Below are 72,089 nucleotides of genomic sequence, written 5' to 3'. Positions count from 1 at the left end.
GAAGACAACTATTTCTATATTATATAGCCAGCTAGAGCATTAATTTTCTAAGAACACTAACTATCGCCTACTAATTATGTTTTTTTTGGAACTTAAAGTTATAAATAAGTAATACATTAAATAATAGTTGTAGTGTCGAGCTGTAAGATTTGTGACCAAAAACATACGCTATAATTTAGTAGGTGCGAACCAATTTGTACTGGAAAGTGCACATAAAGTCAAACTAAATGGAATCTTGAACTCGTGCGCTTACAAAGGGAAACCTTTTGTCGAGCACAAGGGGAATTAACAGTTACAGTGTGTCGGGTCTAGCTCTAGCATGCACCTTTTTCACCACAGAAAACAGACACAGTAAAAGAAATGAAAAAATAAAATGGAATCTGCTCTGCTCGGTGTGAACTTTTTCTGTTTAAATGACAGATTTGCTGTCTGAGTGTGAGAACTGGGCTGTTAAAGGAATAACAGGAATCTGTTATTCCGATCTCGACCATTGATTTTTGTTGATATTAGTGCATGAAAAATCATTTTCATTGATATTCATGCGTGAAAAAATTTGAACGGTTGGGCTTTCATATTCGTGCCAAGTTAAAAAGAACGGTCCACAAATCCAATAATTGTAAAAGATTCCCTATTACGGTACTGCAGAGGATCTGAATTCAAAAGTAATATTGTTAGTGGAGTGCTTGAAAGGATACAAAGTGATCTTGTATCCGAGAGCAGATCACTTGTCCCCTGGTGCAGAAAAATCTTGCACTCTCTATCTCTGTAATTGGGACCGGTCACTCTTAAAGGGGGCCGGATGGGATATCTACTCTCTTGCACTGTTGCACATAGCGACATAGCTACATGAATTCGATATGAGGTAATTATCTATCTCCATCTAAAAAAAATTCAAAATATTTTTTTATATGTTTATTTTCCATATTTAAAAAAAAATTATATTTGTGTAAAAAATAATTATATAATTTTGATATTTTAAAAAAATTATGTTGAAGTTATGAAAATGGAGGGGTCGAAGTAGGGTGAAAACGGATAGTGGTAAAATCATATTCGTATTTGGGTTTTTTTTTTCGGATACAGATACAAATCACATATTAAACGAATACATACAGATATGGATCGGATATCGGATATCAGTGGATATATACATATATTTTTTCATAATATATATTAAACCCTATGGTGTATATCTACTATTTGGATACTGGTAATTAAAATTCAAAACCATATTTGTATCACTATCCACACGGATATTCAAATATCAGATATCTGTATCTAATCTTCATAAACGGATCCGAATTCGGTCGAATAATATCCGATCCGTTTTCATCCCTAGATTGAAGGTACTACTAGTGAAGTGCGAACTAATTTCTCTCCCCCACTCACTTCATACTTTAAGGAACAAAATGAAGGAAATAAGACCCTGGGTTTTGTATATTGCAAGTGCTTATTTGCTTTTCAATTTAGGTCATCATGTCTTTATTCTCTTACAATAATCTGAAATTATATGATCAGCTTGTTCTTTATCATTTGTGCCCATGTTTTGAATATTTTATTTTCGTTAGATGTTTAAATTGATTGTAAAATTTATGGGTGGAGATTTATTGGTAATATAATAATTTGACAATTTTAATAGCGTTACAAAAATAATTTTAGATTTCGAAATCCAACTTTTAATATGATCTATACTAATTCATATCAGGTACTTAATAAAAATGATGGAAATTGATATAAATCTTAGCATTCACCATTTCAAATTTGAAACGGTCTATAAAATTATCCTATACTTATATAAAATTTGGTATGCAACCAATTCACAAGTCCAAACAACATGTCAATATTTTTTTCTATTTTTGACCTTTAAAATTAATTTAGAAATGTCTTGTCAAGATTGTCAATATAATCATTGTTAGAAATCTCAGTTCTAAAATTATAACTAGATAATGCTCAAAAGTGTACATATTTAAAAAATTGTACCATAAAAGCCCATAAGCTTAAGGTCATTGAAATACTTTTAAAGGTAATAAATATTTGATCTAGTGACAGGAACTTTTTTGAACAATTGATATTGTTTTACTTAACAAGTCAAGTTATTATTGAATGAATAAATTAAATTTAAGAGGTCAAGAGTTATTGAATGAATAAATTAGCCAGAAGAATTCATTATTGAATCTCTTGATTTTTGAAAAGAACGAAGAACTAAAGATTGAACTGAAAATTAGCTTTATTCCCTTAATTATAGAATATCAGCATCGTTGTATCTGTACAATTCCTCTCTACATGATTTATAATTGCTAATAATTAAAAAAAAATCATCCTTATGTAAATCATAAGCTTATTAATTATTAGACCTTATCCATCAACAAGTAAATATCACCGGGGACAACCAATAGTTGAGTTGGATGGAATTCATTTCTATCCTTGTATTCTTTGAACATTGAAGCAATTTCCACCACAGCCATATCCATCAACTAAATAGCAAGCATGCCTTGTACACATCAAATTTTATGACAGTTCGTACTTCCGTCTCCCTTTGCGGCCTAACTCATCCACTTTCACTCTCTATTCTCTAACGATGCAGATCCCCTGTTCAGATCCCGCGTGGCTTCACCATCTAAAAAATCGAGATCCCCTGTGCAGAGCCGACTATGTCACACCGTGTAGCTTCAGGCTGACAAAGGCATATAGTTGGGATCCGTATCCTCCCAGGTACCTGACTCAACACAATTGAAAAGGACGGCCAAGATTTAATTTCATCTGGTTTTTGCTCGGAATGACCGAGGGGATAGTACTATATGTGCTTCGAGATTCGTGCCAAGTTTAAAAGAATAATTTTGGACCATCCGATTCAATTGTACTCAGTCCGGTAGCCTGAGAGGATGTGAATTCATATAGTTGAAAGGTTTTAAGATAAAGATTCGGCCCTCTAAAGGTTTTATATGGAAGTCTTTTTATAAATGAAAATTGACACTTCATTTCAAATTTGATCAGTTCAATTAAAGTCATAATTTGTATTATCAAAATTAGACATCTTGATCTTGTGTAATTTGGATATTAATTTCGTCTGATCAAAATGATTTAGATCCGGGCGGAAACGTAAATTATAAATTCAATGTTCACACGTGTTATAAGTCAACAAAAATATTTTTTAATTATATAGTATATATCTGAATTACGAACTTTAAACTTGTCAAATTATTCGATTCTAAATTTATCACTGTGATTTGAGAATTTTAACAAAAATATTTTTGTGATTATATAGAATATATCCGAATTACAAACTTTAAACTTGTCAAATTATTCACGATTCAAAATTTATTACTATAATTTGAGAGTTTTAACCTTCACCCCAACCAAAAATTGCGAAGGAAACTAGTCTCCTTTAAATGGAATTCATATCCTGTGAAGTAATTCAATTTTTGGGTTTTAAATCGGGACCGTTAGATTTGAATTTGCGATAAGCTATCTGAATTGAAGTGCACACATTTCAAGAGATGAATTCGGATTCCGAAACAATCTCGAATAACGAATTCGAATCGGATGGTTCCGATCCAAAACTCAAAGATTGGGTAACTTTAGGGGATCCAGACCCCTTTAAATGGGCCTCTTGTGCTACGAATAGAGGTGTCAATGAGCTAGCTAGCTCGGTCCAAGCTAGACCCTAGCTCGGCTTATTAATTCTAGATCGAGCTACAGCCGAATGAGTTGGACCTAGGGCATTCAAGCTAAAACTTGAGCTTGAACTCGTGACAAGCTAGCTGACGAGCTGAGTCTGGTTGGATATTGTTAATTTAAGAAGAAAATAAATTCTACAAACTTTTTGGATCGAGCTAAACCGAGATTGACAGTATAAAATGCACACAAATTGATACCTAGCCGAGTTAGCTTGCCAGTTGGCGAGTAAGCTAGGCCCCAGCTTGATCTCATTAATTCTGGACAGAGCTAGTGGTGAGCTAGCTCGTTAATAGCTCGGTTCAGTAACGAGCGAGTCAGATGCGAGTTACGATCGAGCCACGAGCCACGAGCCACGAGCTTTTTGCCACCCCTAGCTACGAATAAGTCACTGTTGTGATTTGGATGACTTGCAACAGCATCACTTCGCACCTGCAATTCCACAGCAGATCAACACTGCATCAAATAAAAGGAGTCAAAGCTAGAATGAGAATGACTGTAGCGAAGTAAACTCCAACGGGGGCCACCATTAGTGCTTCATAGCTTCAACTTTGGACCCCGTATGATGGATATCAAGCGTGTTTATCTTCTGCTGCGTTCCACGGTGCAGCACAATGCGTATGCATTATGGTTTTGTAAGGGAGCTCTCTTTTTGTAGCCAAAGAAATTAGTTTAATTAAAAATTAGTCATGTCATGTTATGTTGTTATCGGTTTTGTTATGGTACGTCATATCATGCGTGTCAATATATGATCCGTGTGCAGGGGCGAAACCAAGAGAGTGCAAGCGGGGACCAAACACCCCCAACAACTTGTGTATGCATGTGGAACCAAGGAGATTTTGTTTGTTTGCATGTTTAGTTGCATGTGTATCTATTAATAAACTTGTGTATGCACCCCTCCAAAAAATTTCGGCCTTATTAATAAAACCCAGCATATGCACCCTCTAAAAAATTTCGCCCCCCCCCCCCCCCCCCCACCCAAATTTAAATCCTGGTTCCACCCCTGTCCATGTGTCGCTTGACGTGTTTATTTGCGTGATATATTTCTCTTTAATCAAAATGACACGTCTCGTCATGTGATCATTTTTTTCTATTCTTTTTTTATTCTAATTTATTTAACGTTTTTTCTTATTTATTAACATTTTTTATGTTTTTTTTTTTTCAATGACTAACCTAGTATCTCTAAAAGAGTGACCAATTATATCACATTTGCTCACATTGTGTGTAATTATGACATGACTAAACATGACATAACTATTCGTGTGACATAATGGTTCTTTACTATTTTAATCACGTTATGTCACGATATGTTTTTTCTTCACCACTTTTTTTATCTCGATCTCAACATATCAGTACGGAAATTTGAACAAATTCTGATCCGAGAACTGTTGTGTAGTATGACACATGCGGTGCTACATGGTGCAGCGCAACATAGGATCTCGACGCATATCAGGGATATGTTACTTTCATTACCCTCCAATTTCCATTCTTCAATTCTTCCATGGCCTACGGGCAATTCTAAATAAAAATAAATAAAAAAATTCGATTCTTCCATATGTTCAAAACAAAAGTTGATATGTCATGTCATTACTGATGATGTTAATTGAGAAATACAGTCACTGGTGAAATTTTATTCGAATATTCTTGCAAAAAAATAACAGATTGATGGGGGTTTTGATCTTCTGTGACGTAATTGGTTTTTCCAGAGTCGTGTGGGATTGTTGCATAAAGACTAGAGCGGAGCCTCATCGACAATATTTTTCTTACATGAAATTATATGTGGTAGAATTTTCCATTTTGTTTTTGATAACTGATAAGTGAAAACTGACCATGAAGCAAACGTGATTTTGTTCGAAAAGAAATGTTTTTGCAATTAATTCAAGAACAAAGAGGGTTAATTTTGACATTTGAACTTTATGGGGCCATAAGTTCTTAAAAAAAAAAAACTCTATTAATACTAGCCGTATTTGAAATTCAAAACTCAATCTACGCAATCTTAAATGTCGATTTTACTCTTTTTCATATAGGAGATTTTTGAAGTCTTTTTGTACAAGATGCGTTGCTAAAAAAATAACATTTTGAATGGATGCGTTGCTAAAAAAATAACAAACAAACAAATATGTTAGCTTTTGACTGTAAAAATCTCAAACAAAAATCTATATATAATTATCTTCTGTTTGGAATTATAAAACATTAACATCCAAAATAGCGCCAATTAATAATATAAACTGGGCTTTAAATCATAAAAATAATGAAAGTGGTCGCTATTAATATTAGTCCTTCATTTAAAATTAAATGATTAAAAAATAAAAAATTACTTCAAAAATTATAAGTGTAATTAGAGCATTTGATTGGATGGCTAATAGTAATTACATAACTAATTGTTGTCATCGATAAAACCCAATACGAGATAACAGTGTTTTAATATTTGTTTTATATGCAGTATGCAGAAAGCCACCGCATACCGCATATGCAGATTTTAAATGAGAATTCATATATATATAAACAAGTATACAGTAATATGTAGTGTAAACAACTATTAATATATTTTAAATCGGTATTTTTATCTCTATTAATATACTCTAAATCGGTATTTTTATCATTGTTAATATACTCTAAACCGCATATTCGAACCGAATACAAATTTTTTATTCAAATTGCAACTGAAAAAAAATATTTAACTTAATATTCAGCCGAATAGACCGATTGTTACACCCTCAGACCTGATCAGCGTGTCAACAGGAAGCTACAGCATTCGTACACGCACCAACAAATCCCGAATTTGATGGGAATTAATGGATGGTTTCGGGGAAAAGATTCCTCGTCGGTCGAAATCAAAGATCTACAATTTGCTCAAAACAGTCGAGAGGATATGATACCGACCCCTCAGTGGGTGACACAATAAGGCATAAGAATCCAAGACAGAACTAAAGCTAAACAAGTGTAATAAAGAGATACGGACAGACATATCCATAGACGCATTAATGGCGATAGATAATGGTGTGCTGCTAGCTTGCTAGAACAGGATTGGTTATCACCTTTCGATCTGTACGGGGAAGGGGTGAGACAGAGACTGAGACAGCTAGCTGTCGACTGTGTACTGGTAGAGCGTAGGTGATTTTGAGAGATTTTGGACTAATGGTCGGTTTGGTCGTGTGATTTGTAGCGCTTAACTAGATCACTGTTTCTTGGTTTCTAATGATGTTTAATTTGTGTCAATGTTTAAATTTGATGGAAGGAAACCGATTCTGGTAATTTTGTTTTGTTGCATTTGGCTATTAGTCTTAATCCCTGTCTGACAAACATTTGTTCATGTAAATAACTTCTGACATATATGGTCGTTGTATTAATTATTGAGTATGCTAGTGTTAAATAGAACAATGCCAATTTATTGCCCCCCCTCCCGAATTCACATCCTCTCCAATACCTGATAAGGGAATCTTTTACAATTACTAGATCTGAACCGTACTTTTTAACTTGGCACGAATCTCAAAGCCCAAAAATACAGCCCCCTACAGTGACCCGAATTCCAAGCTGATTGAGATTTAATCTCAAACCGTAAAGTAAGTGATCCTCTGCAATATCTGTGCAATACCTGAGAGGATACGGATTCCCCCCCCCCCCCCCCCCCCCCCCACCCCAACACACACACACACATTTTTTTTTTTTAATCTTTTTTATGGTTGATGGGCAATGCCCAGCAACGATTATATTAAGGCTCTGTTTGGCGGACACATGGGATTGAGAATGAATTTGAGATATGAGTCAAATTGAACTGTCTGTTAATGTGTGCGTGGGGAAAAAAAACTTGAGGAACTGATGGTAAGACTGAAAAGAAAAAAATAACTTTAACAATTTCATCCGTACTTTATTTTAATTCAATAATATAAAAATGAAAATATGAAGTACGGAATTTGAAATTATAAATTTTTTACAACTAGAAAGTTTATATTCAGTGTTTGTGAACTAGTGTTGTGAAAAACAAAATATGCTCGATTGACAGATAGAGCAAGCCAATTTTAACAAAGTTGTTTTTTTGGATAAATTTCGTTGGAAGTCACTAAATTTTGTTTTTTTTTGTTATGAATTGATCATTCAAATTTGATTTGTCTTTCTATTGCCACTGAATGTTTTATTTGTCTCAAACAAATCACTCTATAATTTTTTCATAAAAAAAATAATAAGATATAACTTTTCCGTTGATATTTTGGACGGAATGAGCATATTCTGTTAATTTTTTAAATGAAAAAGTTAAATAGTGACTTGATTGGATAAATGAAAAGTTGATTGGCTGTTGAGAAAAAAAATCAAACTTAAGTGATCATTTCGTGACAAATGACAAAGTTTAGTGAAATCCAGTAAAATTTACCCTTATTTTTAATTGACGCAAAGATGAGGTGAGAGAAAAAAAAGAACATTTTTTGGCCATATTGTTCCTTTTTCAAAAAGAATATCATTATATGCCAAATCTTTTCATTTAGAAAAATTATTTTGGTGGGACCACAACATTTATTTAAAGAGAAATATTTCAAATACTTGAAGTAACAAACAGGTACAATTACAAGAGATACTTAATTTTCAAATTGGTAGATTAGAAATGCATCGATAGAACTAGAAACATAATTTATATATAATATTTGCTATCAATTAAGCGATCCTTCAATTGAAGGCCTTGCCTTAGACAAACACAAAAACCTTTTCCTTGTCAGAAAGGCTTCAATTATTTTTGTTATTGTTGTTTTCGTTCTTTAATATTATGTGACGTATTTTTAGCCTATTTTTTTAATTTCCTGAATTAAATAAAAAAATTAAATATATCATCCGTTTTTCAAAAATTTGAAATATGTCCCAAACGTCACACTAAGTGGCGGTTGTCTTCTGAAGTGAACCACCACACAGTATAGCAGTTACAGTATCACTTAAGCGATATGTTGACATTTCTTTAAAATGAATGCAAATTTTAAGACAAGTAGTTACAGTATCACTTAAGCGATATGTTGATATTTCTTTAAAATGAATGCAAATTTTAAGACAAGTTGTAAAAAACAAAACACAAAAAAAAGTAGAAAAACAAAAATAAAGTGCAAACCATATATACTATCTAAAATGAAACTTATTACTCTTGAAGTTATCATTCAAACAGAATAAATTTGAATAAAATGTCTCATAAACAGTTTATTATTATTCTAACAATACAATCAAAACTTCAAAACATAGGAAAATCATTTAAATTAAGCATAGTATATTATTCTCAAAGGTATTATGAAGGTATTCATTCTCATTCATCAGAACATTGACTTTAGGGTCTTGATTGTTGGTTGGTGCACGACTTTTTTTTAATGCTTCCACAAGTTTAAATTTAGAAGGATTTTGTTTAGTAGAACTTAATTCTCTTTATTTTTTTTGTCGTCGAAACATGCATTGTTGAAGGGGACTTTTAGTCCGAGCAGGCGAGCACTAACTCGGTGTTGGAGATAAAGTTGGCAATTAGTTCTTTAACTACTTTCTTTTTCTGAAGAAGCCATTAATATTGTCAATTCGTGGTTTGAATCTCATTCAGTAAACTCATCATTTCATTATCAACATTATTAGTCGTGTTGATTGGTGAAGCATCTAAGAGTGATCTATCAAATCTCCATTTGCGGATGAACCAAATCTAGAGATAACACTGAATTTGAAAAATTCATCATATAATGAGTACATGAAAGATACATTATCATCTCAAAAAAACAGTGTTCTAAATAGCACGCTATAACGTTTTTGGACCCTAAACGCTAAGCTATGGCATAATAATGCGCTATTTAAGCTATGAACGCTATAGCGGTAATAGCAGTCCGCTATAGCGCATAGCGTGTAGCGCAAATAGCGCCCGTTATGCAACATTTGCTGTTTTTTTTTTTGCAATTGACGTACTAAGTTTTATATTAAACTATTAAATATTTAATGAGAGATCCATCAAACGAAATCAAAATAAGGAAACTACAACGCGCTATGCAACATGAGCTGTTTTTTTTTCTTTTCAATTTATATGGGTTTTAAATAAAGGTTTAGATTGAATATATTAAGATATTTTTGAAGTAACAAATTAGTACTTACTATACAGTAGTTTGAATATTTTGAATATATTAAGATATTTTTGAAGTAACAAATTAGTACTTACTATACAGTAGTTTGAATATTTTGAATATATTAAGATAGTTAATTATGTCATGATGTCTAGGTTATTTTGAAATTTAAATAAAAAAAAAATAGATTATGTCATGATGCTAAATATATTTTGAATAGAAAAAGATTGATAGTTTATGGTATTAGTATTACTATGGATATTTTGAGTCGCAATTTGAACTTTGTATTGGTTCAATATGAATATTATAATTTTTTAATCAATTTGATATTATTTATTGTTCTATGAGACTTAGATAATGTTGATATTTAGTACAAATATATGATATAGTTTTTATAAAAAAAAAAAAAAAATGCTATGTAGCATAGCTTTCACTATAGCTTTTTTTGTAAGCTTCCCACTATGACGCGATAAACGCTATTTAGAACCTTGCAAAAAAAAAGAACTAATCACTTTATAAAGAGAAAAAACTGTGTAATCAAATCAAAAGGTATTACTTACTGTAGCTTTTTCTCTTAATAACAAAGTTAATAACTGTAAAACTCCCGTCAATTAATAAAAGGGAAATAATTTGATATTTGAAAAAAATAATTTAATATTTGAATAATCTGTCTAGATCGAGAGAAAATAATAGAGCACGAAAAAAACAAAGTATTTATTGTTCAATCGTAAAAGCAAAAAATGATAAAAGTTACATTTCACGTAGCTAATAATGGTGGGTCCCACCAAAATAGTTTTTCTAAATGAAAAGATTTAACATACAATGATTTTCGTTTTGAAGGAGGGACAATATGGTCAAAAAATATTTTTTCTCTCACTTCAGCTATGGGTCACTTAAAAACAACCATGTTAAAATTGACATCTCATATATAATGCTGTTAAGCAACTAATTATTGTGGGTATGTTCGGTAAATGTAGGGAATAGTGAAAAAAAATAATAAAGATAGAGGTTCTTATTTTATAAAATTTCAATTATGTTCAGCACATTTTAATTAGTGAAAGAGTGGAATTAAATCAATTTTAATATATGAAAAAGTCACTCATTCTCAATTCCACCTCTACAATAGAATAGTGGAATGGAATATAGAAGAGCTAAATTGCAAAAAAAAATAAAAATTGACTACATATTTCTATCTCAATTTTATTTTTTCACTTTTTCTTTATTATATTCAATTTCACTCATATTCGATTTTTTTTTTTTTTTTTTTTACAATTCGATCACTCAATATATATAATTAATGACTCCGGTTAGAATATAACACATGAAATTCATAACCTCTGCATTAACTCACATTTTGAGTTAAAATCTAAGCCGTCCGATTTAAATTCGCACTAATATTAAAGAGTTTCGGACTATCGTGTGTTATAGTGAACCGGATTGGTTCGAATTCCAATTGTATGGTTTGAAAGTTTGTTTCATAATACATATCCCAAGTGAAGCCCAACATATAAGTTGAAAATTAATTTACTTGTTTGGGCCATTATAATGGAACATGTTAAATTCGGCCCAAAACTATCTACCTAATGTATTTGGGCCTATAATTATTTCCAAAATAAAATTGGGCTGCTGGTTTCAAACTTTGAATTACTCAACTTTGGAAGAATCAGTTTCCGGCCTGTTTTACATTATCTAATCTAATCTCCCAAGCGAATAGTGAACTTACCAATCATGCCATGTTTTAAAGAATTTCTTTAAATGTTTTGATTTACAAGTTTCTACCATAGTGACAAATGAATTATTTGTGTTTGGTGAAGTAAGGTAAAAAATTCATTATTTAGGAATAATTCGGAATTATTCAGATCAGAGATCTCAACCCTGCAAGAGAGCAAAAAAGACAAAAAAAAATGTTATGGAAAAAATTCGAGAAAAATTCGTGAATAATTCGTAAAATTAGAAAAAAATTTATAAAATTCGCGAATTATTCGGATTTAATTTGTTTAAAGTTTAGTCAATCAAATAATTCAACTTTCGGTTCGGCATCACCAAAAAAATAAATTATTTGAATTTAATTCGCAAATCTTAAGTTTGTTTTTCCTGATACTCGAACTAAGGTGTTATTGAATTGGGCATGACGCATGTTAACCGAATAATATTTGAATAGTAAGTAAGCCCATTTCTATTTGGGTAGGGAACGGTTTTGTTAATCCTTCAATTGAAGGCCTTACCTTAAACAAACAACAAAAAGCCTATTCCTTGTCAGAAAGGCTTCAATTTTTTTTAGAACAAAGCTGATGGATGAGCTCCAAGATTATTTATCACTAGCACAATAAAATCTATAAGACCAATTTCAAATTGATACTTTAATTCTAATTTTTAGGAGAACAAAAACTGTCACAACACATTGCGTGCACATCAGAAGCTTTCAATTAATTCAGGTCAAATTCAATTATCAAAATAACAGTTATGATCCAAATATTACAAATAAAAGAACAGAACATACAATAATGCTTTCACAGTTACAGTTCAAATATTAAGTATTAATACTTGCACAAATGATTTTCATTGTTTTACCTTCCATTGTCAGTTCTTAAGTGATTTATGGTTCTTGAATACGGCCATTCCTTTTAAAAATAGATTGTTAATTAGTAGAATTAGTTAGAGGCAGTTTAATAAAATACGGTCTATGCGGCCGTAATTTGTATAGAAATCTATATGCGGTCAATATATATATGCGACTGCATATTCGGCTGTATATTACTACTGTATATTTGGCCGCATATTATTACCGCATATTTAGCAGCATATTGCCACATACTTATTTATATGATACCGCATATTAGTTTATATGTATATGAATTCTCATTTTAAAATCCACATATACAACATATGCAGTATACAGTGGCCTTCAGAAATCATATTTAATAATATTGATTAGAGGTGAAGTCCTTTGGAATGTATGGTTGGAACGTAATCAAATTTGTTTCAAAAATACTACTCCTTAAATTGCAAACTATTTTGGCGGTAGAATTATCTCTTTGACTTCTTTTTGGTGCATCTCTAGAGACTAGAAATGATGATTCTCACTTGAATTTGAGTCTCATTCTTCCTTAATTGTGATGCTAATTAAGGACACATCAGACCAGCTTCAAGCATCAAGCAGTGGAGGAGGACAACATGAATCTAAGAGCATCTCCAACAGTGATTGCTTATGGATTGCTTATGCTGATATGTCAATTATTTTTGTAATTGCTGGGTTGTATGGCTATTGCTTATTTAACAATTGTTGGAAAGAATTGCTTAATAAGAAATCATTTTCTAAAGATGAGTTGGCCAAATGTTTAATTCTTATTGGTCTAATGTTTAATTCTCAATTGTTTGATTGATTGCACCAATATAAGAGTGGATTGCTTAATTTTTAAAATTTTCACAATTGTTAATTTAACAATTAATTTTAATTGATGGATTGGAGATGTTCTAACAGCCGTGGAGGTTCTGCTGTCAATGACAGAGATGGAGGAATCCAGGGACGACTTTTTAGAGATAGTTCAGGAGAATTTTGATCCCGAAAGCTTCTTCAGAGAGTAATGTCTAGAGACGTTTTGTATGAAGTTGATGCTCTGCTGATCGATTGAGACTTTTTGAATTATTGGAAGAATTATTTCATATTTTGTTTTAGTTAATGTATATTTTTGTGTATGCCTTTAGAACAATTATGGTGTTTATTTGTAACTAAAATATATGTAACCTGTCTGAGTGATAGATATCTGTTTTAGAAACCTGTATTTGCTTTTCTGATTTCTAATGAAAATTGGTAGTCACATACCACTGTTTGAAAAAAAATACTTGCATAAATATTTAGTTAAACAATTACGGAAAGATAAATTAAAATATATGTAAATAAAAACTACAACGGTACCAGCACACTTCATGCGTTTTGCAAAAATATTATTTTTTATTGGATGGAGAGGTCAACCGAATGTATTAAATCTAAAAAATTAACACTTAATCTAAGATTCTAAATAGTGATTATTACGTTATTGTAGAAAAGTAAAAAAAAAAATTATTGCGAATAGCGTAATTATAGCAAAACTATCATATATAGTATTTTTTTGTTTATAAAATTATATATATATATTTTTTTTACTAATTATCAATATTATCTAAAGTCTCATAGAGTGATAAGTAACACAAAATTGATTAACAAATTAGAATATTCATATTGAACCAGTACAAAGTTCAAATCGCTAATTAAAATATCTCTAATAATATCATAAATTATCAATCTTTTTTCATTCAAAATAATCTAAATTGATATAAACTATATATCTTTTTTAATTAAAAAAACCTAAACATAATGACATAAATTATCTATATTTTTTATATTTAAAAACAAAAGCAATTCGGATCTTGAAAAAAAATTAATACTAAAAAAAAATTCAGTTTGAACTTTTATATAAAAGTCTATGTAACATAGTATACACTATAGTGCATAGCGTGTAACGCAAATAACGGATCGCTATTACCCCTATAACGGTTGTAGCTAAAATAACATACTTTTATTCCATAACTTATTATTAAGACCCCGTTCGGCAGCCCTATGAAAAATGAGTTTTGTTGGATTTTCTTACTCATTGGGATGATATACCCAACAGCCGTTCGGTGGTCATATTTGTTTCCATTTTTTTCTAATTTTTAGCCCACCTCGGTTTTAACACCAGTACAAATTGGTGGGAATAAAAACATTGACTCAGAGTTAAAGATGATATTTTTACATCGGAGTCGAATCCTCTGCACCCCTGGAGGAAGAAATTTTCTGCCCTCAGAGTCACTGTGTATGGGTCTGAGGTGGGCTCTAGTTCAAAAATTAAAAGTGACCGGCCTCACACGCAATGACTGAGGAGGTAGAAAATTCACTGCGTATGGGTTCGAGGTGGGCCCCAGTTCAAAAATTAAAAGTGACTAGCCCCACACGCAATTACTGAGGGGGTAGAAAATTCTTGCATCCAGAAAAGCAGATAATTTAGAGTCTTTTTTTCCCACTTACTCTCTCTCATTGTCAACTTTTTTTTTTTCTCGACAAGCATGTGTCTACATCTCCATATACAAGGATGTGCTACCACTTCTATTTTTCATTGTGGGACTAAGAATGTTGACATATCCTTCCACAATTTTTTTTTTTACGGCAACGTATTTTAAAATTATTAGCATAAACATGAGTTATGGATGTATGGTTCTATATTTTTTTTCTTTATAATTAATGTTTTATGTTTGTTTGACGAGAGTTAAATTAATTAGAAATCCTTTTTTTTAGCATGAAATAATTAATAGTAATTCTTCTCTGATTTCAAGTTGATAAGCATCAGACGAACTTCCATCAAATAGCTTGTTATGTTTATAAATTTAATTAGAAATCTTTTTTTTTAGCATAGAAAGAATTAATAGCATCTTTTTTGTACAGTTATAACAAGAGAAAAAAAATCTTATTTTTTTATTTGTATATAATTTTTTTTTACCCCATACTCTTTTTATGTTCTTTTTCTTATAAAATAATATTATGTTACTATTTAATTTATTTTATTTAATTACATTGTTAATATTTTATTAATAATATAATTGTATAATATCAAATATTTTAAAAAGAAAAATATGATTTCTCACAATTAATTTCATGCTACAGCCAAACATCCATTTTAACATATTCCTATAATCAAACCTTTCCGTACCCTTATCCGTGGGTTTCCGTTTTTTCAAAAGCGAGTTTCCATCTCCATCAAATATCATCCCGTATAATTTCATAACAAACGAACAGGCTCTAAATGTCAAAAACACTATAGCACTACTATTATAATGCTGTAGTGCTACATTGTCAAAAACACTATAGCACTACTATTGCAACGCTGTAGCGCAACATTGAGAACACTGCTTAAATCTGATCTATAATTCCATATTCGTTCAAGTCCGGTCCGTTGAAAATTGATTGGTTATGCCACTATATCTATTGTCAAATAATAGGATAAGCATCCGAAGCAATCCCAATTTCACGAACCCAGAAAGCGTGAATGGATTTCATATCCCACCCGTACAGAGAGGTAGATCAGATGTAAGATCGATGGTACCTGTATTAATATCCCAAACATTATAGTGGACCCCATACCCAGAGTGTGACCGTAAACTGAGGCGTAGAAATAAAATGTGGAAAAACCAGTAACCACTTGGAAAAATAGTTCAAGCACGTGCTTGTTATTGGAAGATCCACTGGATCGAAACTGGGTCCCATTTGTTCATGTTTTTTTTTTTTGGAGTGAACCATTTGTTCATTTTTGTAACGTTGGTTCAAGATAAGATTCTCAGAAAGATACCTACTTACTTATAATATTACCAGTTGTGTGTCGAGATTTGCACCCTCTAAAGTTTTAAATTCTCATCGGAAGATGTGAGCACGGGGGTTGTTATTAAGGCCCTGTTCGGTGTGTTACTGTGCATGTGAAAAAAAAAATTCACTTTAGTTGAATTTTTTTTTCCGCGTGAACAGTAATTTTCAGTTCTTATTCCTATTTTCAACAGGGAGGCCGAACAGGCCCAAAGTAATCTAACTATTTAGTATCTAATTTTTTTGGTTTTGAATTTTAAATCTACAATTTTTTATAGAGAGGATGTTCCGAAATTTTTATTCGTATCCTCCATTAAATAAATTTAGACAAAAAAATTAATATAAGAAGTAGAGTGAGTCTATGGTACTATGCATATCACGGGTTGTTACCGTGCTACGGCTCTATATTCGAGTTTTCAAATCTTAACGGTCGATCCGAACCGTTCATCTTGTTCTCCATATTAATATGTGTTTGGAGACCAAATTTTATATTTTTTGAAAATTTTTTACTATTTTTTTAGATATTTAGAAAATCACTTGATCTGAAAATTCTGGACCATCCAAAAACAGTGATTTTCAATCAATCTAAAAAAATAGTAAAAAAATTTAAAAAAATATAAAATTTGGTCTCCAAACACATATTAATATGGAGAACAAGATGAACGGTTCCGATCGACTGTAAGGATTTGAAAACTCAAATATAGAGCTGTAGCATGGTAACAAATCGTAATATGCATAGTACCATAGACTCACTCTAAGAAGTAATATTGTAACTAATAATAATTTGTTTATATAGACGTCATATCTTAAAAAAAAACTGTAGCTACAATAGAATCGTCTAGATTCTCATCGATTCTCTTGCTATAGTAGAGTTGCCCATAATCTGAACGGTTGGGGCATTATAAAAAAAGGAAAAATTGTCAAAATGCCACTCTAAACTTTGAAATTGTAAAAATGTCACTCCAAACTTCATTAATTTGTAATTTTGTCATTTATACTCAATTCTTATACTATTTTTATTAAAAATTAACTGAAAAATACTGTTTTGAAATACGTATTTCTGTACCGGGTTGTGCAATTCTAAAATACGTATTTCAAAATAGTATTTTTCAGTTAATTTTTAATAAAAATAGTATAAGAATTGAGTATCAATGACAAAAATAGGAATTAATGAAGTTTAGAGTGACATTTTGACAATTGGAAGGTTTTGGAGTGGCAAATAACCAATTTTCCCTATAAAAATGAGAATCTTGGCAGTTTTCTTGCAACAGTAGAACTGCTCAGAATTTGAGTAGTTGGAACATTAAAAAAAAAAATTAAAGGTATTTGTGGAATTTTTTATTTAATGGAGGATACAAATAAAAATTTCAGGAGGAATGTTCAGGGGCGAAAAATAGTGCAAGATAAAGTTAGCTATGTAAACTTCAAGGTTTTCAATTTTTGTTAAGAGGTAAAAAGAAATTTTACTAAAATTGTTATTTTATATATACTAGCTACCCCTATGTAATAGAAAAAAAATTAAAGCACATGTATGAAAGTAACATATCCCTTCTTTTGTTTTGGTTTACCAACTTATCAAATCACGGGAACAACTGACTTAAAAAGCTGTTAAATATAGAAATGTAAAAAATAAATTAGAAAAGTAATAGCAGTGCGCTTAATAGAAGTAAATTAAAGTTATTGAAAATTTCGAATACACGGTTAGAGAAAATAAGTTTTTTTCCCAGTTATACCCTCCAACTTCCCTTTTTAAAGAAGAAACTTCTAAATTTAAAATAAAGAAAAAAAAGCTGAAAAACTCTCTTTTCTTTCGCTATTGGAAATTTAGAAATTTAAAATAAGGATGTCACGGATTCTCTAACCGTGCATTCTAAATTTAGAAAAAAAAATTCTTTTCTTTGCTTCCTAAGAACTGTGCATTCTAATTTTAAAAAAAACTTTTTTTTTCTATTAACTTTTTAAACTTAGAAATTTAGAAGCAGAAAAAAGAAAAGGAAAGCCATGGATTTAAAAGCAGAAATAACGAACTATAGAAAAATTTAAAATAAGGTATATGAATATGTTACGGTTTTTTTTTGTTTTTGATAAACATGTCTTTTTTTTATATGAACATGTTTGGTTCAATCTGGTAATGTTAGTATTGTAACTTTTATAAAATCAAATAGTGAGAAAAATCATATTATCTCGTGTTATATAGATTTTGGTTTTCATACCGTGTTTTTCAAATATATAATGTCTAGTCAGTTAGCTTCCTCTATATTCAAAGTCGAGTTCCGCCCCTGAAAATGTTATTCTTGTTACAGATGAGAGAAGTTTTCGTGATCATGTGAGTTGTTATGTGTGAAGTAAATGAGTTGAATAATTGATTAAATTATCATTCACCTATTCAATTATTGAGAGTACAAATTATGGCAAACAGCCGTAAAACAAACCAATGAGATTTTTCAACTGTTGCACTTAAAACAAATATTATGAAATTGCAGATACCTTCTTTGGAACTTTTCTCTTATGAAAAGGAATTTATACAAATTTTTGGTGTCACATCATTATCATTTTGTAAATTTATTACTAATCTTTTCTTAGTATATTATACCGACATTAAGTAGCCTACAATTTTAACAATTCAAAATTAACATACTTATAAATTTTTTTGATTTGGTTAAAAAAATATTATTAAAATTGTTTAAAAAGTTATTGTCAAATATTTAGTCCTTGTATGTAATAATAATGTCACTTCAAAAGATATGCACAGACTAATACATTATCCAAATAGTAGAACTAGGGTGTTTTAAGTTCACCAAGTCGCTTAGTGAATTCAAGCTTAAAATCCGTCAAATTGAATTCAAATAACGAATTCGAACCGTTTAAATCCGCATACTTAACGAGTGATGCATCAACATGTGAAAATTTGAAAAAAAATGTTACTTAAAAAAAAAAATCAATTTAGACTTTTAAATAAAAGTCTATGTAACATAAGATACGCTACAACGCATAGTATATTGCACAAATAACGAAACGCTACCATCGCTATAGCAATTATAGTTGAAATAACGTACTTTTATCTCATAATTTAATATTTAATGTTAAAAAATACTATAGCATCACTATTGCATTGCTATATATTCGTTCAAGTCCGGTCCGTTGAAAATTGACTGGTTATGCGACTATATCTATTATCTAATAATAGGATAAGCATCCGGGGCAATCCCAATTTCACGAACCCCAGAAAGCGTGAATGGATTTCATATCCCACCTGTACTGCGAGGTAGATCAGATATACGATCGATGATGGTACCTGTATTAATATCCCAAACATTATAGTGGACCCCATTTCCAGAGGGTGACCGTAAACTAGTGTTGTGATAAAACCCACTCGATCCAATACCAAACCGACCAATCCTTGGTCCGGATTTGGACCGGACTGGACCGTCCTTCAAACTTGAATCAGATCGTCCTTTTGATAGGTACAGGTCTAGCAAGGCTTCGGTTCAAGATTTTTTAGCCAACTCATGCTAAATCTTACCCGTTTCAACTTGAGGACCGAACCAGTCTGGACCCGACTAAATCCATCCCAATCCAGATCAGACCGGACTAAATCCGCTCCAACTGGACCCGGACCCTGCCTAACCCCCCCAACCCGGATCGGACCTGTTCCAACCCGCCCGGGACCCTCTCCAACCCCTTCCAACCCCCGAACCCCTAGAATTCAATTTTTTTTTTAAAAAAACGAATCCCTGTTTTGCCCTCCAAAAAACCTCAATAAATTAACCCCACATCCCATACATTTTCACATAAAATTCTCATCTCAATCTCTCATTCTCTCAATTTCATACTATCATTTTAACAGAGGCTGATTAAAAAAAAAAACGGACCCATGTGACCCGTGCCCCCTCCAACCCGTGGACCGGACCGTTTTCAAACCACTACCGTAAACTGAGGCGTAGAAATGAAATGTGGAAAAACCAGTAACCACATGGAAAAATAGGTCAAGCACGTGCTTGTTATTGGAAGATCCACTGAATCGAAACTGGGTCCCATCTATTCATGTTTGCAACGTTTGTTCAAGATAAGATTCTCAGAAAGATACCTACTAACTTATAATATTACCAGTACTGTCGAGATTTGCGCCCTCTAAAGTTTTAAATTATCATCGGGAGGTGTGATCACGTGGGTTGTTATTAATTAAGTAATAACTATTTAGTATCTAAACTTTTTTGTTTTGAATTTTAAATCTACAATATTTTCGGCCATTTTTATTAATATCTCTAAAAAAAAACTTAATTTTAAAAATACCCCTGTGTGCAACTTTTTTTTAAATATGCCCTGACCGCCTGGACTTCGGGCGGCCCAAAAACCCTGTGAGGCGCCAGCCCCCAGGGCGCCCCATGGTGTTTTTTTTTTTTTTTTTTTTATATAGATCTTAGTATTTTGATTTGAAGAATTTTGTGAAGAAAAACTGATTAATCTGGACCGCACATCTTAATGGGTAATTTGACTAATCTTGACCGTCGGTTAAAGGATTTTCATGCAATTGACTAATCTGGACCGTCGGTAATTTGCTTCGTAGCCTCAGACACCGCTCGCAGGGGGCTGCCGCCCCCCTGCCACCCCCCGCATACATACACATACACACATACACACACACACACACACACACACACACACACACACACACACGCACACACACACACACACACGCACACATACACATACACATACTCATACACTTTTGTTATAGTCCATACTACAATTATAATTTGACATATACATATACACATACACACATACACACCTACATACACATACACATACACATACACTTTTGCTTTAGTCCAAAAAAAAAAAAGAAGTTAAATCAATTATGCACAATTCATTGAAGAAATATATTTTTTAACTGAATATTGAAAAAAGAGTGAGTCTATGGTACTATGCATATTACGATTTGGCACCGTGCTACGGCTATATATTTGAGTTTTCAAATTCTAACGGTCGATCCGAACCGTTCATCTTGTTCTCCATATTAATATGTGTTTGGAGACCAAATTTTATATTTTTTGAAATTTTTTTACTATTTTTTTAGAATTATTGAAAATCACTGTTTTTGGATGGTCCAGAATTTTCAGATCAAGTGATTTTCTAAATATCTAAAAAAATAGTAAAAAAATTTAAAAAAAAGGTAAAATTTGGTCTCCAAACACATATTAATATGGAGAACAAGATGAACGGTTTGGATCGACTGTTAGGATTTGAAAACTCGAATATAGAGCCGTAGCACGGTAACAACCCGTGATATGCATAGTACCATAGACTCACTCTTGAAAAAATGTACCACTGATTCAGTGAACCAGATATAATTTTTACAATTAACAAGAGCCAACAACCATTATATTATTTTTGTTGTTTTTATTTATAATAATGCAGAGCACATATGGATAGGATCGATGACGTGTTATGCGGATAAGGACGAATCTGAAAAGACCCGAATGCCCTCGGCCCGAATACAAATAATATTCGTATAATTATTCTGAACAATTATATTTCTGAACAATTATATTCTGAAAAGACCCGAATGCCCTCGGCCCAGTGATGCTATAGCTCGTATAGAGATACGAGGGACAATAGTACTTTTGGTAAACCATCACTACCTCAGCTAAGCCATGTATACCGAAGAGCTACCGTTATAACTGCATTTTACCGACAGCGTTTGATAACAATCACACATATACATTTCTTAGTAGGAAAGATGAATACCTCATACTGTAGAACTTGACACTGAATGAAAACATAAATGACACGAACACAATTCTATTTAATGTTTCATTCGAGGTCTGTCAAATACCATGTTCCTAGAACATGTATCTATGTGATTAAAATGACATCTCGTGTCAGGTGGTTTGTAAAACTTAATCATCTTTTAATCCACATACTAACCTTATCGCGGTAATTAGTGTTCCTGCTAATTACCTTGGTCAGTGACTTTTTAAGAGTATATATCATCTATATTATGGAGTTTCACAATTTCAGTCATGAACTCGAAATGATCCATAAATTCAATAATACTCAAGGCAACAAAATGATATTAATAATCCAATTCATGAACAAAGCTTTATGATAAATTATCGTATTATTGACTTCTAGATTATTACACTAACAATAGCTCGTATAAAATACGAGGGACAAATAGTATTCTTGGTAAACTATCACTTCCTTAGCTAAGCTATACATATAAAAAAACTATTGTTATGACTGCTTTTTACGGACAGCGCTAGATAACAATCACACACATATATTTCTCAGTGGGAACGATAAATACATCATACTTTAGAACCTGACACTGAATGAAAACATAAATGACACCTGAATTTCACCATTTATTCAAAATTAATTAGAATAAGGCAAAAAACCAGCTGTCCTGGAAAAGCAATTTGAGTCTTTGAACATTCAACATTTTTTTTGGGAAAAAGGCAAATAGCCTAGTTGCATTACCAGTAAAGTAGTACAGCTCTTACAACAAATTCAATGAAACTTAAACCCAAGAAAACTAGGTACTGAAACACATCTGGCTGAGAACATATGCAGCAGCAAGGTTTCTTATTTTATTTTATTTTTTATCATTTGGCTGAGCAAATACGCACTCAATCTCTAATCCCTCAAATTTATTTTATTTTTTATGTATATGTATATGTATATGTATGTGTGTATCTGTGTATGTATATATTATATATATATTATACATATATTATAAAAACCATAATAAATGCCAAGTTCTTAATGTTATGTATGTGGGCCTGATTCTAGGAGTATGCGGGGGGTGGCAGGGGGGCGGCAGCCCTCTGCGAGCGGTGTCTGAGGCTACGAAGCACCGCTCTGTTTATTCCGGAGAATTTTATTTTCAGAGTAGTCAATTGCATGAAAATCCTTTAACCGACGGTCCAGATTAGTCAAATTACCCATTAAGATGTGCGGTCCAGATTAATCCGTTTTTCTTCACAAAATTCTTCAAATCAAAATACTAAGATCTATATATATAAAAAAAAAAAAAATGGGGCGCCCTGGGGGCTGGCGCCTCACTTGCCTTATGGGGCGCTCCAGGGGCAGGCGCCTCACAGGGTTTTTGGGCAGCCCGAATTCTAGGCGGTCAGGGCATATTTAAAAAAAAGTTGCACACAGGGGCATTTTTAAAATTAAGTTTTTTTTAGGGATATTAATAAAAATGGCCGCAATATTTTATAGAGAGGATGCTCCGAAATATTTATTTGTATCCTTCATTAAATAAATTTAGACAAGAAATTAATATAATAATAATTATTATAATAACTAATAATAATCTGTTTATATATGGACATGCAAAAAAAAAAATGTAGCTACAATAGAACTGTTGATATTCTCATCGATTCTGTTGCTACAGTAGAATTGACCATAATCTGAATGGTCGGGGCATTATAAAAAAAGAAAAATTTCTAGTGTTACTTTAACATTGAGCTGGTGCTAATTGATGGTTCTTGGGATGTAAGAAACAGGGCTGGGGTAGCTTTCACGGTTTACAGCGGTACAGGTACCTGAAGCATGCACAACATAAGAAATAGGACACAATTAATTGCATGCTTTCATTATTTTCTGTTGTCTAATTTCTAGTTTGATTGTATGATTTGCCATAAAATTTCTGCATAATTAAAACTCTTCAACGATAGGGGTGTCAACGGGTACGATACGGGTCGGGTGGAGACATTTTCATACCCGTACCCGTTATGATAACGAAAAAAAATCTTTACCCTTACCCGTATTTTCGAATACGGTACGGGTCGGGTAAACGGATAAAAAAGTGCCATTAACATATCAATTTGTGTTTTCGATAAAATATTTTTAAAATAAGAAAAAAATAATAATGAATACAACTAATTTGTATTATAAAAATTTAATAAAATACAAAAACTTTATTGTATCATGTATCATCTTTATACAAATATATATTTATATATGTAATTTTATTTTTTTTAAATTATCTTATACTAAAACGGGTAAGATAACGAAAAAAAATCATTACCCTTACCCGTACCCGATTAGCTAACGAAATAAAAATCTTACCCTTACCCGAAAAATCGGATACGATACGGGTCGGGTAAACGCGTAAAAGGGTGCCATTGACACCCCTATTCAACGAGTATTTGGTCAGATATTTACTAATTGAAAAAGATCTAGAACTGGATTTTTGTGTTAACTGCTAGAAGGATTCGCACTTCTCGGTAAGAAACTGGCTTGTACTAGTCATTAACGAATCTGGTTCAATAAGGAATATAATACTAAATGCTAGCATCTCATTACATGGTTTTAAATATAAATCTGACACGCAAAGTCATATGATAAGAAGCGGACGACAATGTGCCGTAGGCATTCCAGATATATTTTATTTTGTTTGGACTTCTTTTGATTAGTTACCAGTAGGATAGTTGTCATTTATGTATACTGGTAACTAGCTCAATTGTTTTGCACCTTTATTTATTTATTTATTTTTTTTTATATCCATGTAAGTTATTACAATCTGTAACTAAAATCCTATGCATTCAAAGAGAGCATGACCCTTACTTTTACTAAAAAAAAATTGATTTTCCAGAATTGCTTGCCATAATCTGGATTGTTTGTGCTTAATTGTAGATTTGTACAATGATTTCAGATTGATTTTGAAACAAGGTGAATTAAATGGCCATAACGGTATAAGGTGCTATAAAGAATAATCTTGTGCACGTGAGAGATCGATCAGAAAACTAGAAGCACAAGCCTATGTCAAATCTGTGTGAAAGGAATTATTTTATTGTATTGCGTTATACCTCAGAATTAGAAGAGCTGCAAATGAGAAATTGAGAAATAAGTTAATAAATAGGAGTTAGCTTTAGAGAAGGTACTTGCCAATAAAAAAATTGCATTTGCCTATACAGTTATGCACACCAGAGATAAAAGGAACAGAGAGAGAACTGAGAACTGAGAGAACTGGCGCTGATAGCGAGAGGACGTTGATATATTTCATGCATGGTGCTGATAATAAGAGGAGAGAGGCTTAGCGATTAAGGATTCAATAGGAGAAGAGGGTGGAAGAGAGGTCGGAGGAGAGAGAGAGAGGGAGCAGACAGATTTCGCTGGGGAGTAGTTGTGGGAGAAAAGGGTATATTTGTGAATTTATTATTTAAAATAATTAAATAAAAAACTAAATGGATAAAAGGGAAAAAATGAAATAATGTAAAGTTTTGATGGGGATATTGACTATTAAGTTGTTTTGATGGGTATTGATTATTTTAAGATTTTATACGAACACACTAGAAATTTTTCCTATAAAAAATGAGAATCTAGACAGTTTTTTTGCTACAGTAGAACTGCTCAGAATTTGAGTGGTTGGAACATTTTAAAAAAAAAAAAGAAGGGTATTTGTGAATTTTTTATTTATTGTAGGATACAAATAAAAATTTCGGGAGGAATGTTTTTCTTGTTACAAATCAAAGACAAGTTTTCGTGATCATGTGAGTTGTTATATGTGAAGTAAATGAGTTGAATAATTGATGGTAAAATAGTAAATTATCATTCACCTATTCAATTATTGACAGACTGACAGTACAAATTATGGTAAACAGCTGTAAAACAAACCAATGAGATTTTTCAACTTTTGCACTTAAAACAAATATTATGAAATTACAGCTACCTTATTTGGAACTTTTCTCTTATGAAAAGGATTTTATACAAATTTTTGTTGTCACATCATTATCACTTTGTAAATTTATTACTAATATTTTCTTAGTATATTATACCAACAATAAGTAGCCTACAAATTTAACAATTCAAAATTAACATACTTATAAATTTATTTGAATCGGTTAAAAAAATATTATTAAAATTGTTTAAAAAGTCATTGTCAAATATTTACTCCTCCTATATAACAATAATGTTATGGACTTATTGATTTAGTTCACAGTCTGATTTGATTCAGTGTCTGCTCAGCTGATGGGTGACTATCCTGGTCCGGTCAATTCAGTTTCTCGATCTGGTTTGGATTCAGTGCCTTCTCAGCTGTGATCTGCGTACAAAGGACACTATCGCTAGACTCCTATCACTCTAATCAAGCAATGATGATCAATTTGCATCCACATGATGCACATACCCCTGTGCATTTTTTGTTTTATTTAGTTGTATATTTTTCACAAACACTAATTATCTAATCTTACGTGTAACTTTTTCTATCAAAAAAACTGCCTGTATATTTTCAGCCAAAAATCTACAATAATGTCACTTCAAAAGATATGCATAAACTACATTATCCGGAACATTGCTTGTTCAACCAATGAAATTTGACTAATGTTTATTGTGGTACAATTTTGAAAACAATGAGAATTTTTTTGCTTGACTTTGGAAACTATGTATATAATTTGAGTGAGTCTATGGTACTATGCATATCACGGGTTGTTACCGCGTTATGGCTCTATATTCGAGTTTTCAAATCCTAACGGTCGATCCGAACCGTTCATCTTGTTCTCCATATTAATATGTGTTTGGAGACCAAATTTTACATTTTTTGAAATTTTTTTACTATTTTTTTAGATATTTAGAAAATCACTTGATCTGAAAATTCTGGACCATCCAAAAACAGTGATTTTCAATAAATCTAAAAAAACAGTAAAAATTTTTCAAAAAATGTAAAATTTGGTCTCCAAACACATATTAATATGGAGAACAAGATGAACGGTTCGGATCGACCGTTAGGATTTGAAAACTAAAATATAGAGCCGTAGCACGGTGTTAAATCGTAATATGCATAGTACCATAGACTCACTCATATAATTTTACAAAAAATAATATAGAACGATGGAAGTGGGTCCCCATGGGCCCCATCGACCTTTCGGAATATTGCGGGGCGCATTTTTTTTTTATAAATATATATATTTTGCCGACAAATGCCCGCAGTACTCACATGTTGTCGGATGCAATGCGATAGATTCTTTTTAATATAAAGGGGGAATTTCATGTATACCCCTCAAAAACATTTAAATTATATATTCCCTCTTTAAAATTCATAATATCATATTTACCCTTCTAAATTTCAAAAACTTGCAAATTTACCCAATTAATCAATAACTGAAATTAATTATGTTTAATAATCTCTAATCACCTAATCCCTCCCTCTCCTTCTGTTGTATCGCTCCACCTTCCTGTAGCGTTGCCCTCTTCTTTATCGTTGCTTCACACAAAAAATTAGTACCCAAAACAGAAAAAAAAAAATACAGAACTTCTCAAATTTGAGATAGTGAGCTAACTCAATTTTTAGTTGAGTTAGTAGAATAGCCTGCTAACCCACAAAAGACAAATAAAGAATAGTCTCTTTTTGCTAATCCAAACACATTCAAACATAAAATAGTAGTTTGGAATAGTAGCTAATGCGGGTTAACACTATTCTTTGTCTCATCCAAACCCTAATTAAACATTCTCCTTTCTCTTTAGTTCTCCCGAAAATACTGTCATCTCCTATTTCATGATTTCACTCCATGTCACTATTAAAACTCCTCTTTCCTCTTCTACTTTTGTTGTACCTTCAAAAATTCAAACAGTGAACTGTTTTTTTTCCCCTAATATTCTCCTCTCTTGTCACAGCTAAAGAAAAAAGCTAAATTTTTTTACCACAACAATAATTTCTTTCCTTTTCTGATAGATGTTGGGAACCGTGAAGGAAAGAAGAAATTCAACACCTTGTTTGGATGAAGAGTAGAGGGAGGGAGGGAATGGAAAGGAACAAAAACTTTCCGTTGAATCGTGTTTGGTTGATAAAATTATGTTGGAGGTAAAGGGTACAGGAGGTGAAAGGTTTAATCTTGTATCATTATAATTAATAGAATTAGTTTTCCCTCCAAATTAGAGTGTAATAGATGAAAATAAATTTTGTTACAAATATTTAAAAAAAAATTAACATAAATGTCCAACCCTACATCTAATATATATAATTTTTAGAGGAGGGTTCAAATGCCTCCATGTTTTTGTGCCTCCATCATGCCTCCATTTCTCTCTATCATTTTCAAAGTTCAAACAGTCGATCCGAACCGCTCAACCTAACCTCCATACTAAAATATGTTTGGAGACCAAATTTTATATTTTTAGGAATTTTTTTACTATTTTTTTAGATAGGTACAAAAATACTGTTTTTAGATGGTTCAGATTTACTGATTTTGTACCTATCTAAAAAAATAGTAAAAAAATTCCTAAAAATATAAAATTTGGTCTCCAAACATATTTTAGTATGGAGGTTAGGTTGAGCGGTTCGGATCGACTGTTTGAACTTTGAAAATGATGGAGAGAAATAGAGGCATGATGGAGGCACAAAAACATGGAGGCATTTGAACCCTCCTCTAATTTTTATACAAGATTTTTTCCTAAAATCTATAACAGTCATCGAATTTCTCATTAACGTTCTAATTTTAATCAACTAAACAAAAAGTAAGACAGAAATGAAAGTTAAATTTATTTGCTCTCATTAATCATCCAAACACGAAGAGGTTAAATATGTTAATCTTCCTTTCTATTCCATTCCATTCCCTTCTATTCTTTACCTCCCATTCCTTCCTCTACTCTCCATCCAAACAGGGTGTAAGAGGAATGGTGTAACTCGTAAGAAACCACCAAAATTATGTTACAAATATCCATTAAAATCAAAATAAAAACCTGAAATCAAACAAACTCCAACAGAAGGGGAGAGAGGGAATAGGTGATTAATTTATTTAAGAGAATATTATATATAATTAATTTCAATTATTGATTAATTGAGTAAATTTGTGAGTTTTTGAAATTTAGAATGGTAAATATGATATTATGAATTTTAGAGGGGAAACAAGTAATTTCTAAGTTTTTGAGGGGCATACATGAAATTCCCCCTAATATAAAAGAAGAGATGGTACTCGGCGCACCCATGAATGCATTTTCTAAATAAATTACAATAAGAATGATAATAATTAAATTTAATCTGTTTATCTGCCGTTTCCTTTCCGGAGGCTGCTTTGGTAGCAATGATTACTTTTGGAACAGGCGCTTTTAGTTATGACTAATTTGCCCTCGTGTTAGTTTGCAATCTTGTTTTTCCCAGTTAATGGTGTTAAATATTAATTCCCCTTCTTGTCCATTTTTTTTTTAGAAACCATAAATAAAAAAAATATTTTACCAAACCAATTTAAATTGCTTTAGTTTTTAAGAAATGTGTTTTTTTCAGTCTTTTTTTGGGACCGAAATGTCATTTTAGTCCGAGGTATTTTCACAAGCTTTACCACTATTATTGTATCGAAATCTGTGAAAATAACTCGGACCGAAATGACATCTAAGTCCCAAAAAAAAAACATTTCGAACCGAAATGTTATATCGGTTTTTATAGTTTTTGTACAAATTAAAAGAATCAAGTCAGTTTGCTAATTCTTATTTATTTATTTATTTATGATTTCTAAAAAAAAATTCTTGTCCATATGCCGCCTGATAGAGGCTTCATTTAGAGTGGAAAAAATGGCACGATGGAGCCGGCTCCGTCACGGAACGGTACAACACTGCACGGCACGTGTTATTGTTCCGTGCCATGACTCACGTACACGTGCCGTTACCACCCCTTGACATTTTGGTCACGACATGATACGCGAAAGATCCGGTCACGGCACAGCACGACACATAATCAAGCAAGTCACGTGTAATTAGGATAATCAAGTGGTGAATCTTGAAGAAACTAACTTAAATTATGAAAAAAATAGTTAAACATGAGAAATATAACCAGTTACATTTGGACATGGCATGTGAATAGTTACGGTACGCGAGTCACAGCGTGACTCGCGTGCCGTGACCACCTCTTGACATTTTGGTCACAGTACGACATGACACAAGTCACTGTTCACTAGATCACAGCACGGCACGTATATCTGGTTATATTTGCTAAAGTGATCCAGCAATTCGATCTTATGATTTATTCAATCTTCAAATGTACTTTTATCATACAACTATCATTTCTTAGATGAATAATTGAGTTCACGGTTAAACTTGTTCATTCTAGTTGTGACTTGTGAGACAATATAACAAATTGCTCGATATAAAGCTAACAAATGAACAAAACAAAGCAATTAGGAATTTCTTTTTTAAAGAAAGATGAAAGTCAAGTCTCTAAATTTCACTCTTATTATTACAAAAATGATTTTCTTTATCTGAATTTTGAACTCATAACAATTCACATTAGAGAACATGTATCTTAGTTTAACCAATAAAGGAATTAGTTTTCTTAATATATTATATACTTATAATATTATTGTTAAAATTTTGCATATCAAATAGTGCCTGTAATGCTTCAATATGCTTGGCTTCTTTATATAAACAAGTTGGCAATTTGAAATGTATGTGTTGTTCAATTAAGTTGATTTGGTTCATAAAGCAATAACATAAATAAACAACAAAAGTTCGTTTTCATATTACACGTGTGCATTACAGAATTATTCAAATGACTACTTGAATATTTAATATTTAATATATATCACTGTATTTAGAAGTAAGCTTGGATTTGACATCGTGCTAGCTGCTCCTGCTGCATGTTAGTATGTTAGAAATAAGAGCATCTATAATACTAATTTGATGTGGCAGTTTATAATTCAGTTGAAGTGCTGCAGGAGAATTATCTATTATTCTTGCAGGTGATTAATTTTAATTGAAAAGACTATTAAATCTTACAAATTTGGAGGCTAAAAAATGCCTAAGAGAATTATCTATTATTCGTTTTTATAGCGGGCTTCAGATACGAATAACAAAGAATAACTAGCTAGGATTGGAATTATTGACTTCAATCAAATGTTTGATTCCTTCTCTTCTTTTTATTTTGAGAGTTGACATATATCATATATGGTTTTCTGTTATTATAAGAGGATGATTTAAATGTCTTCATTTTTTTCATAAGTCCACATTTTAAATTATAATTACAAAAGTTCTAAAATTCAAATAACAAAATAAAATATTATTTTATATATATATTTAGATATATTATAAAAAATTATAAACTTTATAAACACAAATGAAAATTGTGAACCTTTTTACTTTGTATTGATATTAGTTAATATTTTGAAAGTCAATGTTCGGAAATTATCCACTCCATTGTTTTTTTTTTCAAGTTCTCGATATCAATCAAAATAAAGTCAAAATGCCATAATTTTTTATTACATACTCTATAAAAATAATATTAATTAGACCTAATGGCTTTATTTAATATAAGTTATTAAAGTTTTAAAAATAAAGATATAATGGAGACATAAAAAATGAACTATCTTTTATAATTCTAAATAATTAGTAAAAGAATTCTAAAAATTATAAAATTTGTTATCCAAACACATATTAATATGAAGATCATGTTGAATGGTTTGGGTTGCTTTGGAAACAGAGATAATGATGTTGGGGCACGAAATCAATGAGACATTTTAACCCTACTCGAAATTCGATTGTATTTCTGAGATAAAATATAGAAGTCAAGTCTCTCAATTTTAATTGTCCACAAAAAAATCTACTAATTAAATTTCAAACATAAAATTTAATAATCAAGAGATTTATATGTTCACCAACACAATTACAATGTTACTTTTAATTTTTAATTCTACTCATTAAAAAAATTAGTGTGGAGATTGTTAAAATAACTATTGTCAAGTAAAAGACTTATGACAAATCATAAAAATTATGTGATTAATTAATTGAGTATGAGATAGATGCTCAGGTACATTTTTTTTGAATAAAGGTTGGAGGTCAAGCTACTCAATTATTTAATACCATTGTTATTACAACAAAGGATTTTCTTCATCCGAGTTTCGAACCCATGACCTTTCGTATAGAGACCATGTGCCTTTGCCACTAGACCAAAGACTAGTTCTCAGATGCTCAGATACTTTTATTTAACTGATCTCCCAAAACATCTTACCAATTATTTTTACTTAAAGTGAAGACTTGACTTAACCCCAAGATGTAAGTGCGATATTATAAACTAAACATCCACTAACCTTGTAAACCAATTAAAATAGAACCAACTTCCATTTACCGAATTGTTTCCATCAATTAGGTACTATCACAAATTTTACTATGCATTGTTAAGATGCTCCTTTTCATGGCGAAGCTTCCTCGCTCTTTCCTTCCTACCGGATTTAGGTAGGATGGAGTGTATGGACAAAGAAATTGACGGACATTGCTGTCCAAAGGCGCCACTGTAAAAACATAGATAAAATATATTATTTTACTGAGCACTGAGCAATTGAAGCTATGAGATGATGAGGGAAATTTTTTTATCTATAGAAATTATTAAATTCATATATACGAAAACAGAAAGAGTATCTCATTTTCAACTAATATAGAAAGGTATGAATCGATGAGTGCGATCCAAATATATGGATCAGACTCAATGGTTCAAATCTATCGATATATTTTTTTTGAACGGTTGAAAAAAAGAAATGCATGTGCTACATTTCTTCGGATCCTAAGTGGATCGGCCTCAATGATGAAGATCTAAGTATATATTTTTTTAATTTGGTAGGAAAGAAGAATTGGTGGCTGTCACATTTAATCAATTCAGAATTAGATTTTCATCATGGGGGAATTTCACGTATACCCCTCAAAAACTTCAATATTACGTATTTCCCCCTCTAAATTTTAAAATTACATATTCCCCCCTCTAAACTCCAAAAACTCACATATTTACCCATTTTATTGTATTTTATATTAAAACACATTCTAAATTTATAAAATACATATTTTACCCTTTTATTAAAAACATAAAACGCCCATCTGACTCCAATTTGAATCTGAAGGTTACTCTACCGTCTGAATTGCTTTAAGATCCGTGTGCGCTAGATCAACACAAATCTTGAAGCGAACACACACGGATATTGAAGCAATGTGCACAGATTTTAATGTGATGCATGCGGATCAAAATTGCTTTGAGATCCATGCGGACTAGATTAGCACGAATCTTGAAGCGAACAAGCAATAATCTTATTGCAATGCACGCAGATCGGACAGTATAGGAACCCTTCAGATTCAAATAAATTTGAGTTCAATGAAGCATTTCATACTTTTAATGAAGGGTAAAATATGTATTTTATAAATTTAGAGTTAGTTTTAATATAAAATACAATAAAATTGGTAAATATGTGAGTTTTTGAAGTTTAGAGGGGAAAATATGTAATTTTAAAATTTAGAGGGGAAATACGTAATATTGAAGTTTTTGAGGGGTATACATGAAATTCCCCCTTTCATCATTGAGACCGAACCATTTCTAACTAGATATTTTTGTGGCATATATATTGTAGATTTTTTCATCAATGTCTATTTTTTTTTAAAATAAAAATATCGATGGATTTGGACCATTGAGTCTGATCCATATATTTGAATCGGGCTCATTGAGTCAGATCTTTCTATATATGTTGAAAACGAGGCACTCTTTCTATTTCGTACAATTTTAATAATTTCTATAGATAAAAAATTTCGGATGATGAGGGATATTTGTCCTCCACAGAAAAGATTCAGAGTTAAAATTTCAACAAATTAATTTGACTTGGAAAATTAAGAAAGTAGTTGTAGTGTTTAAGAATTAGTAATTAAATAATTAAATAAATTGTCGACTATAAAATTGTCCAAAGGAACCCATTTTTTTATTTAATTATATAGTGAAAATCTGCATTCAATTCAAATTATGTAGTATAATGTACGATGTCCAGATCGACCGATTTATTAATTTGTTGACACTATTTGAGTTTGATATGCTTTATGGATTAAGAGACATATTTTATTTTATATTTATATCTTTATTTTTAAAGTTCAAATAGTCGGTCTAAACAATTCAATATAATCGTTATATGAAAATATACTTGAACATCAAATTTTACATTGTTTATAATTTATTATAATTTTTTTACTTAGGTAAAAAATCAATGTTTTTAGTGGACCAATAACTTTTAGATTAGCCAATTTTTTTCTATAAAAGATTATAGTAAAAATTCTAAAAAGATAAATTTGATATTCAAATATATTTTTATATGATGATTCCGTTTTCAAAACGACTATTTAATCTTTCAAAACAAAAATATAAAGTGAACGGTCATTTTTATTAATACCCTAAAAAAAAGAAAATTCTAAAACTGCTCTTTTTTTTTTGTTTAGAGTGTAGGCCAAAAAATAAGACATTTGATATATTTATGCAGTGATGTTGTAACTTTTTATAACTTTGATTTGGTTTGTCAGTTGGATATCACAAATTTAAAGATAACACTAATTAAGGATTTGGTCTTGATTCAAAAGTTTCCAAGCTCTGACAGCTTGTTGATATTCTTCTCTTTATTTCTGGTACTAAAACAGCAGTTTAGAGCTACTAAAATATGAACAAATCTCAAATTAGAACTCTGTCTATACACAAAGTACCATTTCCTGACTTCTGGTATGGTACCAAGTCCAAACTCAGTGGCCAAGCACTAAGAAAAGGCCACTGGTATAGTGCAATGCACTAAAAACATCAAATTTGACCTCTTCTGGTAAATCAGTAAGTCTTGACTGATACAGGAATCAAACTGAAAAAGTGATTACACCAGCATGTAGAACATTAAAAAATACACAGAATTGACACAAATTTCAAATTATTTGGATTTCTCTACAATTAGTTATGAATTTTCAAAGTTCAGCTTTCGAAAGAACTTTAAACATCCATAACTTTGGCTAGGAAAGTCGGATTTGCGCGTATGACCACTTATCGGAAAGGACGGGGGGACGAGACGAATCCGAATATTGCCTTGGGAATCACTGTTGGGGTTTCGGGGGGTGCTTTAACCAAAAACCTGTTTAGGCTTAAGTTGCGGAATGACCGTAGAACAAAAATTTCTACAGCCAACTTAAGCTCAGGATTAAATGGGGTATGTCAGGAAACTTTCCAAGGCGGTCCACCTTCAGTATTCCTTTGGCATCAAAACCCAATTTAATCATTTTACAGATCTACTCCATGATTGATTTCTAAAACTTTAATCTACTTACCAATTAAATAGATTAATATAGCATATTTATACCTTGTTTCCAAATCACAGTTGGAATGCAGACCGAGCGAGTAGAGCCTCACCAGGGAAGGAATCGACTCGGAGTATCACACGTGTGATACCTCCATCGGTTATCCACCAGGACTAACCGGAGAGCGGTTTATTTCTTTTTCCAGAAATACCGTAAACCGCGGAATTATGCAAAAACACTATTCACGGGGAAAAAGACGAAAACCCGTAAACACGAATTTTCGGTTGCTCAGTTTCATCAATATGCAAAACTGACATACTGCGAAATTCGGTAAAACACTATTCATCGATCCCGTAAATATACTTCACAACAACCCGCAAGATTATACGTCAACTACGTATAACTTTCTTTTCTCAACCGAAACACTATTTGGGAGAGAAACCGAGAAAGAGAGAAAATACCGATCCGTTTCGACACGAAACGGTATGAGTGAATTAGCAAATTTCTCTCTACCCCTCCACCCCTATTTATAGGGTTTAGGGTCGGTTGCCAAAAGACCAAAATGCCCTCCAAGTTTGGCCTATTTACAAGATATGTCATTGAATGGATAAGGATGACATGTCATGTGGATAAGATCGATGACGTGTCATCTGGATAGGATCGATGACATGTCATGCGGATAAGCACGAATCTGAAAAGACCCGAATGCCCTCGGCCCGAATACAAATAATATTCGTATAATTATTCTGAACAATTATATATATTTTTCTTGCGGTTGTTGTTTCGGTAATTTATACAACGTGTCCTGCAAATTTATAAATTAACCGGTTAACTTTTATACAACGTGTCACACACGTTTATAAATTAACCAATATTTTTGCTTGTTATTTTTACATAACATTTATAATTTAATTATAACACGTATAATTAATTATAACCATCTTACTATTGATCATAACCAATTTATAATCAATCACAATAAGATTCTCCGATTAACTCCTATATGGTGTGACCCAATAGGATATGTGTTATGTTGGTAAATAGAGTTAAAACTGTTTTAACTTCTATAATCACGAGCGGCATCTGGCAACACATCATGACCATCCAATTACACAGATGATGCTGTACTGTACAATATCACGATCCAGTAAACAATTTACTTGTGTCTGCTCTTCTGTCTCATAGCTATCAGATTAGTTTCAAGGTAGATGTGTGTCATCCTTGCTAACTGAATCTTTTCTTGATCTTGAGCAGATTATCAAATATAATTACTCTTGTAATTATACCGCTAGCAGATAATCTTACTCTATCAAGGGGCCCAGTGATGCTATAGCTCGTATAGAGATACGAGGGACAAATAGTATTCTTGGTAAACCATCACTACCTCAGCTAAGCCATGTATACCGAAGAGCTACCGTTATAACTGCATTTTACCGACAGCGTTTGATAACAATCACACATATACATTTCTTAGTAGGAAAGATGAATACCTCATACTGTAGAACTTGACACTGAATGAAAACATAAATGACACGAACACAATTCTATTTAATGTTTCATTCGGGGTCTGTCAAATACCATGTTCCTAGAACATGTATCTATGTGATTAAAATGACATCTCGTGTCAGGTGGCTTGTAAAACTTAACCATCTTTTAATCCACATACTAACCTTATCGCGGTAATTAGTGTTCCTACTAATTACCTTGGTCAGTGACTTTTTAAGAGTATATATCATCTATATTATGGAGTTTCACAATTTCAGTCATGAACTAATTCATTTAATTATTTTAAAATGCATTTACTATTTATTGTGTTCGTTTGCCTATCTCCGAGCAAATGGTATATGTTGACAATAATCAAATAATTAAATTATTCTCTAAAAAAAAGAAGAAGTTGACATCATTGAAGCAATCTAACTATATTTCCTTGTGTATATTTGAATAAAATAAATTATTAAGAATCAATGTCAAGTCCTTAATTAGTGTTATCTTTAGATTTGTGATATCCAACTAACAAATCAAATCAAAGTTATAAAGAGTTATGACATCACTACATAAATATATTAAATGTCTTTTTTTTAACATACACTCTAAACAAGAAAAAAATTTTCTTCATAAAATTATTTAAATCAAAATATTAAGATTTCTCTAAAAAAAAAAAAAAAAGATGACCGCCCGGACCACAGGCGGTCTGGTCCCTAATGGACCGCCTCTGGCCCGGGCGGTCTGCTAGAGAGGGTGGGCCGCCCGTAGACCTAGTAGTCGGGGCAATTTAAAAAAAAAACAATGCAGAGGCAGTTTTAAAATATATTTTTTTAAAAGTATTAATAAAAATGGCCGTAAAGTGAAGTAAAGCCTTACCTTTATGTCACAAAACATCTTAGTCCAACTTGATGTTACATTACATTAGAAAAGCACTAAGGTAAGTCGACTATCTCTCTATCGATGTGCAACTACTAAATCTTAGTTTGAAAATAATTAACAGGGATAAAGTAAATAATGCAATTACCGAGTATGATCAGGAGCAGAATTAGAAAAAAAAAAAAATATGACTGAAATTTAAGATGCACAATATGATAGATGGAATTTTAATTACTAAACTACAAGTAAACATTTCTTATTTTATGAGAAATATTGAACTACATAAAAAGTTTTTAAAAAAATCAGTTAAAATTCAATATACATATTTAAAATTTTGAACTATAAAACTGACTATCTCTGACTAACCTTTAAATTTGCCTCTATTTTTTATTTTTTTATGATCAGCAATGAAGTACCGCCAACAATATTGATTTTCATTAATAAAAAAATATATTTACACGACTTAAGTTACAGTCCCTTGAAAAATCCAGGATATAAATATTACAATTAATATAGACTTTTTTTTTAATGATCAGCGGCGATTACCGCTAACAAATATATTAATTAAGAAAAAAAAGTTATTTACATCAGAATCAATATAGACTTAACCTTCCACAATAATCCGCCCCTAATGACAATCAATATAGGTATTATTTTCAAGATGGATCTTATTATCCTGGATTTTTTTTTTATTTAATTCCTAGCCTCTGCTTTATTCTTCCACAGTAATTTGCATCCACACGAGGGCAACCTGTCAACCTTAAACGGGGCCGGGATGACTATGTACAGTGCGGTCACTAACAAGTATTTATTATTTTTTGTTTTTATGGAAGTCTTGACATATATATGTGACAAAACAATGAGACATATCCACAATTCGTTTATGGTAATTCTGCTTTTTCTATATCAGATAAAATTTCGTTACTAGTCTAAATTACGTAGTGTATACATAGCGGAGTCAAATTACAAAAATGCCCCTGTTAAGGAGCGCCAAGGAACCGATGTTCGGTTGTCTTAATCCGTAAGTGAAAGCTAAGGAAACTAATAGAAGGGGTAGAGGTGCCTTATGGTCCGGGCAAAAGGAGGCTAAATGAGGTGTTCTTAATCCGCACTAAAGAATCAGTGTTCGGCAGGATTAAACAACTAAGGAAGCTAAAGGAAGCGGATTAAGCGTTAAGGACTCTTAATCCCTTGTTGCCAAATGGCCCGTAAAGTTCTATAATCTGATGCCCTGGATATAATCAGTACTGTTTTGTACAAATATTGTTACAATCTGATCCGAAATTTTTATTAATATAAAAAATATTAAATTTCAACATCTACACCCCATGCTGAGAAATTTCGAAATCTGTCCAAACTGTATTTTTTTTTGCGAAAATTCAGTCTAAAACCACAATTTATTTTTGCGGTGAATTCCACAACCATTCCAAAACCGCAAGGTTTTTCTGCGATTTTAAGTTTTTCTTATTATTTTTTAATTAAATAGAAATGTTTATAATTTTTTATTTTTTATTGAAATATTAGAAATATTTTTTGAAACTAAATATAATATTATAGAATTTAATTTATTAGAAAGACTGTCAGTTGATAGGGATAAAATAAGTAGTAATTTTTCATATCACCTGATCTAAAATATTGTTATTTATTGAATTACAATTACTCATTTTCTATAGAATCAGATTCATTTTTGTTATTTTACTTGATTTTGGAGAATTACAGATTTTTAGTGTTATTAGGATAAAACATGCATAAAATGAAGCAATTCAGACACATAGTCTCAGGGCGTGCGGATACCCTCATCCACATACGACCCAGAGGGCTTCCGCGCAAGAAGTTATGCCATCCATGCGGTTTACTAATGAACCGCATGCAACTTAGGCATCCGCACAGACAATTGCCAGAAACTGCCAGAACAGCGGTTATAGCTCTAACTTGTCAACCAAGGCTTATATATGCATCTGGACAAAGAGAAATTAAACATATCTCTGGACTACCATTCATCATTCCACACTAGAGAGTATACAATTCAATGTAGAATATTAGGTTAGAACTAGGGTTTCTCTTATGGAGGCTATGCAAGGATAGAAGAGTAAAATAGTGAAGTTTCCATTAGAAGAGAAGGAAGATGCATGATCTGAATATGGTGTGCATGAGAGAAGAGACAGCATAAGTATACTCCTTCCATCTCTCTCTATTGTTATCTTTCTTCATTTCTTTTGTCTCTTTTGTTGTTGAACCCGCCATGAGCGGCTAAGCAACCATTTTCTAGGGTGAAGAATCTAATATTGAATTCTTATGAGTTTAATCTAAAGATTTATTTATATTTATCATTTGCTTATGATCTGAATTCTTTCTTAGATTTACTCTTCATATTACTACTTGACTTGGTGCGTTCTAACCTCGAAACACATGAAGATGCGCACTGCATGGTATGCGTATAAGGTTGACCAGTAGGAATATGGTACAATTATCTTAGATCCAAATAGAAAAATAGACGTAACTATTGATCTCTTGTGATCCGAACTTTAGTTAGAAACTTATTGGAATATAGATCTGTAGATAATTGAGACCTATCATTAATCTTTATGCAATTGCTTAGGATTAGGATAGTACCATCCCCTTACCAGTCCTACTCAATTAGGGTGTTATAGCGTAACTGTGATTAACACTATAACATGATTAGCAACTCTCAGATTGCATTTGATACCAGTACATGGCGTGTGCGGTTCTCATCAAACCGTGTGCGATTTCGACTAGAGTGAAACTAGCTGTGTACGGTTTACGCAGTAGCATGCAGATTGTGACAGAACCGCATGCGATTGATTAACTTTACTTGACAAGTTTATGCAGTAGCATGCGAATGGTGACAGAACCATGTGCGATTGCTCACTTAACCATAACCTAGATTAAAGGAGTTTGAATGATAGAATGTTCGAATCCCTAGAAGCCTCATCTTCTAAACAACTAATTAATTACTTACTACACTGTTCTAAGTGAACATTACAACTAAACAATCAAACAACAAAACAACGAAATTAATCTAAAAGAATCGGTAACCTAGACTTGATTTGCGATTAGATCTCTTAATACACCATCCCTATGGATCGAGACCCCAATCTATACTATACTATACGAATTGATTCATGTGCTTGTGAATCAATTGTATAGTAGACAATTAGGATTATAAATATTATTAGCTCTGATTTTGACTCATCACCAGTTTGCCACAAATAACCCAGATCAATATTTTTCAAAACGGCCTCCTCATATTCAAAATAAGTTTCCCAAGTATATATTTTGATCCGGATGGAAGCTACCGTTTGCAGTATCGTAGGAATAAATAAAATCACTCATCTTTCATGTGCCAGATGTAGATTTAAAGTTCAGTTTCAACTGAATTTCTTTACTTGAAGAAGAAAAAAATAAAAATAATTAGTAGATACCTCTATTGCTTGTATGCTAATTAAAAGATGATTTCATTTTGTAATGAAAGGAACCAATTTATTACATTGTGAATTAATAGATTTTTGGGGGATGATGATTATTATGTAATAATATAATCCAAGCATACAATGTTAGGGGGATGAGGAGGGTTCAAATGCACCCAAATGCACTCTATCTTTCAAATCCTTTTTTTTCGTTTTCAAAGTCCGAATAGTCAATCCGAACCGTTAGATGCGATATATATATTAAGATGTGCTTGGAGACAAAATTTTACATTTTTTGGAATTTTTTTACTATTTATTAAGCCACTTTGAAAATTGCTGATTTTATATTTTCTGGACCATTGGATCATCGATTTTCAAAGTGGTTTAATAAATAGTAAAAAAATTCCAAAAAATGTAAAATTTGGTCTCCAAGCACATCTTAATATATAGATCACATCTAACGGTTCGGATTGACTATTTGGACTTTGAACACGGAGAAAAAGAATTTGAAAGATAAGGTGCATTTGGGTGCATTTGAACCCTTGGGATAAACTGAAAATATTCCTAAGGTTTATATATATGGGTTAACTGGGGACCAATATTCCAAATGTTAACATCAACGGCTGTCTCGTTGGTTGCTAATTTACTAAAATGTCCCTATCTGCCAGCTTGCAATAATTAATCACTTAATCCATGTTAATTGGTCCATGTGGGCGTCTAAGTAACCGTCCGAGTCGTCATACAAGTTTTCTTTGTCTGGGTAAGCGCAGACATCACTCTACGGATCTTTGTTTTTCAATTTGTCAATTTCAATTTTGAATTTTAATATACTATTAGAAGGTACGTACTAATCAAAATTTAGAAAAAAAAATTTAATTTTCAAAATTTGACTTTCATAATCATTAATTAATATGTCTGATTGCGTATCACTACCAGTCATCAATAATGAGATGGGATACTTACACTATTTTTTGGTGACACCGGATTACATCTTATATTTTTAAAATCCAAACAGTCGATTCAAACCATTCAACATGATGAATATATTAAAATGTGTATGCAAATCAAATTTTATATTTTTCTGAATTTTTTTTTTACTATTTATTAAAATTCAGATCTGAAATGAAGCAGATTCGGATCGGATAACCGGATCCGTTTTCATCCCTACTTCCGTTACATCGCCACTTTGGACAGTAGATTTTTTTGTTTTTCTGTAATTGAGAGTAATAATAAAAAAAAAAAAAATCACTGATTGGATCTGGTGATGTCATGAAAAATTATGTTGGATACGTCATCGAATCGATTTGGCTTTTGTTTTCGAATGGAATGCTCCAGACAAACAAAAGGTGAAAAGGATCACTGCAATCATTGAGAAGAAAAATAACAAATCCGGATCAAAATTCATGCATGTAGTAGTGTTTTGCTATACCCAAAACGGGTTAAATCCGTTTTACCCGGCCCGTACCCGTTATCCGTTTGACCCGTACCCGTTGCCCGGGTCAAACGGGTAGACAGGTACGGGTAATATATGGGCCGGACAAGGCATTTGAAAAAAAAATCCGTTGTACCCGTACCCGTACCCGTTACCCGTTACCCGTACTCGACCCATTACAAAATTTGAATTTCAAAATTTTTTTGGCGGCCTCCTTTTAAAATTCAGATCCAGTGCAATTCCTCACTGAGTAGAAATAAATCTGCTACAATCCTAAGGGATTGTAGGGTCCCTCCAATTCCAAATCCAACCTTTTATTTAAATCTGCTACAATCCTAAGTAAATCTGGGCCGTTCGTTTCTATTAAACAGAAAAAAAAACCCGTCCGGACCGGACCCGTACCCGTGGTACCCGTACCCGTCAACCCGCAACGGGTACGGGTAATAAACGGACCGGATAGAGGTTTTGGGAAAATTACCCGTCTACCCGTCACGGGTTTTACCCGTACCCGACCTACCCCTTTACCTGTCCTACCCGTTACCCCTAACGGGTTACCCGGAACGAGTCACGGGTAACCCGTTAGCAAACCACTATGCATGTAGTAGTGAAATATCAAAGGTTATAATTTGAATCCATTTGATTCCTAAAATTCAAAGGTTCATTCTGAAAATTAGTGAAATATTTGATGAGTTTGTTTCAACTTTCAAGTAAATGGTTTTATTAATTTTTTTTTCTTTCATCAACTGTATCCTAAAGTATGTTTGACTGCAAAATAAGAATAGCTAGAATAACTTTTTTGTCATTTATCTTATTAAAATAGTTAAATTCAACCTTTTTTTTTATAAGAATAGACTATTCTAATGAGACAAAAGAGTTGAATTCATCATTATAGCTATTCAACTCTATCCAAACAAAGAACAAGCTATTCCGAATAATCTTGCTCTAAGAAAACATATCCATGAACGTAGTCATGATTTTTATTAGCAGTAGACAATTTTTTTTACGGATATGTCTAGTGGATTACTGATTAATGTGAATTAAATAATTCAATCTGTAATTTCAGAAAAAAAAAAAAACCTAATTCAATCTGTGAGTTATCCAAAGCAAGCAAATTTTCTTCAAGAATAGACATCAACCTATACATAGGCTTATATCTAATATTCAAAATCTAGAAGTAGAAAGGTGCCTACCCTGACTCAATATAGCTCCCCCGTTGTAAATGTGTCCAGTAAAAAGAAAAAAAAAAAAAACCTCCTAAATGTGATTTTTCGTGAACATAGTAAGAGTAGTTACCTTTTTTACCGATATAGTGATATCTATCAAAATGACTAAATTCTTCATTTTGACAATTGCTAATCAATCTAGCTTTGAACATTGATATATACAAGTGTTGTAAATTAATTAAAAATCCGAGTAACTTATAACATACATAATTCTTTATTAATCGATACACCATTGACTCGTTAAAGATATTTTTAATGAGAAGTTAATATTATAAATGTGTTATGGGAAAGTTAAGAGAATATGTGACAAATTTACAAATTTTATAGTTAATATGATTTGATTTTAACGTGCCTGTAAATGACAAAAAATTGACAAATAATTTAGCAAGAACTGTATATATCTTTTACAATTTTTTTATTTGGAGAATTTCTAGGAGTGTTTTTTCTTTTTGAAAAAGTAGATATTTTCATTTGTTTCATTAGAAACATAAACTGTTCTTACAAAAGCAGAGATATTGAATCTCTGGATTAGATCTAAGCATGATATTAACTAACTCATCACTGGTTTCTAAGATATACCAGGAGCATTTCTAAAGAGATCAAATACTAGTCTTAGCACAGTACCTAGAGTAGAGAGATGATTTGATAATAGGCCATAGCTTCGAAAAGTTTTCAATCATAGAAGCTTATCAGAAAAAACAGTAGGTAGCATTTATAATTTTTGCATGTACATGCATCACTCACAAAGTACATGAATTTTAATGGTTTGAATTTGTAGTTCTAAGTCAATCCGATAGTTTTTTGGAGATGTGCTCACTAATCCCTCTTGGTGAGCACATCATACCCTAGTTTTGCTCTTATATTTTTCTAGCAATGTTATAAAAAATATTGAATAAACTTACCATATAAATGGAAGTACACAGAAATACTTTTCAGAAATAACTAGTATATTATAAATTTGAAAAATTATTCCTGCACTTTATATTATGCATCTCTTATCTGCACTCCGAAAGTGTTTATACTTAAATATACAAGTTATCTGTATTTGAATTCGGAAATGATGATATCTGATATATATATATATAGAGTTAGGCTGGGGTGCTATGGATAGCATAGTGGCCTCCCGTGCTACGGCTCAATATTCAAGTTTTCAAAATCCAAACGGTCGATCCGAACCGTTCATCTTGTTCTTCATATTAATATGTGTTTGGAGACCAAATTTTACATTTTTTGAAATTTTTTTACTATTTTTTTAGATAGGTAGAAAATCAAATATCTTAATGGTGCAGAATTTTTTAGATCAAGTGATTTTCTATCTAGCTAAAAAAATAGTAAAAAATTTTCAAAAAATGTAAAATTTGGTCTCCAAACACATATTAATATGAAGAACAAGATGAACGGTTCGGATCGACCGTTTGGATTTTGAAAACTTGAATATTGAGCCGTAGCACGGGAGGCCACTATGCTATCCATAGCACCCCAGCCTAACTCTATATATATATATATATGAGTCCAGCTAAATTGCTGCCAGGAGCATTTCAGACAAGTGCTGCCGGGGCTATATTTTATTATGTGATGTTCAAACAACAAATTCAAACCGTTAGATGTTCAATCTATATTAAAATCTACTTGGAGACCAAATTTTACATTTTTTGGAATTTTTTTTACTATTTATTAAGCTGGTTTGAAAACCGCTGTTTTCAATGCTGCAGAAATTTACTGAAAACAGCGGTTTTCAAACCAGCTTAATAAATAGTAAAAGAATTTCAAAAAATATAAAATTTGGTACTTGTTTCACCATAAAAAAAAAATGTAAAAATTTAGAACCATTTAAAATTAATTCCGCTCCATTATATTCATGTTAATTTTTGTCAAGTAAAGATAAATTACATCTTTCAACTTCAAATATTCACAAAAATGTTTTAATGGGTTTTCAATCTCGCTTCCATTCACAAAATGTTGTCACTTGTCAGAATATACACGTTTATATTCAACTTATCACATTTTTGTTTGACAGGATGGAATATTTTTAGAAACCATAAATAAAAAATTAAATTTTACCAAACCAACTTGATTGCTTTGTTTTTTACAAAAATCATAAGAACCGAGATGTCATTTCGGTCCCTTTTTTTTTCTCTTTTGGGACCAAATTGTCATTTTGGTCCCAACCGTTTTCACAGATTTGGAAAAAAAATACGTTGAAAAATTGTAAAAATATCTGAGACCGAATTGACATTTCGGTCCCAAAAATAAATAAATTTCGGGACCGAAATGACATTCCAATTCTTATAATTTTTATAAAAAAAAAAGTAATCATGTTGGTTTCATAAAAATCTTTTTTCTAATTATGGTTTACAAAAAAAATTCGACAGGATGCGTTTGCCTTGAATGAGTTTTTGATGGTTGTGCAATTTTTTGCGATATATAGCAGCCCTTCAAAAGTAAATTAGTTGACAGCAGACAGCAAGAATGTTCTGCAGTGAGAGAAGAAAGAATCAAGTAGAATCAAACCAAGAGCGAAATGTGCGAACAGGTTCCATGAACATGAAAGCACGGCACCATCTTGTGAAGTCATGCATCAGACCGGAACAACTGACTCGGTACTTGATCACGACACAATGAGTTATTTTTGCCGAAATCTTTTTTTTTTTAAATTATTTAGAAAATATCATTGTCAAGAAATAACCAAAGGTATATACCGAAGAGAAATTTTAATTATGGGCCCATTTGAATAGTTAAAACAATAATGTAAGAAATAATATTATTTTAATAACAAGTAGATTAAAATAGCATAAAAAATTAAAAATTGTACTAGTTTGAATTGTAGGATAAATAAATTTATATGACAGCCTCAACAAAATATATGAAATTACAGATATCCTGTATTCAACTTATATATTGTATATATATTAATTTTTTATGTAGTTTGAAAACCATTCGCTAACCATGCACTGAGCTGGTTGAAAATTAATGGTTCAGTTTTGTCGATATTTGACCAATAACTATATATTTTTCAAATTATTCAAATGTAATATACAATCTATTTAAATTATATAAAGCATATCTATATTTTTCAGTGTTATAAATAACGCGTTATAGCGACACAATAACGGAACTATAGCATTTTTTTTGACCTAGCTTGCTAATCTATGAGATAAAAGTGTGCTATTTCAGCTACAACCACTATAGCGGAAATAGCGGTCTGCTATTTACGCTACATGCTACACGCTACGCGCTATAGCGCACGCTATGCTCCATAAGCTTTTATATAAAGACCCAACTGAAAATTAATTTTAAAGATCAGTTTTTTCAAGGTCCAAATTGATTTTGCTTTTAAATAGAAAAAAAGATAGATAGTTTTTTTAATATGTTTATTTTTTTTTAATAGAAAAAAAATATAGTTATGTTATGATGCTTAATTAGTTTTTTTTTTTAAAATGTAAAAAGATAGATAATTTATGATATTATTAGAGATATTTTGAATATCAATTTGAACTGTACTGGTTCAATATGAAGATTCTAATTCCTTAATCGATTTTGTATTACTTATTGCTCTATGAGGCTTTAGATAATATTGATAATTAGTAAAAATATAAAATATATTTTTCTTAAACAAAAAATACTATGTACAATAGCTTTTATTATAGCTATGCTAGTCGCAATAGTTTTTTTTTTAATCTTTCCGTTATGACGCGATAATCGCTATTTAGAACCCTAATATTTTTCCTATAACTATTTTATCAGTTTCCATGGTTGTCGAATGAAAATTGATTATCAATATATTTTTATGTATCTTCTGGGTTCTGATGAACAATAAAATTGTTATGTTACGTGTGAACAAAGGTTTAAATAGCGTTTATCGCGTCATAGCGGATTAATTAAAAAAAACAGCGCTATGTCCAAATAGTGCCGCTATAGCGCGGAATAGCTCGCTATCGCACTGATAGCGCCATAACTTTTATGGTCTGCAAACGCTATAGCGTGCTATTTAGAACCTTGCGTGTGAATGTATGATGTGGAATTAATAGACCACTGATACATTGTATATATACAAATTATCGATGTATGGCGCTACACATACAAACCAAGATGTTATTTAATTATTGAATTCATCCGCTTAAAAAAAATGGAGAATTTCATGCATCAAAAGTTTCAAAATTACGTATTTTTCTTTTAAAATTCATAATATCATATTAATCCTTCTAAAATTCAAATTCACACAAATTTATTGACTTTTCCATTAATACTTATTTTAAATTCATAAAGTATCAATTTTACTCTTTATTAAAAAATAAAAAATAGGTAGCATGTTTAAAAGAATATCTAATTGGCAGTTTTGAGAGCAATGCTTTATTTTTCGTTACTTGCAACATACACAAAAGCATATGCATAAATACCACTGTTAAAGTAGAGAAACGAACTACTTATGCATAAATGCCACTTTGCAAGTAGGGAAATTGATTAGAAGACATAACAATTTTCTTATACAAACTACATATTAAAAAAAAAGAATAAAATTGATACCTTATGAATATAGCATGAGGTTTAATACAAATGCTAATAAATTGGTTAAATATGTAAGTTTTTTAAATTTAGAAAGGTAAATATGATGTACTGAATTTTAGTGAAAAAAATATGTAATTTGAATGTTTTTAAGGGGTATGCATGAAAATCTAAAAATAATAATAATAACTCACACAGAGAGAACTACAAGAATCTCGTTATTTACTATCCGGGTTTCAAAATATTTTTCTATTTTCTCAAACTAAATAAAATTTTCTTGTATAGTCTAAATAGATACAAATAATTCATTCTGTTAAAAAAAAAATTAAACATTTAAACATACCTCTTCTTTTTGTGTAAAATTCGAAAGGACTTTATTTTTTCATTCAAAAATAGCCCGTTATTTGTATCTTATTAACTAGTACAATCAATACTATTTAGTTCTTATATTCAAATAAAATTATCACTATTATATAGCTCGTCACATCAAATTAGGTTTATACCTACCTATCACATTACACTACTTCAAAGCTGACTAATTAATTTTGTACAACTCCTAGAAAATAAAATTACTTGCAACTTGCAAGAAGAAATGATGAGACTTAAAGAATTATCATGTTATATGTTCAATATTATTTTTTTTACTTGAGTTGACCATCAGTGTTGTTTTAGAAAAAAAGAAGAGGAAGTGTGTGAATTTTCCAGTCAGATGAGTTAATGGAGAGAGAGGATGGATATATATACGGGTGCTTGCAGATATAGTGACAAATGAATTATTCGGATTCAGTTCGACGAGGTTAAAATTTCGTGATTCGGTAATAATTCATGTATAATTCGGAAATGATTAGAAATTATTCAGATCTGATATCTTAGTTTTGCAAGAGAACCAAAAAATAAAATGTTTTGAGAAAAATTCGGAAAAAAATTCGCGAATAATTTGTAAAATTTGTGAATTATTTGGGTTTAATTCGGTCAACCAAATAATTCGACATTTAATTCGGCATCACCAACAAATCAAATTATTCAAGTTTAATTCGCAAATCTTGTGACTATGCTTGCAACTATTTAGCAAATATACGAACTGCATCCTTTACATGAAAATGTAGATAATGATATGAGACTAACGATACAAATGGAGAATGTACTTAGCGGCTTAGCCTAGGGGCAATTTTCCAAAAAATAAATAAGAGAAAGATATTTATTGTATTCAATAAGTAGCAAATCTTTGGAGAATAAATATCATTTACAACCCAGCAACCACTACTACTAGTAGTATAGTACATAAGAGAGCTCAATCCAACTTGTCAAAACCTAAGACATTAACAAAACGAAGCAATCTTTCTCTCTCATCCCATATCCTTGGAGAAAAGCCTTCGAGAAATCGAGTCATGCATCCTGTCTCTCCACTATCTCTTTCCTCTTCTCTCTTTCACCCCAATAATAGCTTCTCACCTTTGTGGCGAAGTTCCACCTAATCTGTTACCTCTACACAGTACCATAGAAGAGGAGGAGAAGTAGAAGAAGAGAAAGCTAGCGTTTAAACAACAAGTACAATCGATGGGTATAGTAAACGATGATGTGGTATTGGAAATCCGGGAACCCGAATCAGCCGGTGAGCCGAGTGTTTTAACTATCAGCTGTCCTGACAAGACCGGGCTCGGATGCGACCTTTGCCGAGTTATTCTCCTATTTGGATTAAACATTGTCAAAGGAGGTGATTCAGAAGATTAGATCTATTCTATTCTTTTAAAAAGAACAGTCAAAATGAAAAACAAAAGGTTCTCAGTCAATTGCAGCAAATCTTAAAATTTTGCTTCTTAAATTGGGTTTTTGTAAAACAGACATGAGTACTGATGGGAGGTGGTGTTACATAGTGTTTTGGGTTGTGGGGAGAGGTAAGAGAGCCACACGATGGGCTTTGCTCAAGAAAAGGCTACTGGAGATATGTCCCAAGGTTTCGATGGTGCTTGTGGCCGATGAGGTGGAGCTTGTGGAGCAGAGGCCTCAGGTTTATCTTCTCAAGTTCTGTTGCTATGATCGAATGGGGCTCTTACATGGTACTTTTTTTACTTAGCTTTTTGAATTTGAATGCATTTTATTTTATTCTCAGCTGTTCTTTTGCTATTGGATAATTCTTTTTGTTCTTTTTAGCATGTTCAGGATTTTCCATTTAATTTGAATTGCTAAAGTTTAGGAGGTTATATCCTTTGTTCTTGGATTTCTATATAATTTGATTGAATTAATTTCAAGTCCAGAAAAGGGTAGCTGGATCTTTTGAGAGATTTCTTTCTTTTTTAAAAGGCCCTATTGATAACTTATTCGGGGGTGAATCTCTGGAATGGATAACGCTTTTAATTCCTTTCCTGATATTATTCTCTTTTGAAGTCTGATATAACTATAAGGCATAATTTCTTCTGAAATAGTAAAATAATCTTCAGATCCATACTTTTCCTTTTCTATTGGGGATTTAATATTTAATTGAGAGATAATTAATTATGGCTAAATTGAAATGGGTGTATGTAGACGTGACACATCTAGATGACCCCTCTCACAGAAATTTGGTATGACTGATCTATTTGATTGTATTCTGTTTGAATAATTTTGGAAAAATAAGATGTTACGTGTATAGATATGTAACACTTACTGTGAAAGCTATTTCTAAAAGCGGGTCTTGAGATTTTTATTCCTTCAGTCAATATGTATTTTTGCTGAAAACAAAACAATCTAATGATCTAAACGTTTGAGATAATTATGGCTGATTTTGGAATATGTGGGTGTAGATGTGACACAAGCGTTATGTGAGCTGGAGCTAACAATAAGGAATGTTAAGGTTTCCACCACACCCGATGGCCGTGTACTGGACCTCTTCTTCATTACTGACAACAAGTCTCTCTCTCTCTCTCTCTTTTTCTCTCTTTTTAGCCCATCTATATTACTTCATCCCTACATATGTAGTTTGTTTGCCGGGAAATAACCACTGTGAAATAGCCCATCTATATTACTTGCATCTTAGAGGGACTGTTCGGCAACAAAGGATTAAGAGTGAAGGATTAAGAGCTTAAGGAGCGTTAAGGAACCGATGTTCGATTGTTTTAATCCGTGGGTAAAAGTTAAAGAAGCTAAAGAAAGGGGTAGAAGTGCCTTAAAGTCCGGGCAAAGGATTAAGATCCGAACAAAAGGAGGCTAAATGAGGTATTCTTAATCCGCGCTAAGGAACCGATGTTCAGCAGGATTAAGCGGCTAAGGATGCTAAAGGAAGGGGATTAAGTCTTAAGGAGGCTTTTTGTTGCTGAACAGCCCCTCTGGGATTTTATTGAATGTGTTTTGCCACAATTTAGTATAGATGCAATTCACGAAGTTCTAGGATTTTCTAGAGGCCGATAACCTAATTTTATGAACTCATTATAAGATACTTGTTGAATACATAATTATCAATATATGTATTTTTGCGTAATTTTTTTTTATTGCAATATATGCATTATTGTCCAAAGAAGAAAAGAAGTACTGGCAGGTTGGGTTAGTTGTTGACAGCTATATATAAAAACACATACTGGTACTGAATATATTTTCTTTTATGATACTGTTCAGGGAACAGCTACACTTGAAGATGCGAAGAGAAGAGACATGTGATAAGCTGAGTTCAGTTTTAGGCGACGCAATGACAAGTTGCGATATTGAAGTGGCCAGTGACCCCATATCATGTTGTGTCAATGCTTCCTTGTCTCTACCGCCAACCGTCACAGAAGAGATGTTCGCCCCTGAGCTTCCCAAGGAAGAATCGTCTCTCTTCCCCCGCAGTTTTCCTTCCTGCAATTCATCTGGAAGTGGAAACAGTAATTCGTTGTCGGTCAAGGTGGATAATCTGCTGAGTCCAGCGCATACACTTATCCAGATTCAGTCTAGGGACCACAAGGGGTTGTTGTATGACATTATGAGAACTCTCAAAGATTATAACATTCAGGTAATTTATCATTAACATAAAATTTTGAGTTTTCATATGGTTTCAAAAAGGCACCCAAATTAAAGAAGGAATTATCTTGTTCGAATGTACTTGCCTATTGTTAGTACAAGGACAGAACCAGTACAATATCAGTATATAGCATTCATCTTTTTTACTTACCAGTCAATTGTCTCCAAAAATATGCTATCTAACCCGTTCGTCCTTGTTCTATTAAATTTTGATAGCTGTCTTACGGGAGATTCTACACAAGCCAGAACAGAATCTGTGAAATTGACTTATTTGTAGTGCAAATGGACGGTAGAAAAATAGTGGACCCACAGATCCAGGAGGCATTGTGTTTCCGTTTAAGGATGGAGCTTTATAGGCCATTGCGTGTTATTTTAGCAAACCGGGGCCCTGATACAGAGCTCCTAGTTGCAAACCCAGTTGAAGGCTCTGGCAAGGGACGACCTCTTGTTTTTTATGATATCACGCATGCATTGACAAAACTGCAAGTTCGTATCTTCTTGGTAGGAAAATGTTCTCCTCTTTTGCTTATAACTTTTGATAAATAACTTGGGTCAAAAATTTGACTAACTACAAGGTAAGAGCTGAACACTGATGGTGAAATTTTGTACCTAAAAATTACTTTGCACAATCTTGTTCTCTCCCAAAAGGTAACAGATTGTAATAAAGTGTTTACTAAAAACCAATTTTTCCTTTGACATGTGAAGAATCAACAATGTCAAGCCCCTAAATTGGTTTTGCACTCTGACCCTAAATGGAGATAAAAAATCAACATTCACTCTTGGAATTTTGCAATCTTTCTCTAATCATACATTTACATTTTCACTCCTAATAACAAAAATTTGCAAATTGGCAACTAACTATATTTATGTTGTTTCACCTTAGGCTGAAATAGGAAGGCATGTGGTTGGAGACAGAGAGTGGGAGGTATACCGGGTGCACCTAGGGGAAGGCCATGAACTCCCTGCCTCACACACCAAAATTGTGGAACAGGTCAAAAAAATGCTCATGGGATGGGACTGATTTATGATATATTTGTAGCTTTGTACAGTTTTTCAGTAGTTTATGACATTGGTAAAGGTAACCGATGTTGTTTTATCTTTTTTTTTTTTTTCCGTTGTATTTCTAGTAATATTGTACATTCAGAGATATTAGTTCACAATGTAGTTCCTAGATGTAGAAAATCTACTTAGTAAAACAAATAGGAATGAAGTTTAAGAATACCTACGTAGCTCATGTAGAATATGTAAATTTGCAGTTGAATGGCAGTTACCAGTTCTTGTACTTAGTAATTTTGTAAAAAAGATAAAAAGTGTTTTTTCTACGGAAAACTCTTAGATTCCTAATTCTCGCTCTCATGCATCCATAATTCCATATCAAACAATTGCCGGAAAGAAGCGTCCGAACTATTTTTCTATTATTTTTAATACAAAAACAAGAACCAATTAATATGTGAAATATAATAACGCATATGTATATACTGGTCTGTGATGATGTCAGTATGTCTAGGACTCTTTTTGTCTTTGAACAGTATATGTAACTTAACTCTGTTTCTTAATGAAACTGGGCCAATGGCCTTTTTAACAAAAAAATATGTATATGTACCGGTCTGTATAAACTAACAGGCCCAACCCACTTATCTGCATTGAATTCTCTTTCATAAAGGCCTTGAAAAGCCCATTTTGTAATCAATATTGCTTTTGAACTCTGCTCTTTCTCTCTCCGAATTTTCAGGAATGGTAGGGGCGATTACGACGCGGCGGTCCGGTCACCTCCTCCCGCTCGTGATCCGGTCGACGACAAGAGACCGGATGCTATGTTATTCTTCCCGGGTCGGACCGGGTTCAGGCCCGGTTCCTCCGAGCTCGAGCTGCTCTGATCCTTCCTCCAACGCTTCATCATCTGCGCAATCGAACCAGAAGAAGCTGTCGCACCGTTTATCTGCCGTCATCGACGCCGTCAACGAGCGCAAGCTGCCTCCTGAGCTCCGAGGCAGAGGTAACGCCGTCAGGTAGGTCCAGAAGATCTCTCTGTTCACTGGTTATTGTGTCATTTTCCTTCTTTTATTGAAATTATGTTTATGCTTAACACCTGTTTAATTGGCAGATTTATTTTTGTTATTGGAAGCCAGAAATCGTTCTCATGTGTTAGTATTATTTCTTTAGATTTCTCCTGGAATTTCCCAACAGTTAACCGGGCAGTTTGAAGCACGATCTGAGGTGTAAAGTGTAACTACTGCAAGTTTATAGTAATTAGCTTATATTTATTGTGGTTTGCATAAGGACTTTATAAATCAGGATATTAAAGCCCTACTGGCGTGCCTATTGATACAAGACATGTGCAATTATGTTCATTCAGGTACCTGATATGGTTTTACCTGCACGAATACACACATTCATGCGCCCACACACAATAGCAAGATTTTTACCGTTGCCCAAAAGCAGCCTGTACTGATTATAGTATTCCAAATTTTTTTTGAGGTTTCATCACTTATCTGTAAAAGCGACAGTAACTTTACATGTTAATTTGCCTAGTTGGATGAAAATTGGCGCCAGATATTGTCAGTTTTGTGCATTTGGTTCATCACAAATGGTTTTACCTCTGTGCACACCGAAAAAGAAACATGCAAACAATTACACATGCGCAGCCAATGTTTTAACCATTGCAAAAATATGTTTCTTATACAGATGTTTGTATTAATCTAAACAGTCTGGTGACGATTCATCATCTACCTGTGAAACCAAGATTAACTAGTTTGATTTCTATCTATCTATATAGCTTTGAGTTAGCGCTATTCTTAAATAGTAGCTATTCTAGCTATTCTTAACCTACTATTCTCAACAGTAGCTATTCTAGCTATTCTCTAGTGTATCCAAATGCACCAAATATACTTGATCCATTTTAATTACTGGCAGTCATAGATGTTATGACCGGACAGCCCTTTCTTTTAATTCCTTGCCAAATATCATTTTTCAGGTCAGAAACTGACATAGTTAATGTAGTGGAGCAAAGAATCTGGCATTCAATGGAAGAAGGCCACTTTGAGAATCTCCCGGGAAAGGGGAAGCCACTCAACTTGAGCACAAACTCCCATGCAGACCCTGCAGAGGATACCCTTTACCGGATCCTCTCAAGAAATGGGTGTGCACCTGAGTGGGTTGAGCTCAATAAAGAAATCTGTGGTCTCATCCGTGGCTGGCGACTAGCCCTTGGTCGTGCCTGGGGGAGTGCCAAGTGGAACGAGGAGAAGGAGGCTCTCATGGGCCAGATGAAGGAGATAAACAACAAGGTGATATTTCTTTTTGCTGATTACTTAAGCTGTGGTTTCAATTAAAAAGGGTATTTTCGTAAAGTGCAACTAATTTGTCACAAAAGTTTAAAACATTGGGACTTGCTTTTTTTTTTTTTCTTAAGACTTAGAATGTCATAATGTTTACAGGTACTTGTTTGTTGATAAATGGGTCCTGTAATCCTATCATGGTTTTACTAAATTTTCAGCATTTATGTATTGATTTGGAAGTAATTGTATGATTTAGTAGTGCTGCAGGACTAAATTCCCTTTCATTTTGCACATATGCAGTATTTTATTTGGGATGCTCGAGGAATAACTGTTTTTTTCTTTAAGAAATTTGTAGGTTCTGAGGTATAATTTAATTGTACCATTTGGTCGGCAAATGTTTGGGCTCAACTGGGATAAAGAGATAGCCAAGCTAGAGGAAAACAATCTGCAGTAATTGGTATACTCATTTTTTTCTTGTTTCAAGTCTTCCAATTAAAATAGGTTTCGCAAAGCAAAAGAGTTTGAATATAAAACAATGGTCTTATGTCCAAGATTTAGTTATTATCTGTTTATATATACCGTAAATCACGAGAGATCTTTCTGCGTCTTCTTTTTTATTTTTGGCACCTTATTATTAAGGTTTTGCAAAAGGAAAGAGATCTTTCTGTTGATTGTAGTGTAGTATTATCTTTAGATTTAGTTATTACTTATTTATGTAAACAAAATGAGGAAATGTTGTATATTTTTGTTGTTTACTAAAAATAATATTACTTTTTAACCGATGTTTACTGTTAACCTCAGTGGATTTTGCAAATAGAGTTTAATGTGTGTGCATTACAAAACTTGCTCTACAGAGAGAGAGAGAGAGAGAGAGAGAGAGAGAGAGAGACCTTGGTTGGAATCCACATCCTCTATGGTACTGGACCGTGTACAATACACCCAGCCGGGATGTTTACAATACTACTTGGTGCGGTACTGCACTGGATCTGAATTCCCCTTTGTTGCCACTGCCAACATTTTCAAAGAAAGAAAGAGGAGCCCTTGGCAATCGCTGCCAAGACTTTCAAGATAGAGAAATATACAGTGTAATTAGTCTGTTATATTCTCTGCCTTTTACAAACATTTCATCTCGGGTTAATTTTTTTTCTGGTTAATATCAGTCCTAAGTTTGACCCTGCCATTATTTCCGTCTATCTATTTGAACAAAGAAATTATTTCCAATAATTAAATCCTTTTCATATTCCTCAAGCACTCGAGTGAGTAATGTCAGTCACCATCTGTAATGCAATACATGGTTGATCCACTGGTACCTGTGATTTGAGTAGAAATTTCATTTGTTATTGCACTCTTTTGAGTTGTGATTTTTAGGGAAGTTGATTTATTTACTTACAAAGTGTCCTGCTCCAAGGATCCAGTAAAAATGAAAATTCTTGTAAGATTTTTTGAAGGCCTTTGTACTTCGTGATTCAGATTCTTCACAATATAGAGGTTCTCTTTTGGATTCCATGAAGTTCTTCAGTCCTTTCCATCTTTAAAAAGAAAAAAAGTACATACAATAATCATGTTATTTATTCCTTTGATGAACCATGGTTGGATAGCTGATCATGAAGATTCTTGTAAGGGTGTGAATTGATTGACAACAAATTAACTTGCAATCATGACAAATATTATCAAATTTAGTCATTTTTTTTGAAGTAAAATTGACAGTTATGTTGTTCACCCTATTGATTGGTTGTGATATCAAAATTAATGAAATGTTATCAAATATGCATTATGTAAATTTTAAGTTATTTAATGAAAAATAGCATTGCATAGAATTTCACAATATTTAATGAAAAATAGATTACAGTAAGTGCTGGATTTTAAAAATTAAGTCATTTTTTATGTTAGTCAAAATTGTTGCCAATAAAATCCAATTCTTTTAAAGATGCTTACTTGAGCTTCTGGATCCATGCTTCTGTTCCTTTTGTTGAGCATATCAAATCAAGCTTCAAGGCAACAAAAGAAGTGTCATAATTTTTCAATACTGTAATATGAATATAATTAATCATCTTTTTTTAAAGTCAATTGATAATTCCACCAAGAAACCTCCAAAGTAGGGTAGTTGTTCTTAAGATCCGATCTTGCACTTTATATGTCCATACTTTATTATAAGGTACTTTTAAAACAGGTCGATCACATGCCTAGGTTATTTGTTTAACCTATTGGTTGGTTATATTTTTTCAGATCCAAATGATAAAAAAAAGGGATTAAGTTCCAAAAGCTTACCTGGCCATTGTATACAGTTACATTGACACCAAGAGATAGAAGCTCATCGACCTGCAATAGAATTTACTACTAATCAAATCTACTTGTTGGCAAACAAAATCATTAATTAAACTTTAGAATTTAACAAGGGGGTATAATAAATTGTACCTCATTGATCCTTGGTCTCATGAAATCAGATTTCAAAGCCTCAAACACATCATCAGATTGACCTCCCCAACTTCAAAATAGCATTAATACAGAAAAGAAAAGTTCAGTAAATGAGATAAATTAAAAAGGGGTTCTTTTGAATGAATATAAATTCACCTTATGTTTTTTGGTATAATCCTCAGCTTTTTCCTAATAACTGTGTTCATTGGATCATCGGTATCTCCAGTACTTGAGGCTTTGGAGGTAATATAGTTAAAATACCTTCTCCTAACTGGCTGCAGTAATTTCATATCTGTTGTAGGTTGAGATGGCAGGTCTTCATTCAATAAGTTATAAAAATCCTGTAATTCATATTTTCAATGTGACATCACATTAATTTATGAAATGTTTCAAATTTACCAGTGGAAAGAAGACTTACAACATAGTTACTACTTGTGCGTACAACATCTTCCAATTCATCCCATTTCTGCTCTGCTTCTTTGTACTGCCCATTTTTAAGTTGATCTTTAATTCTTACTGCCAAACTGAAAAACAAAATTGTTATTGAAAAATTTGTAATCAACAAATAATAATTTCAGTAACTTTTCCTACATGAGAAATGACGAACCTGTTAGATTTTTCAGCATCTCTCTTGTCAAGCCTTGACATGTCCAAGAGTAAAGGACCCCATGACAACTAAACGAAACACCCATAATCAATGAAAAAATAATTAAAATTTAGTTCAAATGTATTTCAAATTATTTGAATTTTGAAAAAAAAAAATTCCTCAACACTTACCACAAAATCTTCTGGCGAAATCCAGCTATCTCCCAGGGCAACTCCTGTTCATGTACATTCTATAAAAACTATCTTCATTCAACTTTTTTTAATATTATTTGGATGAATTAATACCTCCAAATTTGAGATTTAGTGTCTTTGCATTAACAGCCTTCACAATTGATAAGCCAGCTGTGACAGCAAACTTCCCACCATAAGACTCGGCCACAATAAATAAAGGACTTCTCTGCAATTCTGAATTTTTGTTGTATAGTTTTCGCAAAAGTGTGGTTAAGTCTTTTGCCGCCTCTTCATCACTTTTCACAAGTAGTTTGGTGTCTTCTACAAAGCTGTATCCTGTCCCCACTGGATTATCCTATCATAAAGAGAAAATTATTCTTCTAATTAATTCATCCAGTTGACCTTTCAGTGCACTTGTAAAAATGACAACCAAATATTGGCCTAAATAAATATGATACAAATTTTCTGTAGTTAGAATAACAGTTAATTTTATCTTCTCAGTGCTACATTGGTAAAATGTTTAACTAGGAAATTTTTCATTATAGCACAGAAAAGGAAATATACAGAATTGTATACCACGAAGAGAAGATCGGCTTTTTGAAGCCATGTCGAAGGCCGAGCATTCAGATCCATGTCTAACGGTCCGATTTCCATGAAATTCCCTAAAGCTACACCAGAGGCACCCTAAAATCATGAATTAATGGTAAATATTGAATCAAAATATCTTCATATTATACAATTAAGAGACTTACCGGACCGCCTTGCAACCAAAGTATCGTCGGCCATGTATTTAGAGAATTCTCGGTTCTTCGAGGACTTCTGTAAAGCCACCAAAACATGTGTGCTTCTGCATTATACAGAAATGTGTAAAAAAAGATACAGAAAAGAAAACAGGGATTGAATGAAATAAAATTAAGGATTACTTGGTCTGACTTGAACATAGCCCCATTGTTCTGATTTATCAGCGGTACCCGCGGCATTTGAGAAGTCGGTAAGAAGCAGAGAGAGAATGAGAAAGGAGAGAGACAGACAACAACAGAATTTCACCATGGTCATGAAGAGAGATGGAGAAAGAAGAGAATTGAATGATTTGTTAGCTCTAAGTTTTAACCCATATACATCTCTAACTACCTTGACTTCTCTGAGTTGTGATTTCTATGTTTTACGGCAGTTGAAGAACCTTAGATAAGCGTCTGATTTGTTTCTCTCTCTTTCTCTCTGATTCTCCCTCCTACTTCACCATCTGGAATTAACTACTGTACGGTGGCGACATGGGTACTAGAGAGAATAGTCAAGGAAACCCTGTTTTCTCATTAATGCCCAACAAATCCCCTACTTTTTATTATACAATTAAATGCTCTCTTGTATTTTTTTATTTTACTTTTTTAAAAGTAAAAAAATTCAGGGATTTTTTCAATAAATCATAATTAAGAAAATGTTTTTTACTGATCCAGCATGATTATTTTTTTTTTTCAAAAACCAGAAGGACCGGAGCGCTCCTCCGGTCTTAAAATTTTTCTTTACTCAAGACCGGAGAGCTCCTCCGGTCTCCCAAAATTTTAATCTGTTTTATCCATTACAATTGCATGTGTCACAGAAGATCCGAAAAATTATAAACAAATCAAGACCGGATGGCCGGTCCGGTCTCTCCAAAAATTCATAACCAAGACCGGAGGGCCGGTCCGGTCTTAATCCGTTATGTGTAAAAGATTCCTTTCACTTTATGGTTTGAGATTTACTCTCAGCCGGTGCCTATTCGGGATTTTGCAGGGGGCCCAATATTATTTGTGCTTTGAGATTGGTGCGAAGTTAAAGGAATGGTCCAGATTGGTCCGGCTACAAATTTTTTCTATTAAGCAGTCCCAGCTTTTGAGCAGATTAAAAGTTCGATTTAGAGAAAACGGCTACATGTATTTTGATATACTTTATACCAAATTAAAGGTATGGAAGTCTAGTTTCCAGAAAATATAATTTCTCTATACAAAAATATTACAGATAAGTACAGTTTTAATGATTAATGGGCAAAGGTCAGAACAGCTACAAATTTTTTCTATTAAGCAGTCTCAGATGTTGAGCAGATTAAAAGTTCGATTTAGAGAAAACGGCTACATGGATTTTGATATAATTTATACCAAATTAAAGGTATGGAAGTCTAGTTTCCAGAAAACATAACTTCTCTATACAAAAATATTACAGATAAGTACAGTTTTAATGATTAATGGGCAAAGGTCAGAACAGCTACAAATTTTTTCTATTAAGCAGTCTCAGATGTTGAGCAGATTAAAAGTTCGATTTAGAGAAAATGGCTACATGGATTTTGATATAATTTATACCAAATTAAAGGTATGGAAGTCTAGTTTCCAGAAAACATAACTTCTCTATACAAAAATATTACAGATAAGTACATTTTTAATGATTAATGGGCAAAGGTCAGAACAGCTACAAATTTTTTCTATTAAGCAGTCTCAGATGTTGAGCAGATTAAAAGTTCGATTTAGAGAAAACGGCTACATGGATTTTGATATAATTTATACCAAATTAAAGGTATGGAAGTCTAGTTTCCAGAAAATATAATTTCTCTATACAAAAATATTACAGATAAGTACAGTTTTAATGATTAATGGGCAAAGGTCAGAACAGCTACAAATTTTTTCTATTAAGCAGTCCCAGATGTTGAGCAGATTAAAAGTTCGATTTAGAGAAAACGGCTACATGGATTTTGATATAATTTATACCAAATTAAAGGTATGGAAGTCTAGTTTGCAGAAAATATAACTTCTCTATACAAAAATATTACAGATAAGTACGGTTTTAATGATTAATGGGCAAAGGTCAGAACAGCTACAAATTTTTTCTATTAAGCAGTCTCAGATGTTGAGCAGATTAAAAGTTCGATTTAGAGAAAACGGCTACATGGATTTTGATATAATTTATACCAAATTAAAGGTATGGAAGTCTAGTTTCCAGAAAACATAACTTCTCTATACAAAAATATTACAGATAAGTACAGTTTTAATGATTAATGGGCAAAGGTCAGAACAGCTACAAATTTTTTCTATTAAGCAGTCTCAGATGTTGAGCAGATTAAAAGTTCGATTTAGAGAAAACGGCTACATGGATTTTGATATAATTTATACCAAATTAAAGGTATGGAAGTCTAGTTTCCAGAAAACATAACTTCTCTATACAAAAATATTACAGATAAGTACAGTTTTAATGATTAATGGGCAAAGGTCAGAACAGCTACAAATTTTTTCAGTGTTTACCACGTCTGAATATTCTACTCCAACGGTTACCAGATGGACGGCTACCGGATGCCTCTGCTTGGCTACCAGATGGACGGCTACCGGATACCTCTGCTTGGCTACCAGATGGACGGCTACCGGATGCCTCTGCTTGGCTACCAGATGGACGGCTACCGGATATGCTTCTTCGTGAACCATGTGTAGCAGTTGCCTCGGCATACATAGCGGATGCCTCTGGTCGTGGACCAGATACGCTTTTTCGTCTTCCACCAGTTGCTCCTAAGAAATAATAACAAAAAAATGTTTACATGTATCAAATAATTAAAATATTCACTTATTCACTATGTAATTTCCAACCGAAGTTCTTGTTCTATTTGATCCCTCTGGACGATGTACTGCACTGCGAGGCCTAATTCGAGCTTCCATATCATCCATAGAATTTGGAATTCTCTTGTGCTTTCTCCTACCCTTATTAATTTTGTTTGGGTCCGGCCTGATTGTGGGTGCTCCAGCTTCAAATGGCCAATTGTGGGCGTTACCAAAGCCGGAAAAATTACCTCTCCATGTGTTGACATAATTTTCAACGCTATAATAGTGGCTTACATAATTCGTCGAATTTAGACGTAACTTGCAACACACCGCTAGGACATGGTCGCAAGGAATGCCAGTAAATTACGGTTTTTGACACTGACAAACAGGCATCCCCCTCTCTCCAAATGAAAATCTAACTTCATACTTCATGTCTCCCTTCACTCCCTACAATAACCAAATTAAAATAATTAAATGTTACCATTTATAAATTTAAACTGATAATTTAAGTAAACAGCTGACATACCGTTCTGACGACTCCATCATGAACTACGACCTCAAAAACGTTGGGTCCCATTGGTATCACTACATGCTTTAATCCTTTTGAAGTCCGATATTGTAAAACTGATAATATGTTATTTGAAAATCTCATTTCTCTTTGAACCCACTGTTGAGCGACGTTACCTCTTTTCACATACCAATCCACCATTTTGTAAAATGTGCGCTCAACTATTGCTGTTACAGGTAGCTGGGGAGCCACTCGAAATACGTTGTTCAAGGATTCTGATCCGTTTGTAGTCATTATACCCCACCTATTCAGGCCTCCGTCATGACATTGTGCCCATTTATGGAGTTGCAAAGGCTCTTCTTCGATATTTTGCAACCGTTTACCACACCACATGACATACTGATGAGTAGTAATACTCCTACCTTTTATCAAATTCATACCCTCATTAAACCTCCAAGGTTTCATCTTACAAACAAATTTCTTGAATATTTTTTTTATCATTTGGTCCTTATACAGCTTGTAAACATTTGACGCAATATGTTGAGAACATAATCGATGAACTGCTTCACCCCTTTCCTCACACCACCCTAAATCTGTTCTATCAAACACTGAACGAATGGCAGCATGCTGGTCTGATATAACGCATATCCGACCAGGACCGACAACATTTTCACGTACAAATTGCATAAACCAGCCCCAATTAGATGAACTCTCCTCATCCGCAATCCCGAAAGCAATTGGCAATAATTGTTGTTCTGCATCATAAGCGCATGCCATGAATAATTTCCCTTTATACCTGCCGGATAGGTGTCCAGCATCTACACTTATAACTGGTCGGAGATATGGCCAGGATTCAATGCATGGACCGAAAGCCCATGCCACACGGGTGAAAATACGGATGCCAATTTTTGTAGATGGTTCGTGCTCAATTATGTATTTTGTGCCTGGGGTGGACATCTGCATTGCACCGAGCAGAGAAGGTAGCAGTTCGTAGGATTTTTCCCAAGAACCAAATAAATCAGCAATAGCCAACTCCCTCCCTCTCCAAATCTTGTTGTATGAAGGCTGAACCATTTTGTATTTATTTCTAACTGCAAATCGACATGCTTTAATTGACATCTCCAAGTCCTCCTTTAGACCAGGTTTGATTACATCTGCAATCATCCTGGCAGTCAGCTGACGACTGTCAACTTTACAAGCAATACTGTAACAATTGTGCTCGTATGGGTTTGTTGCAATTGTCCAATTTCCTGTCTCAGTAGTTTTTGCGTATAACCTCCATGGACACCCCTCTGCTTTACATATAACAATATAGTCAGTACGATTGGTATGGGTTTGTTGTAATTCTAATTTATGATCTAAGGCAAATCCACCCAACTCGGATTTAAGATCGGCTTTGGATTCAAACATCTGTCCCACTGAAAATTGACCGTCAATTCTAGGTGGATAATCAAAAAATGCTTCATCCGCGTACGACATTGGCACATCGTCATTAAATGCCAGAATAGGATGCTGCAATCCTCGATTAATAAATGGAATAGACATTTCCCACTCCTTCATTACATCTTGTATTCTAATTTGATCCTCTATTTCAGCCATGTCATCTTCCCCGACAACTCGGTCACCAAGGTCAGAGTTTATGTCTGAGCTAGTATCATTATTCAACTCGTGAAAACGATTTACCATATCATCCATTATCGGTATTTCGGGGGGGTCATCAAAATATATGGGTGAATCAGGTACCGTTGTGTGTCTGCTACTTCCAGGTACACTACCCGGATATGGGTCATAATTGGTCTGACTAACAACTGGTACTGACTCAACCACTAATTCAAGAAGTTTAAAATTCAGTACCGGAGTGGCATGTCCAAGCACCATGTGCCATATGTCTTCGCGGTCTATGTTAAATAACTGGTATTGTTCTGCTGAGCCAGGTGGTGCCGTGTTCAAACGAGCCCTGATTGTCAGATCGAACTGGCTAGGGAGCAAACGAATGCCAACATATATGTGTTTTCTTAGCTCATCAAAACTTGTTAAGTTAGTAACAGGAAATGTGTAAGTCGGTGCGTCTGAAATTTCGCGTCTATGATAAATATTTATTATTACTCCAGACATTATCTGAAAAAAAAATTAACAATCAATCATCGATATCATTTTTAATTTTAAGACTACTACATACATACTGTAAAACAGACTTCTCGACACTATAATACTTTAAAACCTAAACATATAAAAAAAATACTAAAATTTTTTATTTCGCAATTTTACAGAATGATCAAATCCATACTTTAACACTACTACATACAAATTATAAACAAAACTCATCGACATTGTAAAACCTAACATATCAAATCCATACCATCCAAAGCGATTAAATTTAGTCATTTTAGTAACTAATTTTTAATTTTACAACCTTATAACTATTGTAATTGAAAAAAAAAACTTACTACAATATTTAGATGAAAGCTACCAACACAGAAGAGGCCAATCTGTAACAACACAATAATTCAGTGGAGCTTGATTATCAGCTTAAAATGACGGAGAAGAAGAAATTTATAAGATTAAGTTTTCTGAATTTATGTTAGACTGATGGGAGAGAAGATGATTTATAGCAAAAAGAAAAGACAATAAAACGTGACTGCACAGTTGCTGCACAGTTGCCGCACCGACGCACCCAAAAAATAAAAATTGGTGAGAAATTGTTAAGATCGGAGGAGCCCTCCGGTCTTGAGAAAAGGCAAAATTTGAGACCAGAGGAGCGCTCCGGTCCTTCTTGTTTTTTGTTCTGATTTTTGGTGAGAAAAAAAAGGTGAAAAAAAAGAAAAAAAAATGAGTCGCTGCACGATCCGCCGCACAACTATCAATCGAAAAGGTGAAAAATATGAAAAATTGTTAAGACCGGAGGGCTCCTCCGGTCTTGAGAAAAGGCAAAATTTGAGACCGGAGGAGCGCTCCGGTCCTTCTGGTTTTTGAAAAAAAAAAAAACAATCATACTGGATCAGTAAAAAATATTTTCTTAATTATGGTTTATAAAAAAAAATCCAAAATTCAGTGTAGTTAGGTCAACTTGAACGTCCTGGTTCTTGCAGTTTTATTCGGTATATGTAGTATACACATCCAATCAGTTCGAACTCAATTCCCAACAAATTACCTTTTTTTTTAAGTTTGTGACCTTTCATTTTTCATCAAATTGTTGGATCTAGGCTCTGCAAAATAGCTAAAATTCGTAATTCGCTCATAAGTCACTCGTAAATCGCTCATAAGTCGCTCGCTAACTGCTCGTTTTAACTCGCTCATTTACAACTTGAGTCAGTTCCAACTCGAATTGACTGACTTGTTTAATAATTGAGCTGAGTTTGAACATACTCCAATCCGCTCATTAACAACTCGAGTTACACAAAATTCGTCACAATAAATCCCATACCCTTCTAAATTACTCCTAAGCTGTTGTTTGAATTGTTTGTTTTGTTGGTTGTCTTATTAATTATATTTGAATTATTTGTGTTTATATAAACTCTTACTAAGCCATTTGAATTGTTTGTATTTAGATAAACTCTTAATACTATATAACTATAACTAAGGAAATTGACTAGTCAAATCAGTTATGAACGAGTTGTGAGCCAACTCGAGTTAGCTTTAAACTCGTTATTGTCATCTCAACTCGAGTTAACTCGCTCATTAACTAAATGAGCTGAGCACGAGTTAGAGATAACTTGCTCAAACTCGGCTCATTTACAACCCTAGTTGGACCTCACAGTTGGAACCTTAAATGAAAAAAAGTTTAATTGTAAACAAATTATAATAAAACTTAAATCCCTATTAAAATTAGAAAACTTACCAAAATAAATAAACTGTCACCTTCTTTTCTCATATGAAAATCACAAATTACTGAAATTAGTTTAATGGCCGCGAAAGTAATTCACGAAATCAAGTTTCTGTTATAAAGCTATCGAGTCTCGTCACAAAATCAACAAAGATTCCCATATTAGCTAATGTTATGTAGATGTTAGTACTTAAGTGGAGAACTTGTCACTGTCAACATAAAATTCTTACCAAGTCAGCATAGTATTATTTATTTAATTGAAAAATATACAAAAAAAAAAACTGACTTGAGAGGCATAAATTATTGCTTCAGAAGATAATTAATTTTACAAATTAGAAAATAGTACCACCATCTAATATCATTAATTATATGAGTAGAATTACGGTGTTCTTAAGTTCACCAAGTCTCTTGGTGAACTCAAGTCTAAAATTCATTGAATTGGTCTCAACTGATGAATCTGAACCGTTGAGTGATACGTCTACATGTAAATTTCTTTAATTTTGAAATTAATTTTACATATAGTCGAGTGGTCAAAATTTTTTTCAAAAAATGAATGTATTAAAATTAATTTATTAACACTCTAATTTTGATCACTTGACTTTATACCAAATTAATTCAAATGTTTAAAATTTTCACACTTAGACACATCACTTGTAAGGTAGGTTGATTTCAACGGTTTGGATTCGTCATTTGAAACCTATTCAATGAATTTTAAATTTCAGTTTGTCAAGAGACTTGGTGAACATAAGAACACCCTAGTTCTACTCTAACTCTATAGTTCAAAACAACTTTCAGTTGCCAAGCTGACAATATAAGGAAAAAAAAAAAAAATCAGTAAGCTGCCTTCAATTTGTTCAAAAACAAACTTATTTTCAAATTAACACTTAATTAGTCTTAAAAATTTTCTAACAATAATACGGCCTGTTTTGTTGATGTGGTAGTACTCCTAGCTGGCATTTCGAAAAAAAAAATATTTTTTTAAATTCAAGAGGTATGGTATAGTAAAAATTTAAGAATTAATTTAAGCTCGTTTTGCCGAGTGCTTTTCTAATTTTTTAATATTTTTAAAAGTTGTTGGATCCGTATCTGGTTCCAACAATTCTTGAGATTTTTTAGTTGTCAAGTAGCGCCTATCTATAATTTACATATTGACGATTCTAGATCTTCAAAGGCACTTTACGTACAATATTTCATAACTAAGAATCATTACATAGATCGAACTGCACTGAATTTGGATGGACCTACTGAATTTGGATGGACGCTGTGCTTTACACGGAGGGAGAGGAAGGGAGAAAAGGAGAATTTCATTTTAGACCGTAGCTGTTCGGTAATTTTTTTTGCTCTAGAAGAGGTGAACGAGAGAGGAAGCGGAGGTGAAGGCTTACTGTTCAGAGGGTAGAGCGAAGTCACGAAGTGTTGATTTTTGAGAAATTGTGTCACCTCCAAATCAGAGTGTAAAAACACTGTTATGAGGTGATGCTACATCCGATTTATCCCTTCTCTTCCTTTAATGAGGAGTTTACCTCTTAGTTCTGGAGCACAAACTTAGAAAAATAAATGTTTTTTCTTGTGTTAACTGTAAGATCATATTAATATTTTAATTGAATGATTTTTTTTTTTTTGGAAAATCAGGTAGTTTTGTTTAAATAAAAATAAGGTTAAATTTTCAACGTAAGGAAATTTGAAGGAGATCAGATAGTTATTATTATTTTAATACCAGACTTAGTTATTTACATTTATTGAAAAGAAAAAGGTGAAGTTGTCAACTCTAAAAGGAAAAAAAGAAAATAAAATAGTGGAGTTGATTCGAGTATTGTGTTGACTGAAGAAAGATTCCCAAGAAGACAAATTACTTTGGTGGGGTATTCGTTCTCTGTTAGTCAACGTCAAATATAACTACACTATTGCTGGTCTAATATAAAGGGGAAATTTTATACAGTGTTTTTATTTTTAAATATAGAATAAAGTATTTTTTTTAATTCTTAAGAAAATAGTTTTGTAGGCTCATGTTTTCTCTCTCTTCACTTTCCTTCTCCTCTTTGCTATTTACTCCTCCCCATTATTTATTTAAACAAAAAATACAAATGCGATCTCATTCACAAATTAAATTATGTTTTTATCTTTTATAATTGATTTAGAAATAAAAATTTAGTGCAAAATTTTATTTGCTAAAATCAGATAGCAAGGTTGTATGTCTTTTCTTTTATCTTATAAATGATTGATCGGATATGAAAATAACTAAAATTAATGTTAGCATCTCCAATTATTTTGATATATATTCATCTTTTCTTGTAAATATTTCTTTTTGTCCGATTTAACAAGTACAATGTCGTTATAATATTTCTAGATTTACAGTTCCTTTAACATTTATTGTGTACACGTCAGCATTTATCTATTATGTTTTATAATTGGACACATAATTCAAAATTTTACTCACAAGTTATGTAAATATTTTTTAGTTGTGTAACAGGAACAATGTAATTATAATTTTTATAAATGTAAAGTTCTTCTACAGTTTGCTGCTAATTCTTTTCCAACTAGACATTTATTTTCATTTTATATTCATTGCTTTTGCAAATGTTCTTCCATCTCCAATAACACATTAATATTTTCCATTAACATATCATGGAACATATATTCAGTACTATATATACATATGTGTACATATTTAATATATTTTTTTGGTAATTAAGCTTATATAATATAAGTTATTCTACTAATCTTTTTCTAGTTATTTCAAGCAAACATGCTGGAAATATGTTTTAATCAACTGAAACATGAAATACACAATATATAAGCTAACGACCTGTGTGGAAAAATTAATTAAGTTATTTATAGAACAATAATTTTAAAATATAACTACGTTGGTGAGAATAGAAAAAAGAAATGCTAGTGTGATATAGTAAAATTAAAATTTAATTTTAAGTGTCAGTTATGCACGCATCAGTCTCTGTCGATAATATAACATGTGAAAATCAAAAGATTTCAAAAATATATTTTTTCTTTTTTGGGTCGAATAAAAAAAAATATCTTGAGAGAAAATTTTGAAAAAATGTGTTATGGATGAAGGAGAGTAAATAGAAAGAAGTGAGAGGGAGGTGAAGAACAAGAATACATTAGGTCCATAGGAGTATTTTATTAAGAATTTTGAAAATAGTTTATTTTGTTCTATGTTTTAAAAAAGAAGGTATTATGTAAAAATTTCATTATAAAAGATATGAAATTTATTCAAATTAAGTGGATCTGACTAGCTAGACGACCCCATAGGAACAAGCATTCGGGTCGGATCGAGTTGGGTCTCGAGTAATGGACCATCTGGGATAGTCTGTTATATGTTTGAATCGAATTGATAATCTTAGTCCACTACAGAGAATCCATATCGCCCCAGGTACCTGAGGTGCAAGTCATAAATCCGGACAGTTATTTTAACGTGGCATGAATCTCAAAGCAAACCCCCTATAGTCTGAAGAGATTCCGAATTGAGTTTGGACTAGTTGGAATTAATCTGAACCGTCCGTTATTTTCAATTGCACCTCAGGTACCGGAGGGTACACAGACTCCACTACAGATCCTTAGAAACAATGATATATTAAAATCTCATCAAAATTGTTATTTTCAAAGTTCATTGAAAATAAATGAAAGAACAAATGAGTGAGCCTTCTCCCTTTGTATACGCTGCTAGAAGCAAAACCTTCCTACTCTTTCCCATCAACAATAATTTTTTTTTAACAATTTTAAAAACATGGAAACAATGTATATTGAGAATGGTACTTTTAGTTCTTATGCAATACTTTTACCAAAACATGGAAGCAATGTATATTGAAAATGACACAAATGTTGATGCATCAAAATTTGATTTGCGAAAATATAAACCGTGTACAATTTAAATTTGCGCATGGTATAACTCTTTTGAATGCATCAAAATTTATGGGTATAATATTAAAAAAAAAAAATGCGGTGCCGATTCTTAACTATTTTTCTTGGCCAGTAAAATTTGAAGTTTAGTTTAAATTGACCTATATACAGGTTTATATTGACTTATAATCTATTAAGAAACTTTAAATTAGAAGTTTAACTTGGTCAACATTTAATCAATGAACGTACAAAAAAAAAATAAAAACAAATAAGAGGACCGCTCCTGCCAGGGGCGGTCTGGTTGGGGTGTAGCCCGCCCCAGGCCCAGGCCCAGGCGGTCCGCTTGTTTTTTTTGAAGGGTATTAATAAAAATGGCCGCAATTTCAAATTGCACAAAATTATATACACAAAATATCTAATTGATAATAGAAATGTATATATAGCCATTCCTTCAATGTGATATATATGATGTCAGTTTGTAAATTAAATGCACATTGATTAACTTATAAAACTTATTCAATCTCTTTGCTTAATTAATACCTAAAATTGTTAGTCTATATAGAAAAATTGCAAATGTGCAGTTGTATTAGCACAGAGTATGTTTTCAATTATGTATTCCCACTGGCATATTTTTATATAGGGAAAATTGTGAGATTGCCACTACAAAACCTTCATATTGTGAGAATGCCACTACAAAGTTCGAAATTGTGAAAATGCCATTACAAAACTTCAATAATTGTGAGATTGCCATTAATACTGTATTCTTATACTGTTTTTATAAATAATTAATTAAAAAATACTGATTTGGTATGTGTATTTTTATATTACCAATTTTACCCTTAATACACAAATCAGGTGAGTATGTACTGTTAATTTACACAAATCGTGAACCTCCTCTTCAGAACAACACGCCTCCTCCTCCTCTTCAGTCCAAGCGACTAATCGCCGCCGTCGCCGCTACCGCCGCCGCCTCTTCAGTCCTCCGCCCTAATCGCCGCCTCCTCCTCTGATCAACGAGTTCAGACGATTCCTCCTCCCAAATCACCGCCTAATCGCCTGGGTCAGCTCCCTACCTCCTCCCTAATCGCCTCCTACCCAGCTCACCATAAAAGGTATCAATCTTTCTTCTCTCTAGTAGCATCTCGTGACAACAACTGCTCTAACAAAGAAAAGAAGGCAATCGATTCCGAGACAGCCCACGCCGATTGAGCGAGTTGGTTACAGAAAACCCTAAACATAGCGATAACTTGAATTTATAGTGTATTCTTAACTTGATTTGCTATACCCTAAACACTGATTTGGTATTCAATTAACTTGGTTTGGTATTCTTCTGCGATAACTTGAATTTAGGCCTTACAAGTTAAATTTTTTACATGAGCTCTTTGAGGCAGAAATGGCAGCTTACCAGTCCTCCTTTGGGAACTCTACGCAATCGATTTCATCCACCGCCGCCCAGCCGATTGACAGTATGTTGCCAATCGTGCATTGCCCGAATTGCGGAATCGATGTGAAGAGACTTGTGAGCGGTACCATAGCAAATCCAAAGAGAGTATTCTACAAATGCGTAAACTACAAAAAGGTACTGTATTTTTATAGTAAACAATTTGACATGTATTTGAATTTTATGGTTAAAAATGGTAGAGTAGTCAGATAATCTGGTACTGGAATTGTGTGATAAATCAAGAATTTGCTTTGGCTAGACTTGAAGGCATTTTTGGAATTGTGCCATTTAATTTGTCTACATGTTTGTTTGCTTAGTAGCCACTGTTGCTTGGTTGTTAGGTGTCTTTGTTATCCTAACTTGGTTGTTAGGTTGTCTTATCTTACTAATAGAAAGAAAATGGCATAGTG

At 32.6% G+C, this 72,089-nt stretch overlaps 3 protein-coding genes and 1 long non-coding RNA gene across 6 annotated transcripts; 2 read left to right on the top strand and 2 right to left on the bottom strand.

Annotated features, from left to right (window-relative positions):
- Window positions 1–49,323: 49,323 nt before the first annotated feature.
- Window positions 49,324–53,310, top strand: ACR10 (ACT-like superfamily protein). Its single transcript, XM_078326534.1, has 6 exons — window positions 49,324–49,773; window positions 49,901–50,116; window positions 50,840–50,945; window positions 51,648–52,020; window positions 52,245–52,529; window positions 52,912–53,310. Exons 1-6 carry the CDS (start codon window positions 49,617–49,619, stop codon window positions 53,047–53,049), a joined length of 1,275 nt encoding a protein of 424 aa, XP_078182660.1. The 5' UTR covers window positions 49,324–49,616; the 3' UTR covers window positions 53,050–53,310.
- LOC144576231 (uncharacterized) lies at window positions 49,998–51,641 on the bottom strand. Its single transcript, XR_013518620.1, has 3 exons — window positions 51,473–51,641; window positions 50,781–50,971; window positions 49,998–50,119 (listed from the first exon to the last, which is right to left on the bottom strand). It is a non-coding gene; the product is annotated as an uncharacterized LOC144576231 (long non-coding RNA).
- Window positions 53,311–53,695: 385 nt separating the features above from the next.
- Window positions 53,696–56,538, top strand: LOC144576230 (uncharacterized). 2 transcript variants are annotated; one of them, XM_078326537.1, is made up of 3 exons: window positions 53,696–54,037; window positions 55,003–55,315; window positions 55,652–56,538. In XM_078326537.1, exons 1-3 carry the CDS (start codon window positions 53,763–53,765, stop codon window positions 55,673–55,675), a joined length of 612 nt encoding a protein of 203 aa, XP_078182663.1. In that variant the 5' UTR covers window positions 53,696–53,762; the 3' UTR covers window positions 55,676–56,538. The 2 variants fall into 2 exon arrangements, with proteins under 2 accessions (XP_078182663.1, XP_078182662.1); XM_078326536.1 differs by having other exon boundaries at window positions 53,704–54,037; window positions 55,662–56,538.
- On the bottom strand, window positions 55,788–59,614 carry LOC144576228 (serine carboxypeptidase-like 51). 2 transcript variants are annotated; one of them, XM_078326532.1, is made up of 13 exons: window positions 59,422–59,614; window positions 59,251–59,345; window positions 59,075–59,182; window positions 58,613–58,853; window positions 58,499–58,542; window positions 58,329–58,396; window positions 58,140–58,245; window positions 57,878–58,062; window positions 57,722–57,791; window positions 57,575–57,625; window positions 57,242–57,294; window positions 56,697–56,835; window positions 55,788–56,616 (listed from the first exon to the last, which is right to left on the bottom strand). In XM_078326532.1, exons 1-13 carry the CDS (start codon window positions 59,552–59,554, stop codon window positions 56,551–56,553), a joined length of 1,359 nt encoding a protein of 452 aa, XP_078182658.1. In that variant the 5' UTR covers window positions 59,555–59,614; the 3' UTR covers window positions 55,788–56,550. The 2 variants fall into 2 exon arrangements, with proteins under 2 accessions (XP_078182658.1, XP_078182659.1); XM_078326533.1 differs by having other exon boundaries at window positions 56,473–56,616; window positions 59,251–59,342.
- Window positions 59,615–72,089: the final 12,475 nt, after the last annotated feature.

This window comes from Carex rostrata, chromosome 25, assembly GCF_964058835.1.
Source record: "Carex rostrata chromosome 25, lpCarRost1.2, whole genome shotgun sequence".
Lineage (NCBI taxonomy): Eukaryota > Viridiplantae > Streptophyta > Magnoliopsida > Poales > Cyperaceae > Carex > Carex rostrata.
The sequence above is the reverse complement of the archived record's forward strand: the minus strand, read 5'-3'. Positions and strand labels throughout refer to the sequence as shown.

Bases quoted from the DNA above. Each gene is read 5' to 3' on its own strand.
- ACR10 (XM_078326534.1), top strand. From the start codon at position 49,617: ATGGGTATAGTAAACGATGATGTGGTATTGGAAATCCGGGAACCCGAA. The intron at 49,774-49,900 runs GTGATTCAGAAG...TTTGTAAAACAG, and splicing joins ATTAAACATTGTCAAAGGAG to ACATGAGTACTGATGGGAGG. The intron at 52,021-52,244 runs GTAATTTATCAT...AAATTTTGATAG, and splicing joins TCAAAGATTATAACATTCAG to CTGTCTTACGGGAGATTCTA.
- LOC144576230 (XM_078326536.1), top strand. From the start codon at position 53,763: ATGGTAGGGGCGATTACGACGCGGCGGTCCGGTCACCTCCTCCCGCTC. The intron at 54,038-55,002 runs GTAGGTCCAGAA...ATCATTTTTCAG, and splicing joins GGCAGAGGTAACGCCGTCAG to GTCAGAAACTGACATAGTTA. The intron at 55,316-55,661 runs GTGATATTTCTT...AGAAATTTGTAG, and splicing joins TGAAGGAGATAAACAACAAG to GTTCTGAGGTATAATTTAAT.
- LOC144576228 (XM_078326532.1), bottom strand. From the start codon at position 59,554: ATGACCATGGTGAAATTCTGTTGTTGTCTGTCTCTCTCCTTTCTCATT. The intron at 59,346-59,421 runs GTAATCCTTAAT...TGTATAATGCAG, and splicing joins CTATGTTCAAGTCAGACCAA to AAGCACACATGTTTTGGTGG. The intron at 58,397-58,498 runs GTAAGTGTTGAG...TGTTTCGTTTAG, and splicing joins TTTCGCCAGAAGATTTTGTG to TTGTCATGGGGTCCTTTACT.